General features: G+C 37.7%; 4 protein-coding genes across 5 annotated transcripts; 2 read left to right on the forward strand and 2 right to left on the reverse strand.

Annotated features, from left to right (window-relative positions):
* Positions 1 to 4,795: 4,795 nt before the first annotated feature.
* On the reverse strand, positions 4,796 to 7,433 carry LOC123864981 (plasmolipin). The gene is made up of 4 exons (XM_045905811.1): positions 7,187 to 7,433; positions 6,302 to 6,459; positions 5,600 to 5,860; positions 4,796 to 5,117 (listed from the first exon to the last, which is right to left on the reverse strand). The coding sequence occupies exons 2-4, from the start codon at positions 6,422 to 6,424 to the stop codon at positions 5,031 to 5,033; spliced, it is 471 nt and encodes a 156-aa protein (XP_045761767.1). The 5' UTR covers positions 6,425 to 6,459; positions 7,187 to 7,433; the 3' UTR covers positions 4,796 to 5,030.
* A 182-nt stretch (positions 7,434 to 7,615) lies between these two features.
* LOC123864825 (mitochondrial uncoupling protein Bmcp) lies at positions 7,616 to 13,427 on the forward strand. The gene is made up of 7 exons (XM_045905533.1): positions 7,616 to 7,946; positions 8,246 to 8,393; positions 8,822 to 9,026; positions 9,536 to 9,793; positions 10,187 to 10,276; positions 10,695 to 10,900; positions 11,268 to 13,427. The coding sequence occupies exons 1-6, from the start codon at positions 7,883 to 7,885 to the stop codon at positions 10,812 to 10,814; spliced, it is 885 nt and encodes a 294-aa protein (XP_045761489.1). The 5' UTR covers positions 7,616 to 7,882; the 3' UTR covers positions 10,815 to 10,900; positions 11,268 to 13,427.
* Positions 13,428 to 13,829: 402 nt separating this feature from the next.
* Positions 13,830 to 36,920, forward strand: LOC123864565 (nucleoprotein TPR-like). The gene is made up of 25 exons (XM_045905119.1): positions 13,830 to 13,986; positions 14,763 to 14,971; positions 15,734 to 15,865; positions 17,764 to 17,852; positions 18,703 to 18,795; positions 19,226 to 19,286; positions 22,472 to 22,552; positions 22,678 to 23,195; positions 23,333 to 23,393; positions 26,737 to 26,832; positions 28,384 to 28,497; positions 28,947 to 29,021; positions 29,714 to 29,794; positions 30,237 to 30,377; positions 30,795 to 30,869; positions 31,517 to 31,609; positions 32,313 to 32,378; positions 32,696 to 32,806; positions 33,194 to 33,284; positions 33,583 to 33,701; positions 33,949 to 34,100; positions 34,895 to 35,032; positions 35,409 to 35,712; positions 35,970 to 36,086; positions 36,650 to 36,920. Exons 2-25 carry the CDS (start codon positions 14,822 to 14,824, stop codon positions 36,764 to 36,766), a joined length of 3,075 nt encoding a protein of 1,024 aa, XP_045761075.1. The 5' UTR covers positions 13,830 to 13,986; positions 14,763 to 14,821; the 3' UTR covers positions 36,767 to 36,920.
* A 1,198-nt stretch (positions 36,921 to 38,118) lies between these two features.
* On the reverse strand, positions 38,119 to 45,292 carry LOC123864725 (beclin 1-associated autophagy-related key regulator). 2 transcript variants are annotated; one of them, XM_045905359.1, is made up of 7 exons: positions 45,003 to 45,292; positions 44,004 to 44,426; positions 42,676 to 42,803; positions 42,016 to 42,163; positions 41,510 to 41,685; positions 41,131 to 41,248; positions 38,119 to 40,283 (listed from the first exon to the last, which is right to left on the reverse strand). In XM_045905359.1, the coding sequence occupies exons 1-7, from the start codon at positions 45,179 to 45,181 to the stop codon at positions 40,271 to 40,273; spliced, it is 1,185 nt and encodes a 394-aa protein (XP_045761315.1). In that variant the 5' UTR covers positions 45,182 to 45,292; the 3' UTR covers positions 38,119 to 40,270. The 2 variants fall into 2 exon arrangements, with proteins under 2 accessions (XP_045761315.1, XP_045761307.1); XM_045905351.1 differs by having other exon boundaries at positions 41,506 to 41,685.
* Positions 45,293 to 72,089: the final 26,797 nt, after the last annotated feature.

A 72,089-nucleotide genomic window follows, 5' to 3' on the forward strand; every position in this document is an offset into this window, starting at 1 on the left:
TTGCACTTACCTCACTGTGTACTTATTATTTAAATGATATATTATTATTACTTGTATGTATTTTATTAATAATGGTATTTTATATATAAATATTTGATTGATAGGATTGAGGACCACAGTAATATTATTATTGAGACTTATAAAGTTTATGATAATAAATAAAAAGTAAGTATATGTTGTTATTTATACTGTCCCTGTAATTTCTGATATTTTTTTATTATTAATAAATAATAATAATAATTATTCTCCTCATTCCTAGAGAAATTCCAAGCATAGCTCTCTCCATCGCTCAATGAGTGGCTGAGCTTTCTTAGGAGCAGAAACTATATCTTAATGATGAAGTAAGCAGGTGTAATGCAAGTGTGACTAACTCATATCCAAGATATTTACTTTATGTGTTTTATTGACTTAGCCATAAGTTTTTATATATATAAAAATATTCATCCCACATGTAAGTTAAGTGTAAGTAATATCCGTCCGAGACTTAGCTCAGGCTCGTGTCAAATTGTTGTAAGTACCTAACTTGTAAGTAAATAAATCTTGTGATATGTACATCACAAAATATAAGTTATTAGCTACTCATACGAGTACCTAATAAATTATATTTATAATGCATACATTTTGAGAACATACTTGCCTTATTGTTGTGTCACTTGTCATCTCAAAAGTACGGTTTACCCTAAGGCTGAGATCAAAGTGCGCTCTATAGATTTCTCAGTACTTTTGACATGACACTTCACACGTAGGTAGAGCAAATGTGGCAAGTGCGTTCTCAAAATGTATGCACATTTTGTACAGTTGGCGTTAGGAATAAAGAACTCTTGACCTTGGGATATAGGTCATTTATCTATCTATTTGGCGAACATTTAGGCCCGGTCTCCGCCTAAGCGGAGCGGAGAGATGTGAACAGCCAACCAATCAGATTTCTAAAAGATGACGGGATAATTTTTTTGCGTTATCTATTATGAATCTGATTGGTCGACTGAACACATCTCATCTCCTCTCCGCTTCGGTGGAGACCGGCCCTAAGTTAGATGCTACGGCAGAGGAATTAGTGCAGCCGCGCAATTGGTTCGTCAGTCAACCTTTCGCTTCCCGCACACAAGCTACTCATGTGGTACAGGTTTCGAGTAGATACATCCAGTCTTTTTGCCTGACGGCAACTGTACAAAACTAACAGTCGATAGGAAATATTGTACATCGAACATTAGAAAAGAGATAATCGACATCTTCGGTTTTGTCAAGCGTTGTCTCTGTCGTTGAAAGAGAAAAATCAGCGATAAAATGTCACAGATATGAGTGACAGAGAGAAACTGCCGATTATCTCTTTCTTCAATGCGTAGTCTTTCCTGCCAGGAACTGCACATTATGTTATAACTCGTACCTAATATTCTGAAACCAATGGCTTTTTATTCAATGTCTGTAATCACGCCAAATTGTTAAGCAGGTATTTATTGTTATATTATTGCGAAATAAAACATTTTATGTAATGTATTTGTGTTTTATTAAGAGGTAATATAAACGGTTCAACAATGTTAAAAGTTAGTGACTTATAAAAATACAATTTACATTATCAATCACCAAAACCATGAACGTTTTAAGTCATACTTGGGTCTAGTCATGCTAAAGAGAACCAACCAAAATTATTTCTAGAAGAAATGACTAACTTTGCCTTGGGTCCCTGCCCACTGTTTTGTTAGTATCTCGCTATTGCATAACTATATCCAACTATTAAGGTCACTTCACACTCACAATAGTAACAATTTAAATATTTACATAAAAATATAAAAATTCACTTATTTTACAAAATAAAACATGTCGGCCAGTTAAATGGCATACTTTTAAATACATTCAGTCTAGTTAAAATATTATGAGGTTAGTCTTTTACATTTTGATAGGCACATTATATTTAACGAGCTGGCGAACAAAACGATGTAATTGCACGAGAAAAAAACCGGTAAAGTACAAGTCAGACTTGTACATGAAGGGTTCCGTACCATCATACATGACATAACTTTTTAATCTCACACCTATGCACTCGTAATCTCGTGCAAGTAAGGAGAGCACCGTCTATGATGTGATTTAGTACTTAATTTTTTTTTTGTGAACAATTTTAATTTTTTTTTATGATGCAAATTTCACGATTTTCAGATTTTTTTTCTTGCGTAGTAAAAGTAGTCAAAGTATTTTGATCACAAGTGTAATTACATCTTTTTGTTCACCAGATTCTCATTATTAATTACTAGCCGATGCCCGCGACTTCGCCCGCGTGGATTTAGGTTTTTCGAAATCCTGTGGGAACTCTTTGATTTTCCGGGATAAAAAGTAGCCTATGTGCTAATCCAGGATATTATCTATCTCCATTCCTTTCAGCCAAATCCGTCTAGTAGTTTTTGCGTGAAGGAGTAACAAACATACACACAAACTTTCGCCTTTATAATATTAGTGTGAAGTGTGATTGATTTCAACAGCTTGTGGCCATATTAACTTATTTTTAAGGTTATTAAAGTGCAAAATATAATAGTCCCATACAAAATGTGTGTTATCTCAGTCCACGTTCAAACGTCAATATGCATAAATTCTCTTATTATTACAATATTCTAATGATTATTACAAAATTCGTCAAAAATATTTAAACATTTTAACACTTATTGTATCAATCAGCCCGTTGGCGTCCATAGGTCGTCTTTGTATATTTATCCAAAATTAATAAGTTATCTTTATAAAATAGTAAATATTTACTTAGATAGGCATTTTTCAAATATTGTGATATTTTGTAATAATAATAATAAAGTAAACCCTCTTCCTCTTAAGTTGCCTTCAAACTACGGAAATATAATATAATATTATATAAATATCGCTCACCCTACTTTGAAATGTGTCACTGTTCACATGTCACTGATGTAATATAATATTACATCTAAGTGTGAACAGTGATATTTTAAAGTAGGGTGAGCGATATTTATATATTATATTATATTTCCGTAGATTGAAGGCAACTTTATACTAAAAGTAACAAGTCATGAAGCTATTTGGTTCAACAATGGTGATAATTATAATTAATTAACTGGTAAGTATAGCACTTTTACGGCACCTACTTCCTAACAAAATTAAAATAATGTGTGAACCACAGGCGCAAGCGCACGTCACACACTGTTTTAATTTTGTAAGGAATTAGCGAGGCGAGGCTGCGGTGAGTTCCCAACGAGTCACACTGTTTGCATGTGACTCGCTGGAAACTCATCGAAATTTTTCCCATCGAGTCACACTATTACTAGTTATTATTAGTTGCAACGTTCTTATCCATTAGAATTCCGAACGAGTCACACTGCAACTCTGGTTATCATAAATTGAAGACCACGCGGAAAACAAGGAATGTCAGTTAAAACATAAATTGAGTTAACAACGCCATCTAATAGCTATTGAGAATACTTTTCATGTCGTCGTCGCTTTTTTCAACAACCGTCGCTGTCAGTGGCTATGACGCTTTTATCTATCTATTTCTGATTTTATTTGAAGAAAATTAAATTTTACTGACATAGATTTTTTTTTAAAGAATATTAGCCATGCTTATCATGACTAATACCCCCTTTCCCCTCCAATTAAGCGTAAAGCTTGTGCCAGGATTGAGTACAACAATAGTGCAACGGATGGGGTTTGAACCGCTGACCTTTCGGAATTCAGTCCGCTTCTCAAACGTTGAGCTATCGAGACTAGCTCTAGGCTGCAATCAGACCTGCTGGCAAGCGATGATGCAGCCTATGGACTACAAAATACAAGGTTAAAAGTGGGGAAGACTGATACCGGGAGTTCCATATCCTAGTGGTTCGAATTAGTGACGAGAATTAAGACATTTTTTTTGAATTTTCATGTTAGTGATGACTCACTGGGATCGACTGCTTAAAGTTCTCCACGAGGCACGGTGGGACCGAAAAAGCGTCGTCACCCGTCCAGAGTGACCTTAGTTTTACTATTTACAAAATTCATATCAAATCAACACAACTAAATCAATATTAAAGTTAAAATTAATATTAAAAAAATACTTAGATACATTGTGCATTGAATGTACAACCATATTGTAATACTTATAAATTATAATCATAATCGGAAAACACTTAAATCTAAAAAGGTACAGTTGCCTTCTTAAAATCAACTTAAAATTATAAAATGCTTAGTTAATAAATTATTAGTTCCCATCTCAGAATGTTAGAAATCAAGAGAATAATTCACTGTAGACTCCTTGAAAACCGCGACTTATCCTGCAAACCTATTTAATATTGTTGTATGTAATTTAGTTGCAGGTACTGTATGCCATCTCTATTGCCATCAAGAACTTATATTATTACTTATATTCAGTATAATATATTGGGAACCGAAGTCATCATACTGAAAAAGTTGTTTGACTGTCATTTATTTCTGTAGTGTAAAATGATTGAGGAGCTGGCGGACAAAACGGTATAATTACACTTCTGATGAAAATACTTTTTTTTTTTCTTTAATCTGGATGTTTTTGGCCCACTGAATAGACCCCTGAAATACATCTCCAAACAAAACTGCCTAAAACTGTACCTAAATTGACTTCAAAGTTCATGATTTTGATCACTGAATACTATCTAGAACTCATTTTCAAGCAAAATGGTTCAACTGCAGTAAAGTATCCACAGCTTTCATTCTGTTTTTGCTCTTTGTGTAAAAAATATTTCATGCAAGTAATCAGAAGTGTAATTACACCATTTTGTTCGCCAGCTCCTCAATTAATTACACAGCTCAATAGCTGTGTAATTGAGGAGCACCAATTCTATTGAAAACAATCTCTTGATTAAATTGACAGGTCTAAAAAAGCTATCCCTTTCAGCAAAAGACATAAGTAAGAAGGGGAGCACTATAATTTACACTTGTCAATTTAGTTTAGAAATTGTGTACAAAAGAATGGGTACCACTGTCTTATTACTGCGGTACAAGAAGCCTGCTGTAATAATATGACTGTTGGCAACCCTAATGTATACAAGTCTGTATATAAAAAGTAAATGTCACTGTGGAGGCAACCCTCGCTTCCACGCCTTGTACTTGAGGAAGCAGTCGACTCCGTATGCGATGATCGCGCACAAACCGAAAAACTGAAACAGATATTACAATATTAAAAAATCGCATCTTTATTTAAAGAGCTAATATTTTTTTAAAGATTCAAAATTAACTACTGGCCTAAGCGAAGTGAGCGCGAGTTTTGTTTTAAAGGATTTTAAAACAACACCGTATGAAGTTGGCTTGCCAGTGCTCGGATTTTTAGGGTTCTGTGCCTCAAAAGGAAACCTAAAAGGATCACTTTGTTGCCTATCTGGCGTGTCTGTCAAGAAATCTGTAGGGCATTAGAATCATTTTGTCAGGTAGGTAGGTTTTATAGTACAAGGAAAAAAACGTAAAACCGTGAATTTGTGGTTACATCACATTAGATTGGACTACTAGTTTACTACTTTGTATGAAGGAAATTAGGATGATGATCGCCAAACTTCGTTCCGAAGAAGGCACGTGATGATGATGATGATGAAGGAAATTCGCACTTAGCCGTGGCAGACGATGTGACAATGTAGCGAGTGCTTACCCCAACAGCATAGCCCGTGCTCTCGCCCAGCGTGGTCGCGAATATAGACGTGCCGATGTACGCCAGGCACATCACCCCGCAGTACGCGAACTCGCACTTAAGCCACGGCAGACGGTCATACTTCTCCACAAAGTGGAACGTGTACATCAGCAGAAGGAAGCCTGTGATGATGTTGCCGCACCAGTACAGGATGTTGTAGAAGATGGCGGATAGCCACGCCCATGATATCTTTATGCAAATGAAACCCACTACATTACAGACCTGAAACAGAAGAACAATTTTTTGAAGTAAAACTACTGTCCGTGATAAGTTAACATGGCAATCTGATTTACAGGTGAGGTGGGGAAGTGCGTGCGCATCAATATACGACCAGACACAACGACATGATGCAGTGTAAACTGCAGTGTAAAATGCAGTGTAAACTGCAGTGTAAAATGCAGTGTAAACTGCATCATGTTTCCGAAAGATATTTTTGCTATTCTATCAAGCGAGATATCAAATGAAAGAGAAAATTCTGAGTTCATAAATATGTATATAGTACAATGTTAAAATACAATCAAGCTGCAGAAAAACTATTTTACCATACAGTGCTACCTATCAGCAGTTCTTATCACTCCACTCGTTTCATGTTTTTAAGAATAGTAGTTGGGTTTTAATGCTGTTTAATTTTTTAAACACTTTTTTCATGAATATTTTCCTTACCAATGCAACAATCTTCAGTATTCCAGGCAGGGACTTCAGGTAGCCCTTGTCAAATCTCAGCACCTTCTGTGGCGGGGGCGGCTGCGCCGGTGCCGCTGTGCCGCGAGACATGTGGTCAAACATAGTGACCTATATTGTGACGCTGGTTGGCTGTCCACCTGAAATTATTGCTAGATAATGCTATTTGTTATTTAAATCAACTTATAGATATTAAGCTATCAGTATAATGCCTAGTGATAGTCATCTTTCACATGGAAATTGAAATGCAAAGGCATCCAAGAGATAGAGCGAAGGTTGGGAGCAGGTTTTTAGTCTGTAAGCCATTGGGCAACATCCCCAACGGAGTTAGGCATGCCAAAACACTGAGGTGAGGTATCTATGAAAATTTTTTTCTTCCCACAACAAAAAAAAAGCTATAAGCTCAGAGACCTAATGTCACGGTAATGGTGGTAATGGTATTACCGTGCAAATGTGTACCTAGAGCATAATGTAAATACTAGATAAGATAAAGTTACCTTATTATTATTTATTAAGCTTCAGAACTGATAGTACAAAATGCTTTAGATATAAGAAAATGAATGAATCAAATTGTCTATCTTAATCTTCCTTGATTACAAGGGTGCAACTTACATGTGATATAATATCAAAATTTAATTTTCAATTTCATTGTTAGTTGCAAATTCCATACACACATTTCTTAGATAACATTTAAAGTAAACACTATACAATGTGGAATGTGGGTGTAAAAACTTGATCTGGAGGATTCTCTACTAAGGATTACACATCAGACTTTAGTTAGACAGTGCTAACCACAGTGCCAGAGTGTGAACTAGGTTTATCAGATTATTGGGAAGTTGTAACATTAACATACAAGTAGAATCTTACCTGATATTTTATTACAGAAAATAGTCTTGTACTAGTAAGTACCTATTTGCATTTTTGGATGTCTTCATTCGTCACTGACAATCAGCAATTTACCCTTTTGAACTTTTAAAGAAATTAGGTACCTAATTATTCTTAAAATTAATTTATAGATAAAAGCAAAGGATATAAACAGTTTGATAAGATTCTCTGATTTTGTAACAAAACCTTAAACCACCAAAACCAACTATAAACAAAAAAAACTACACGTAGTGATTACATACTCTTTGACTACATAAAATAAACCTTCCCACAAAACAATTTTTTTTAATTTATTTTACGGCCCTGGCTGGCCCTGGCAAAACAAAATTGAAAATTGAAAACGTGTTGAAAACCGAAGAGTATTTTGAAAACCACAGATTGGAAACCAATTACATGTCAGTATCCTGTCAGATGTTATTGGTCTGTGATGTGATTAGATTAGAATTTTTTTACCTAGGGCTAGTAGAATTTTCTATTTGTTTTATTTAATTCATAGTTAATTTAAACGAGATCTAATTGTAAGAAATAATTATTATAGAGAAATTTTTTACGTGAATTCATCGATGACCGGGGTAAATGTGTCTCATAAATGTTAAAATAAAAATAGTCGGCAGTCCGGTGTACAGAGCAAGTTATCATATTTTTACTTAGATTCTGATTTAAATATTTCTGCATGTGATGGGAGATAGGGACTGGAGACCGTTTATTTACGGCGGCCTCGCGTCGATCGTCGCCGAATTCGGTAAGCCTAAACATTTTCTAAAAACCTAACCTAATAAATATGAATTCACACAAAAATCACTTTAATGTTAGTCATAATGCTCTACTGCCTTGACATCATTTCATTTCCAATTTTAGTCTGTCTGTGTTATATAGTGCTGTTCCATTTTCTCGTCTACTAAGTCTAGAAAAATAAATTTAACCAGCTAAGTAGTTATAATTTGCGGGGTTGGAACTAATGGAATAATGTTGTATTCTTGTTGAGAGTATTATTTTGATAATGTGGTTAGGATTCACTGGAATAATTTTTCTTTTTCCTAGGAACATTCCCAATAGACACCACAAAGACCCGTCTCCAGATCCAGGGTCAGAAGATAGACCCTCGTCATGTGCAGCTGCGGTACACTGGCATGGTGGACTGCTTTGTGAAGACTTCTCAACAGGAGGGCATCAAAGCGCTGTATTGTGGGTAAGACACTGAGCTTCGTAACACAGCCTGAGAAAGCTATTCAGAAAAGTGCCGCTGTATATGTATAGCAACAAGTATTGACCAGGAACTATAAAAGTGGTGGCGATCACATTGGATCAGATACGGTTGAAGTGCAGGGTATCCAAGAACCTGCACAGCCCTAAAGAATAAGAAGATACTTTGCTACTTCAAATAATTTCAATGGTGTACAGTACTCTTATTGCACAAAGCGACGCATGCTTTATTTGTGGTAACCAAGAGTACAAATAAACTATATACATGTGCGTGAAGATGAGTATCATCAGAATATAAATACAATATCACTTAACAAGTGGAAATATATATTTTTGAATGTGAATGTAAATCTGTGTAACTAATTTTTCTTTATTTTCATCTTTTTCTCAGTTCTTTGTTTTCTATGTCATCAGCATTTGGCCAGCAGTGCTCCGCCAAGCCACATATGGCACAATCAAGTTTGGTACTTACTACTCATTAAAGAAGGCACTTGCTGCGAGACGCGCCGATGGAGGGTCCAAGGAGCACTTGCCTACTAACACGTTCTGTGCGGCGTTCGCTGGAGGCCTGTCCAGTGCCATCGCTAACCCTACTGACGTGCTCAAAGTGCGGATGCAGGTGGGCAGCATCTACTAATTATATTACAAACTAGCTTATGCCCGCGACTTTGTCCACGTGGACTACATTTTCAAACTCCTGTTTTACTCCCTTAGGTGTTGAAGTTGCAAAAATCACCTAAAACGCAATGAGTATAATTTAACTAATTTCACTTACTTTAAGACACTTGAGGTAGAGTTTTGCATACTTTTGATATGAATTATTTAAATATAAACAGTTTAATCTAATCCATCAGCCTAAATGCATCTACTGAGCTACCTATTCTTGGTATCAAATACGGCCCTCTGCCTTCCTCATCCACCACATTCTTGTGGCGGAAAACGAATTATTCAAGATTATTTATTATTAGAGGTTTCCACTCCAAAACACTACACCTTTGCCACATCATCCATCGGGTTTGCAGTAGACTTGCCCTGCCCATTATCGCTGTTTCAACTTGCTAATCTTTTGAGCTCTATCGATCTGTAACTGATACAAATTTAACCATAGTTTTTGTATATTTATGGTAGGTGGGTGACGAAAAGCGCAACCTAGTACGATGCTTCATCGACATGTACCGCCTTGAAGGTGTCCGCGGGCTGTGGCGCGGAGTAGGGCCCACGTCGCAACGCGCCGCGCTCATAGCCGCTGTGGAGCTGCCCGTGTATGACGCGTGTAAACGGCGCCTGATGGGACCCTTGGGGGATGCTCCTCTGAACCACCTGCTGTCAAGTCTGCTGGCGAGTTTGGGCAGTGCAGTCGCTAGCACGCCTCTGGATGTTGTACGGGTGAGTGTACATGTAATACTTCTGGTACTGCCCATCACCCTTACAGATTTTTCTCTTTTTCCAGGGAGGCATTCTATTTACTCTTATACATGATCTGAATGCGTCAGCGTTTGAAGTCATCAAATCATAGCCTGACATCACAAATTTTGTGGAGTTCCGGTACATTTGGTTAGGTTGTACACTTCTTTCAGATTGATTTTATTCCTCAGCATGCCTTGGGCCTTGAAGATTTGCCAAATATTTTGGGTTACTCAACCTTTGTAAAATCATCTAAGCACATTGAATTCTACAATGAGACACACATTTCATGTATTTTTGGTGGATGTAATTCATGTAATTACTTGTTATTGTGCAAGTTATTCATGTACTTAAATGATTTGTTGATTGTTTCAGACGCGACTTATGAACCAAAGAAAAATGAAAGATCACATAGCGAAAACAAGTGAAAAGGTGTACAAGGGTACTATCGACTGTTTTGTGCAGGTTAGAAAACTGTTCACTGTCAGTACTGTACTGTCTCGTTGCTTTAGTGACTAGCTTATTAAATAGGTTATTATTATTAAATTAAAAAAAAAAGGTGGCAGTATTATACTGCTATGCCTCATAAAGCATAAAGCTGTTGGTCCTGCATATGAACTCTCATCATCGTGTTGTGTCGGTCGGAAGAACAATATTATCTAAATGTATAAAAGGAAAAGGTGACTTATTGACTGACACAGCTCAAGTGACTGCATGGATCAGTTTGAAATTTTGCATTCAGGTAGTAGGCATCCGCTAAGAAGGAATTTCTGAAAATTCACCCCTAAGGGGTTAAAATAGGGATTTGAAATTAGTGTAGTCCACAAGGATGAAGTTGCAGACATGAGGTAATGGAAAATAAATCTGCCTTTTTAATATCTAGACGGTTCGGAACGAGGGTTTCCTCGCCCTATACAAGGGTTTCATCCCCACGTGGCTGCGCATGGGCCCTTGGAACGTCATCTTCTTCATCTCGTATGAGCAGCTCAAGCGCGTGTACTAGAGACTAGACTAGACTAGTCCGCGCCGTAGGGCTCACTTTGCGACGCGCCCTGTCCACCGCTGCTTGCAATGGGAACTGTAAATAAGGTAAGAAATTCTCTTTTAAGAATACTGGACTCTTCAAAGTCAAAGTCAAAATCATTTATTCAAAGTAGGTACAAAGTATCTTCTCAGTAGAGTATGCATTTCGAATCAGTGATAGTCTTGCCGAATTCCAGGCTAACTTAGTCAATTATCACGTCACTAGTCACGACCACATGAAGCAATTTACGGAAATACTCAGCAATACCTAAAATTTTCAGCAATGCAATGTTATGCAAAACAATTGCTCCACTAATTGCTCCAGATTGATCCATACGTAAATTGCCTGGAATTGCGTAATTTGGCGTAATTTCAATTGCCCGTGTAAGCACACCTTAAGACAGTTGGCAATTTGATAAATACCTTGTTTCAGATATAATTGGAGTGTAGCTGAATTTTGTGATAAGTGTTTAATTAGTTTGTTGCTATATTTGTATTTTGTATACTGGACTTAGTTTTAAGTAGAGCTTTTTAAAGTCAGAGCCAGATCTGAGATACGACTTTGTTTTAAAATGGATGTGCTTTTTCGTCATTCTTTTTCTGTGCTGTTAAGTGACGAAATACGTGCTAACTTTTGTGTTGTGCATATTTATAATATTATAGCTAGGTAGCTGGAGGGAAATGTTGGAGACGTGCTTGAGTAAATTATTATTAGTCCTTCTACGTTGTTATCTGATTATGAACAGTTAGACCTGTTGGCTTATTTTGTATCTTTGTAGGGTTTGTAATTTAATAATTCTAGTAATACTAGTAATAATTTCAAGTAAATAATTCTATGTCTAGTATGTTTTTATGTCTGGTATGCAAACTTTACTAGATAAAGTTGCCATACAAGACAAAACATACTAGACACTAATTCCATTAAATTGAACTTTATCAGTTTGTGTTAAAGAACAAAATATCTAAGTTTTTCGTAATTATTTCTTAACTCATCACTATCTACTAGCGTCAACACAAAAGATCATTATATACGTATTTTTTTACATTATTAAAGAAAAACTGTGTGTGTAATGTAAAAATAGTGTGAGTGGGAAAAGTGTTTGTAGCTGCTAAAAAACAATCGAATCTGTATGGATATTATTTTTCAGTCAGTAAAAAACTTATTAATTTAATTATTACACTTCCATCATTAATTTCAACCTTATCAGTGAATGGAATGGATACTGTAACAGTTATTTGTGCAACTTAATTAGTGTATAACTAAACAGCATGACACTGGAATACAAATTGAGTAGAGTTGAGAGCTATGAGATTTTTATAAATTCATTTTACTTAAGCACCTCGTTATCTTTTCCCGCCAGCTCTCGCACTAGTTTGTAAGAGTAACTGTAGCTGTGACATATCATGCTTACGAGATTAGGGCACCAAGTGCATTTACACTGCGTTTCCTATTTATATGCTATTTTTATTATATTTTACTCTCAGTTAAATTATTGTGAGATCCTAGTGAGGAAACTGTTTTGGTTCAAATTTTGAAATAGTGTAGTGTTTTTCTATTGATAATTAAGTATTTTTATATCATTTGAAATGATATTACGGTGAAAACGATTTTTTTTCTTATTGTATAAAATGATTTTTAAAATCTGAAAGTAGTAAAAGTAAGGATCTAACTATAATGTTGTTGTTACTGAGATGAAGAAGCTATGAATAATTCCTATAAACTTTTTACACACTACTATATTCGATCACTAGAGGATGCCCGCGATTTCGTCCGCGTGGATTTAGGTTTTCAAAGATCCCGTGGGAACTCTTTGATTTTCCGGGATAAAAAATAGCCTATGTCCGTCCTCGGGATATAAGGCTAACCCTGTACCAAATTTCGTCAGAATCGGTTAGGCTGTTGGGCCGTGAAAAGGTAGCAGACAGACAGACATAATATACACACTTTCGCATTTATGATATTAGTATGAATAGATAACTGTAAACTACATTTTATCAGCATTTATTTTTCAACTTTGCAAAATATTTTTAAAGAAATATTTTGGAGAATAGTTTTAAAAGAATGGCTTCCAAAGTCTAAACATAGACAACTGCCACATTTTTTTTGTAATATTTTTTAAGATCCTATAAACGGTTGGGTTGATACTTAATTTTAGGAATATGTAAGTTGGTATATTGTTTCCAAAAAACACATTTTTATTCTAAACTCGGTGGTAATATGCTCATTTTCTACCTAACTTTTGTGAAATAAAAGATGATTTCTCATGGTTGTTAGTCCGTGCCAGCATTTCTGCCAAACTAGTTGTTTATTAATAGATCCACTGTTTAAATAGATTAAGGCTTGAAATTAAAATTAAAGCACAGTTCCGTAATGTCACAAATTCTAGTATGTAGTTTTTTAAATGCTTTTTATAAACTCAAAAATCGTTTGTATCTTTGAAAATCAAAATATTAATTAATAAAACCATGATTTGGTTTAAAATATTTTTATTGTTTAAGCTCGTGTGAAACACATCTGTAATTATGTATTATCATGTAAGTAGGTACAAAGAATTAGCCAAATTTATTATCGAATAAATATTTTTTTTGTGTACACTTCGTTTCATTCATTCAACGTATTTAAGCTATAAAAAAAATATTAAGCTATAAGTACATAATATTATGAAAAGACAATTGTGACAGATTGATATTTTGACCGTAGGTTCATTTTATTATGACGTAAGGGTCCGCTAATAAAGGATTTTTGGAAATTTCAATCCTAACAGGGATAAATGAGGCATGAAATTTGTATGAAAATCCTTTATGTTTCAAGTTTATTCATGAGATCGTGGAAATTTTTTAAGGGCGCCACATATTGTTCGACCACTTCGACTTGCCTTATTCAGAAAAGGTAGAGAATTTTACAATTTTGGTCAAGCACCTCTTTAAAAATTGCCACGATCTCTTGGACCATAATATGGATTACGATGCTTTGGAACTTTTTAACGTTAAAAACTTCTTTATTCATTACTATTAAAGCAAAATCTGAAATTGTCTGATTTAACTGACAAAATCAGTCAATTGCAAAACAATGGTATTGTAACATAGTGTAAGGTATTTTGGCGGATATTTTGCAGAAAATTAGTGAAACCTAATCTAGATAACCCAGAATTGTATTGCGCACGATCGTCTAATACTATAAAGGCGAAAGTTTATGTGTGTATGTATGTGTGTATGTTTGTTAGTCTTTCACGCAGAAACTACTAAACTGAAGTTTGTGCGTAAAATGGATAGTTGCAAGTTTCTGGTATATCGACTCGCTTGTCATCATCAAGCCATGCTGGCCCACTACTAAGCGCGGTCTCTTCTCAGAATAAGATGGATTCGGCCCTAGTCTACCACGCTGGCCAAATGCGGATTGCTAAACTACATTGACACGCTTCGGGAACCCTAAAAAGCTATGATGAGGTCTAAGTTGAGGCGCGCCCAGAATGTGGCTATTCACTCTTGTAGAAGGTATTTAGGTTATACCTACGTGACAGGAAACAGACGTCAGAAGGCCATTCCCGTTTCCACACCTTAGCGGTTCATATCAGAAATCTTGAGCAAAAATTCAATTGGTTCTCCCTCAATTTCAACTCAACTCAATGCAAGTTTCGTGATGGCATATGTTGATCAGATAAGGATGCCAACGTTCACTGTTTCTAGCTGTTCTGTGGTAGAATGGTGAAGGATGACAAGGTGAAGTTCTGGTTCTGGGTGGAAGGTAAAAGGATTAGTACTGTGATAATTGCAATGTAGCTTTCACGTTTAGGCTGAGATAGAGCGCATTTTGACTTTGCTCAGACTTAAGTTTAAGTTAAAAAGAGACAGATTTATATCAGCGATATAACGCTGTCTCGTTTTAACAGTGTCTTAAGTCAGACCTAAGTAAAAGTATACTCTATAGATCTCAGAATTAGTGTTAGAGGTGCAAATAGTCATTATACAGACTTATAAGTGGAAACAATGGAGAATAGCCATAATGTGGTGGACCCCGAGGCGGAGCGCTGCGTATGCGAGGGCGGGCCCACGCTCGCCGTGCTGAAGGACGTGCAGAGGGCCTACGAGGAAAAGATGGAGCTTATCAACAGGACTGGAGGCAGTCAAAAGTTGCAGGTATCCTCAATGATATAATATTTATTATTGAAGTGAAGCTTCGTACGTCTGGGATGGAAACCTATTTTTTAAAAATTTATTGACTAGCACTTGGCTGCAATCAGACTTGCTTGAAAGTGATGATGCAGCCTAAGGCGCCATCTCCACGGGCGAGAGTATCGCGGCGATAGTCTCGCCGTGCCGCCAAATCCGATATTAACTGTACGGGGTCTGTCTCTACAGGGCGATACAAGTGACTCTGGATGGATATAACGTCGCGGATTCGTCGCGTTTCGCGGCGATACTTTCACGTTACGCCACAGTTGAGAGTTCCAACAAAGCGTTGCGGTCACGTCACGCGGCGATCCGTTGCGGTCTCGTGGCGTATCGTTGCGAGTCGCGACGACACGCTGGCTGAATTATCGTTGTACCGTGGAGATTATCCGACGATAGTAGGACGACCTAGTCGCGATACTCTCGCCCGTGGAGATGGCGCCTTAGAGCTCGCTTGCCTAGAAGATGCCTATATTCATTGTTAACTTGAACATACCCATATTATTGGAAGGGAAAACTGATGCCGGGGGCGTTCCACATCCTAGCGGTTCGAATTAGAAACGAGGAGGCAAATCGCTTCGTGTCCGTGGAATTTATGGTGGCTCATATTGCCACAAGCTGTTGAATATGGTACAATTATGAGCAGTATAATAATATTGTCAATAGGAAACTCTTACAAAGGTTATGTCAAAGAGGTTACAATAGTAACCAGCCTCATTTCTGTCGCAGAAGCAGGTGGAACTGCTTCAGTCATGGGTCAGCGACCTGGTGAGCCAGAACACGCTGCTCACACGCACCGTCGAGGAGTTAGAGACAGAAGTCACATCTCGTCTATTACTTGAGCGACGCAGACACTCTGAGGTAAGTACCTGTAGTTTATGAACTCTTTGTTCAGTTATCTCTAATCTAGTTTGGACCTTTTTGGAAATCATAGGTACACCCACCATCCTGGCCTGATCCTGAATAAAAAGTAGCCTATGTCACTCTGCAGGTCTTTAACTATACCCATGCCAAAATAACATCGATTCGTTGTTCCGTTATGACGTGATTGAAGGACAAACCAACAACTTGCATAGTGAGACCACACCATTGAGATTGGTTGCCGCCGTGGCTAAAGTTCGGTTGGGAGGACATTATTATTATCCTGGAGATCCTTTGGCAATATCTACGCTTTACTATCAACCTAAAACATTTTATTTTATGTTCAAAAGGCGTTAAGTTTAACTTTGCAAACGTATAATCCATAAAAAAATATTAAAGAAATAGTGCACAATGGCAAATCAAGTCAAATTATCCTCAAAGTGAGCTATTTTAATTCCGAGTTATGCCAAGGTAAAAGTTTGCTCAAATCCAGTGATGTGTTTTTAACTACAACATAAGCGAAGTAAGGCGAATACCTAGTATGTTTGAAGTTTGAAGAAGAACAACCCTTCATCGTGCCTGAAGTATTTTTAAGAGATCTGGAAAACTTTAAAACAAAACAGACCCCTCGAGAAACATGCTAAGACCTTGAAAGTTGACCTAAGCCTTGTTGCATGAACAGATCGAGTGTGAACTTCGCGCAGAAGCGGCGGTCCTGCGCAAACGATTGTCTCGGAAGGACTCTGATCTTCGCGGACTTCTGGAGGTTTTGCGACGACTACGAGAGTTCGACTACTGCACCATTGACGGCATTCATTTCAACGAGATTACGGAGTCAGATATATTTGGTTCTGTATTATGGTGAGTTTACCAGTCACCTTTCTCTTTAATTTCCTTTATTATTATTGATAGGTACAATATAACATAGTAGGTACCTAACATTGTGTTTTTGAAAGTAGCTGCTAAGTTTCTTGCCAGCTTTGCTTATCTGCTTTTTGAACCGGTGATTTTGTTTGCGTAGCACAAGTGAAGTGCCACAAGTTGGCTTACTGAACCTAATTATACATATAAGTATTTTAGATTTTGTCCACATATAGATTTGCGAACGGACTGTGTTACCATTTTATTATGATGATCCAAAAATGACCATCAGAAATACATGATCTATATATTTATGACACTATAAATAGGTACAAGACAATTATTGGTTATTTTGACAGCATTGTTTTTATCTAGCGATGAATTATTGCCATTTTTGGTCGCTTATCCCTTCAACTTCTCTTTCAGGCTCTTATTGACCTATTTTTGTTGCTTCATGGTTAAAACTTGAATTACCTATATTATTATTTTCAATTAGAGAATTAAGCAATTTATTATGCCTTTGTTCCAGGTCTCACAGGGAGTTAGAGCAGGGCGACGTAAAACGAAACAGTTTGAAACCAGAGCGCGGCAAAAACAGTAAAAATTACAAATTCTTCTAGAGTATTTACCGATTTAATTTTTTGATATAATTTTTAACTTTTGGACGTGTTGCTTGTTATTGTATTAATATTTTATTGTTTTAGATCTATATTTTTGTAATAAATTGGAGAATTTTTGTAACATAACATTTTGTTTTAATTTTATGAATACCTTTCTAAGAATTTAGAAGTAAATCTTTTAGAAATAGAGTAGGTACTTATTACGAATGGAATCTGTGAAGAATGAATTTTCTCTTAAATAAGTAGGTATACCTATTTTAAAAGTTTTAAGATTTGTTTCACTTTTAAAACCATTTAAACAGTAGGGTAGGTATAGGAAGTCCAAAATCTGACGCTTAGGATACCTGAAATTATGAGAGATCTAATTTGATAATTTATATGATTCGTTCGCACGGCTTACAAGAGAATTTGTTGTAGAGGGATATGGACAAAAAGGCGTGTGGGAAAGTAAATGAGATGAAGGTGCTAAACGAGTCACTCAAAATGGAAAACGTTACTAAAGACAGGTAAATAATGCACCTTACTAAAAACTTAGTAGGTAGGTACAGCTTGCGCCATTTGAGTTGTAGTTGATTTCGAATTAGGTAAGGAATCTCCAATACACCTACGTCGTAAATGTTCAAAGAAGGGAGCAACAAACTAGCACGACAAGCTCTAGGCTGGAACGCCCAGGGAAGGGAGTCAGCCTAAATAAATCTTACTGTAAGGTTCCAGTGGATATTTCTTACTGTAAGGCCTGTGATAGCCTAGTGGTTAGAACGTCCGCCTCCTAATCGGAGGTCGGGGGTTCGATCCCGGGCACGCACCACTAACTTGCGTTTTAAGCAATTAAATATTACTTGCTTTAACGGCGAAGGAAAACATCGTGAGGAAACCTGCATGCCTGAGAGTTCTCCATGTTCTCAAAGGTGTGTGAAGTCTGCGAATCCGCATTGGGCTAGCGTGGCAGATTATAATATGGCCTAAGCCCTTCTCATTCTGAGAGGAGACCCGTACTCAGTAGTGGGGCGGAAATGGGTTGATCATGAAGGTTCCAGTGGAGGTCGTGAGGAATGAGGATAGAGATCAAATCATCCCTATCCTTACGAGCTCCGCCAAAATCGTCAAGGATGTAGCTCAAAGTCAAAACCACTACATGTAAACGATGTCTATCCCACCTACATATAAGGGACATAGGATCCATCCATAGGATCATGGACATCCCAATACTTATTTGATCAATGAAATAAGCACGCACTCAGCGTCGCCAGTAGTTAATTCATAATTGCCTTTTGAGATGCGTTTGAATAGCCACCTTGATTATATAAGGCGATACAGCTACTTTTGGGACTGCTTAAATTTTTTTGGTTGTTTCAGAGAGATAAAAAGATTGAATAAGGACATGCAACAATATGAGCAGACCATTTTAACGCTGAGAAATGAATTATCCAATAGCATGTACCATTCGCCGTTCGTATCAATTTTTTTTACAACTCTATACTTGCCTTGATAGTAGTAAAATGACGTAGGTAGCTAGCTACTGCACTCGATAGAGGAAAAATAGTGTAGAGCATTTGCTGCATTATGATACATTATAATGCAAGAAAATTCTTGCATTATAATATTCAAAGTCAAGGTAGAATTATTATATTATACTACTGGCTGATGCCAGCGACTTCGTCCGCGTGGTTTTACGTTTTTTGAAATCGCGTGGGAACTTTTTGATTTTCCGGAATAAAAAATAGCCTATGTTAATCTGGGATATTATTTGGAATGATATATCCAAATCGATTATTAGTTTTTGCGTGAAAAAGTAACACACGCACAAACTTTCGCCTTTATAATATTAGCGTGATTTAAGAAAGTTTTTTATCTCTATGTAAAATCTATTTTATTGCAGGGATGTGTCAAAGAAAGATGCTGAAGTTATGGTTGATATTTGCTGCTCAGGGACTCGAGAGGTAGGTACCTACCCATTCATGGCATGAATCACTCATAGTTTAACGAGTAGAATAGGTATGCTTATTGGTCCACACACATATCAGCAACTAACAGTTCTTTAAATCTACCGCTGAGCATATGAACATATTTTTATAGGAGTACGATTAGCCTAAAAATCTTATCCCATATCACCATAGCTTTCAACTTCTAAGCTTTCTCCATTTGGAAAGATAAGCAAAAGTAACTTTTTCTTCACTTTTGAAACTAAAACGAAAAGTGATGTAGCATAGAAAAGTTGTCTTTTGGTGGCAGCGATGTCGCGACGCAGAGCCTGTGAAGGAATACGGCGCGTTAGTGCGCAAGGACTCCGAGCTTTACCAGGAGCCTCTGCATCAGATGGAGGTCAGCATCAAGGTAGCATTCTTATACTACACTAGCTGATGCCCGCAGCTTCGCCCGCGTGGATTGGTTAGATCCCCTGCAGCATCAGGATTGAGGAGTTGGAATCCAAATTTTGTATGAAACAATGTCGCAAAGTTCCTCTATCGATTAAAAAAGAAATAACGCAAATCGGTTCAGAAATTTCGGAGATGTCGGTGTACATAGGTAGAAAAACACAACTCTCTTCTTGAAAGTCAGTTAAAAAAGTAGCCTATGTTACACCCTGGTCAATCCTCTACTTGTATGTGAAAATCCCGTTAAAATCGATTCAGCCGTTCCAAAGATTAGCCTTTTCAAACAGACAGACAGACAGACAAAATTTTTAAAAACGTGTGATTCAGTTATGGTATCGTTCAAATAACCATATGACCTTAATATGTGGTACTTATTTCGAAATTACAGACAGACACTCCAATTTTATTTATTAGTATATTAGTATAAGAAGATTAATCTTTACACATGGTGGGCGGTCTTCCAACTCTGCGCTTTCCGGTACGAGGTCATTCCAACCTTTACGTTTTTTTAACCCCCGACCCAAAAAGGGGGGTGTTATAAGTTTGACGTGTGTATCTGTGTACCTATCTGTCTGTGGCATCGTAGCTCCTAAACTAGTGAACCGATTTTAATTTAGTTTTTATTGTTTGAAAGATAGTTTATAGCTATAATCCAAGAAAATCGGTCCATTCTTTAGAAAGTTATCAGCCCTTTTCTAGTTACTGTAACCTTCACTTGTCGGGGGTGTTATAAATTTTTAATTTACACTTGTTGAACTATGTGTTCCCTGCCCATTGCCACTTCAGCTTTGGAACCCGTTGAACTATGTTGGTTACTCTTGTTGTTCTACGGATTTCCTCATTTCTGATTTGAATATGTAGAGAAATTCCAAGCATAGTAAACCACCCCCAAGGTGGACAAACAACATTAAGCGGAATCGTAGGGAACCGATGGATGGCGACAGCGCAAGACCGTGGCGTGTGGAAGCTCCTACAAAAGACCTATGCGAGTTGTGGATGTATATCGATTGATAATAATGATCCCGTTAGAAAACCAGTCTAAGCTGAATGGAAAGCCATTGACAATATTGAAAAGATAAATTATTGGATCAAATTCGGTACAAAGGTTTAGTGATTCTGTTGGCTTCTTCTTAATAGGATCCCTATGTAACTTTAGTATTAGTGCGGAATTTGCAAGCAGTGTTTACTTTTAAATTATTTAACATACTTACATCGTTATGCATGATAGAAAATTCTAGGTTGAATTCGCTGTGCACGTTTTTCACAGCCAATCAAGGGTCAGACTTTGCTTCCGATTACGATGAATACGTTTTTCTTACAGAATTGCGTGTCTGTTATGCTACGTTAGCCATACCTGTCGACTTGCTAATGTTCGACACAACGTGCGAAATAACCCAAAACAAATAAAGGAATACAGATTCTCCTGTTCAGCCGAGCAATGAAAACGTCCGCTCGCTTCGGCAAGTGAACGTGGCGCTGAGGGAGGAAATCCACGCGATGCAGCGCGTGTGCGCAGCGCTGGACGAGCAGTGCCACGTGGCCGCGTTGCGCGCGCAGTTCAAGGACGAGATCATACGGGAGATGAGGCAGCAGCTACGCAAGGCTAAGGCCAAGGTGATAAGAGCCGTGATAGCCTAGTGGTTAACATGTCCGCCTCATAATCGGAAGCTCGGTAGTTCGACCCCAAGCACGCACCTGTAACTTTTCGGAAGAAAATTTCCATGCCCGAAAGTTCTCCATAATGTTCCCAAATGTTGTGTACCTACTTACGTGAAGTCTACTCATCTGGACATGGCTTGCGTTGTTGTCATTCTGTTGTCGTTCTTCCCATTCTGAGAGGAGACTCTCAAAGTATGAAACAGTTAGGTATTACCTACATATAGACAAATGATTTTTTTACAAATCCAGCACATTAGTGCTGCTGTTTCCTCGTGGTTCATAATTTTGACTTAAGTTTCAGTGTATTATGTGTTTTCCAACAGCTCAAAGAAGTAACAGAATCAAACAGTCAGAAACTCCAGAAGGAAAGGGACAACGAGAACGAACGCAAAGCATGTGGATCTTTCGACTCCCTCACCATATCCTGTGTGCAGCAACAGCCGAGGAGGAAGCGTAGAGTTCGCCCCGAAATGGACACCAGTGCCAACTGGGACCGACGCTCCTACAATGCTTCAGGAGATGATATGTCCTTTAAAGATGAGTGATTTAGTTTGTTTACATTAAAATATATTCTATGTTAGCGCTTATTCCGTATTATTTGATGCTCTAGGATTTTATTACTAAGGTATACCTACGACAATCATTCATTGAACATTGTTCTAATATTTTCTACTTCTTTAGGAATTTCTGAAAATTGTTAAATTTAAATGATTTTAGTATAATCTAATGCGTCTTGACTTAGGTTGAAACTTGAAATCGATAGATCGCACTTTGAGTTTGCTTAGACTTAAGTCTCAGTTGAAACAAGACAGATTTATACCAGTCGTATAACGCTGGAGACAGTGTTATACGGCTGGCTGTTAAAACGAGAGTTTTAACAGTGTCTGAACAAAGTCAAATCAAAATCGAAGTCGCTCTATAGATCTAACCCTCAGAATTTAACGAGTATGAAGGTAAGCATCTAACCATTTTATTCCAATATGTGTTTGGACCAATATGCAACCTTTCATTCAGATTTCAATGATAATTATTATGCTTTTAAACTCTTCCTTAATATTGGATTCTATAATATTATGGTGTGTTTGGTTTAGCTTGAGATGGTAACTTCTACGCCTAATTTGAGTCACGAAAAGATGACCTTGGATGAAAGTAGGGAATCCGTCGTGGAACATGTGAGTTTTTCATTTAAACTTATTATTGTTATAAAGATGACTGTTTTTTCGCGTAGTTTACCGACGCTTTGAGCTCTCAGGTATATGGCAACTTGGCAAGTCAAACAATTTGTTTTCTCTTGCAGCCACCTTCGCCACCTCTTCTATTAACGGATAGCTCTTTAAATGAAAGTCACCATGAATTGTCACCTCGCTCTATATTACAACATCAACCTAAAAGCGAACCATCGGTCGTTGATAGAGGAGTGAAAAAGAAACCACAAGCAGATAAGAAAAGAAAAGATATCGGTAAAGAAGCAGAAAGTAATGACAATGGTCATTCAACTCTGATATTAATCGAAGCAATGGAATGTGATTGTGAAGATGAAAATCTAGTTGACAAAGAATCCCAAAATGAAAGAAAAGAAGCTTCAAAAGAAAATATAGATGGGAAAGAAAAGAGATTTGCAAAAGCCGCATCAAAAGCTAACATAGAAGCATCGACAGCTAATGAAAGAGCTGAAAATGGTGGTGCTCAGAATGATGGAATAGAATCCAAAAATCGTCACGTCTCTCTTGCGCAGATAACGGCTAAGCGGAGTGGAGATAACACTGGCAATTCATTCAGGAAAAAAGGGATAAGAAGAGATACTACTGCTGATAAGTGAGTAAAATTGTATTTTAAGTTGTAGATTAGCAAAACAATACTCTTTACCAACGATCTCATACCGTCTACTTATGTACCATTCCCACGTATCAATACCCATATTTATAAAAATGCAAAAGTGTGTATTTTCACAGGAAAACAAAGAAAACGAAGCATTCAAATGAAAGTGAAAGCTGTGATACTATGAAACTTAATGTAAGTATTCCGATTCGAACAAAAGAATTGATCAATTATTACCAACCAGTAACATAACCAATTTCTTGATTCCTGGCTGCTACTAAGAATTTATTGATAAAGACCCTTTAAATTTTTTGGCCCAGTCCGCCGGGTTTTGTACCCAAAACCTTAAGGTGATTTATGTAAGAAATATAATAGTATTGACGTAGATAAATGACATGAATCTAAAAACAAAATCTTTATACGTTCCGGAAAGGAGTGTGACATCGATGTTAGTAATGTTGATTTATTGGGCGTCTTTCCGACTTGGCACGCGGACAAATAATAAAGTTGATAGTCAAAGTTATGGGCCATGATATGACCTGTTTCCACTGTAGCAGCATGTTAGATAACCCGATTTTGGGTACACGTGAAGAGAAAAGCTGAGTTTCGTGAAATTTGGAAAGTTTTTCGAACAGTTACCAATTTCGAATTTAGCTAAAATCTTTTTCATTTATATTTTAGCTTAATACGGCATGGACCAACTAAGTATTTTTCATTGCTTCATGATAATTAGCCTTCCTTATTTCTGCATTTTTTTGTGATGCTAGTATTTATTTAGCAGAAAATTATCATCCGTTTTAATTGCGTAACAGCTTGTAAGTTAACCCAGCTCGTTCGATGACGAGTCTTGACAGCTTTTTTAATGAAAAACCGCTCTTTGTAATTGACAAATATCAGTATGTAAAATCTACTAAAATTCAGCAAGATATGATAACATTACATTGCACCGTCGATCAATAAATAATAATTTCTATCGCCCTAGTCCCGTCGTTGGTTGCAGTTGTTTGTTGATTTAGTAAAAAATATACCTACGCGATGAAAGTTGGCATCTAACTTACTCGTAAGTTTGTTACCAGTTTTCCATATTGTGCTGAATTTTAATGAGTCGTTCCTCTTCAGAGTATCTACCTATTCCTCGAATTTTCATCATGAGCGTACGTCTTCTTTAATGAGCGGGTGTGACGAAACATCCGTGTCATCGGAAGCCGTGATCACTTTGTAGTTGTGGCTAACGAACCGCATTCCGCGACGCTTTCCGCCAGACATACCTATTTCTTTCAGCCAAGACTGTTTTGTTTTGTAAAAAGTTTCGAATTCGTGGAATTATACTAATGAAAGTTGATGGCGCAAGACAAGATTAGAGATATAGGAACACTAGTTTCTTTAAATCCAAAAGACTCATTGATTATTTTTTATTGTCTCACCATCACCACTGTTTTGGACAATCAACGTTCTTATTAATTCTTATCGTCGGCCTTTCGCATCTAATCGATCCTTACCACCACTATCCGGATATCTTCGCTCCACTATTATTATCTGATGTTAATGATAAATCCATAAATCAGTGAATCTGTATGCCAAACACCGAATCATAATAGGTAGCTAAATCTCAATGAATACAACCGTCAAGGGCCTTGCCGCGAATGTTTCCAGACCATCCATCATTTGACATGACTTGACAATACAGCATTTGACATGACTTGACAATACAGCATTGTAAAGTCGAAATCTCCTGAGGATGTTCCGGTGTCGGGGCGAAACGTGCGTCGAGAGTAGTGGAAAAGTCTTGTGTGGTGTTGCATGTGAATGGTGGTGGCAGTGCTTGCTTGGGAACTTGGCTTTATTGCTTGGTTGGGGAGGTAAGCGGTGCTTAGCTTGTAACTGCATGTTTGACCATACAGATTTATCCTGTTGGCGGATTATAGCAAAATAATTTTTAACTGTTTCTTGCATCCATCATTTAGTTATAGATTGAATTTTTTGGCGAAATTAGGGCTTAGGTAGTAGGATTTAAGAGACCATCATCAGATACTAAAGGTAGAAGTGATATACTAAACTGAAAACATACCGTACACGCCGTATAGCAGGTCAGAGATCCCCACACAAGTAGGACAGAGCCCTTCCGTCACTCCAAATCAAAACGTCTATTTACAAAATAAGAATTGCTAAAAATAAGCGTCCAACCCCAGTGCATCTCTGAACGCAGACTCGATGCGTTGCGTTTACGTTCACGGATCATTGAAGCTTACGATAAAGTGGACATTATAAGTTGATTGTTTTGATTCAGAAGAGTTTTTTGCGTTTAAATTGGAATTGCTGAAGTAACACCAGTTTCTTAAATGTCAAAAATTCATTTAGTTGCTCTGGATGATTGATTGGTTTCCAATAAGTTTGAAAACTTTCTGGATTTAGGTGAAAAATTCATGAGAGAGTGGTAGAGATCGCGTATCTAATGTTTTTTTTTGGTTTTGGGACTAATTCTCTTTGAAGGTCTTCCTTCAGTCTACTACCACTAAATATAAAAGGCAATAAGCGTCTAGGGGCCTATTAATTAGGTTCCTACTATAGTTTATGACAAATTAAGTAGGCCTAAATACATTTAAATAGTAACTGTAAATCTTGTAACTGAAGTGGCGTAGTGCATTTACTGGCGAGTGTTAGGCGTTTGTTTACAAATATTGAGAACGGCTGATGTTTATTTACACGTTGCCGGCAAAATGATGTTCAACGGACTCTTGGTGTGTGGGGACTCTGACACAAGTGATTTTACCAAAGTGAGTTTTCCTGAGCATTTCGCATTTTGTTTGGAGAAAAATTGAATCATATTTTTAAGCAAATTGTGAAGACATTTAGTCACATCTAATTTTAATTTCTCTAAGACGTTTTTCTGTAGAGTACCCATTGACTGGTTTTGACTAAAGGATGTCCATCAAATCAGTGTAATTTAAAAGACATTCATATTATATCTTGTAACGTTGTTGTAAAGCCGTTGAACCCAACTTCTGTCCCGAGCTTGATCTCTCTCCGATCGTGGTCTCCGGTTCCATCCGAAGTTCCATCCCACCGCTGACGACGGAGCACAGGGGACCGTCAACACCTCGTTACTCCGCCAGTGGATGTCCGCTGCAGCAGACCCACCATTGGGACACTACGCGCCCCCAAACAACGTTAGAGGCATGCCGGAACCACAGCATGCCAACCAACCCGAGGACCACACTGTGAACCACGGATCTCCCCGTCTGCATCTTCCACTGGTCCCTCTCCACGTTCCCCATACTCAACATCTCCCTCGCCCGTCACCAAACTGGAAGGCGATAAACCGGTGGGGTAGCGAGTCATTGGATGGGTGATGAAACCACCCAATCACCCAACCACCCAACACAGCCACACCCTCCACCCCTGAGCGGAACTTATAATTATTTGTTAAGTTAGTGAGCATAGTTTCGGAGGAAAAGTAGATGCATTAGGTATAAGTAGGTAGTTATATCATTAAAACGGTTTGTCCAATACAATCATCAAAGATTTTTTTTTGTTTTAGGAGAGTTTAGGAGCCCACAGCGTGGCCGACAGTAGTGCAAGCGAGGCTGCGCGGGCGCACTCTCTCGAGACCAAACTCCTAGCCACTATGCAGATAGTAAGTGTAACTTTAGGTATTAAGTATTAGATGATTGCGCTCAATGGGTGGCCGATATTTATAGCTTTCGAACTGTCTGTAGTAGAAGTTATCTGTTGCATTGATTAAAGATGAAATTATTGAAGATACTTTACTAGAAGCTTTCTTTTAAAAAATCCTCTGGCCTAAGGTTGCCTGAAAAAGATCGCTATTTTAGCGATAAGGCAACAGGCAGCCTGATCGCTAAAATAGCGATCTTCATTGTTCATATCTATTACCTACATTTTTTGTATAACATAGTATATTTTTATGGTGAACAATAATGTAAGCAAGGTTTATACTCTGTCCAAAGAGTTTACGTTGTCTACATAGTACATACTCTTACAAGTAGGTACCGCCTACTTTTCAAGTAGAAGTTCAGTGCATCCCTTCATATACCCCCAGCCCCAAGTAGCTACCTGATGGTGATTTTCAAAATCTTGGAGAACGCTTACGAACCTATCTGAAAAGCCACCAAGACATTTGTTTAATTTTTCTGGTTTCTATCTCTTGGTTTTTCGACTATTTACTGACTGTTCCTTAAAAAGCTAAAACCACGCATGAAGTCGAGATCACTGGCCATCAGATGTATCAATTTTATTAATTAAGTAGTTGTGAGCACAACAGCCAAATAATATCTGAAATCTGAACCCTTTTAATACGGGCTTTATTTAGAGGTTGCTTAATTATAACTGCTCCAAACTAATCTCCACTAAGCCCATTAAATATCCATAGCTAATGATTGTGTTCTTATAATACCGAGGGGGGATTGGCCGCTTAAGTGTTGGGCAACATCCGCTGGTGTATCCCTTGCTGCATCGAAATAAATATCAGATACTCCTCCAAACTCTACCGGATACAAGCGTGGACAGGTGCTGAGTTCGGTGACTTTTTTTTTGTTGTGTTTTTTGGTTTGTACGATGTAGTGTAGAAACCAAAGGAGTATGGGCTTAACGAAGACTGCCATACCCCTTCCAGGTTAGCCCGCTTCCATTTTAGACTGTATCATCACTTGCCTACCATTGATGAGATTGCAGCCAAGGGCTAACTTGTATCTGAATTAACCCGCTCACTTGCCAACCTGTCGCGAACTTATTTTAACATTCTTTTATATTTACTTATTAAGTTATGAGAATGACAATTTTTACGAATATTCTCTACATCTGACGCACTAGGTAGTATCTTCGTTGTAGATTCTTTAGTAATGCGTGACAAGCTTCAGCAAGGATACTACGATAACTTAGGTACTTTCATGGCTTAATAATATCGTAATTTGGTTTTGAAAAGAACAGCCGCCGAGTTTCTTGCTGGTTCTTCTCCATAGGAAAGGCGCATGGATACGAGTGAGCGGGACGAGAGATAATGTGAGAACGTTGATTCGTGACGCGTGACGATTTACGGTTCAGTAATCAGTTTTTTCCATTTACCTAGGTGTCTAATCCAAATGTCCGTTATTTTAAACTGATTAGGCATGCCTTGAAAGAAAAAAAAATCGCGTCTATTTTTTTCTATTGTATTGTATTATTTTGTCAGCTGAAGAACAAAGAGGAAACGGTGCGGGTCCAGGCCGAGAGTCTGGCGCTGGCCGAGGCGCGCATCGCCGCCCTCACCGCCAAAGCACACAAACACCAGGCGCAGCAAACCGCCGTAAGTTATGTCAACTAGAACATTGCCATACCTCTTTACAACCTTTTATTTAACTTGCAATGTTTGTATGCTAGTTTTCTTGCTTAGGTCAAATCTTGCAAGCTGGTTTAGAATCACTTCCTAATGTTAGTAGAACTTATAAAATACTTGAAGAAGCTTGTCGAAGGAAAATCACGAAGTAATAGCAATAAAGTTTGAATTTTTTTATTCTTCTCGGTATCGGCTAGTTATTCCGAACCAGCGGTTGCATTTGACGATTCAAAAGTACCTACTTGTAAAAGTTTGATTGAATATTTTTTTTTAATTAAGTACGTTTAATAGTTTATTGTCTTCGATCACAGAGGTATGATATACTTTCGATAGTCGAAATATATTTCATAACTCGAAGTCGTCGGCGTGTACTAAGGCTGGTAAGGTGTACTGTTTTTAACTGTAGTGGTTTGTTTCAGTTGTTTACTACTCGGAGTTCGTCGGCCGGGTGTCATATCGAGATGACTGATGTGTCGTCCGCGGCCGACCTGCAGGTAGGTAGGGCGTAGGGTGCTATTTCAGTGAGACTATTTTAAACGCGTTGTTTTGACACGTGCATGTCACGTGCAACAGTTTTTGATGTATGAGACATGTTAGTTGAAGTTTACTTAAAAGGTTTAAAGAAAATGACTCATAAGGCACAAATCTCGAAGTGACCATACTTTATCCTAAGCGGTAATGGTCTCTTCTAGAACCACCGCTGCTTCGAAAATAAGAATTCATAAAACAGAAAAGGAGATAAAAAGACAAAACTAAAATCATGACTTGTTTTAGGAATTAAAAATAGCCGCTATAATTTTTTTTTAAAGTTAAATAAAAAGTATTTTACTACCAGAAATATTTTTTTTGGCTTTTATTTTATTTGGAAAACCGACAGCTTAATAAAACGAAATAGGTAGTCTTAAAATTAACTGACTTAAAGCTAATAACAGGTTTTCACAGGTAGAATACATTCTATTGTCACCGCAAAGTCAAAGATGTCTTGACTCTTAGTCTTGACGAATTCCAATTTAATATTGTCGAATGAAATTAAAAAAAAAAGCTTTTATGTCGCGAGTTGTGAGACTACGATCGGAGAAATTTTCAAAGGACATAATATTGTGTTAAGTCGTTAATATTTTATTTGAATATGACCACTTTTAAGTTTTAAGACTAATAATAATAAAGATGGCGGGGTGAATTTTAGGTCATGGACCACAAAATCGTGAACACCCTGCGAGACAACCTGTCTGTGATCGAAGAGCTGTATCGGGAGTGTTTTTATGAAGTGAGTATAAACTGCAGAAGCTATTTATTGAGTTGAGCGATTATAAATATGAGTAAGTAAAAATGAGACGTGATAACCCAGCGGTTAAAAAGTTCGCCTCCTATTAGAGAGGTCGAGGGTTCAACCCGCACTTGTAGATTTAATATAACGGGGAAGGAAGACATTGTGAGGAAACCTTCATACCTCTCGTTCTCCATAATGTTCTCAATGGTGTGCGAAGTCTGCCAATCCGTACTTTAACAGCTTGGTGGAATATGATCAAACGCTTATCAATTATTATCACTCTGAAAGTAGACCCGTGCGATGCGTGCGTGCGATTTAGCGGGCGATGAGTTACGATGAAGTAAATGTCAAATTTTCTCTAAAATACCAACTCAAAATCGAAAATTACATCATGTACCTAGCGAACCTAGAATGATATTAAAAAAATCCGTTTCCACAGTCAGCAAAACAAGAGGAGCTCATAACAATGCTACGAAGGTCGTATCTGGACATGCGTCTGATGGAGCGACAGAAATCCGAGCAGATTGGTCGCTTACAGAACACTGTTCATTCTCAGAGATGTTCATTGGAACGATGTCAGGTGAGGAGAGTACAGTATGTTATTGAAGTCTATTCTTTAGGCGTGACTTAGAGTAACTTAGGCCTTTTTTTCGGACGAAGTAATAATATTCAAACATCACTTCTGCCGAAAATTTCGACTTTAAAGCAAATACTTCAAAGCAAGAGTGAATAGGTATGTATCTTCTAGGCAAGCGCGTTCCAACCTAAGCCTCATCATTGCTTTTATAAGCACGAATGCCGTCAAACGCAAGCCTAACACGCATTAAAAAAATGTCCGCCAAACAGAATAGCTGTTTTGAGGTCGCCATCTTTTATCGTAGTGGTACCAAGTACAGTCAGTATCCATAGAAATAAAAACTGCGCACATTCAATAATAATAAGTATAATAATGCGCCCATGGAATAATAATATAATGGCTTTCTTTGCTTTGTTTCAGGATATTGCAATGGAAGTAGAGAATTTAAAATCGGAGATAACTAACTTCTTGAACAGTTCGCAGAACAATGACTCGGTACAAACTTGAAACAATCTAACGACACTAACGTTTGGTGTGATCTTCTAGTACTTACTAATGATTTCCATAGAACTGGTGTGTTAATTTTAAAAAGAACAGAGTTCAAACCATTGGTATTTCTAAAAAAAATTAAGTCTCAAAGTTGCATATCGATAACTTTAAGTAAATTCGGTTAGAAATAAGTTATTTAATCTTAAAAAAGAATAATCGATGCACGAAACTCCATTATTGAAATTTTATTCAAATTGAAACGTTATTCGAATTGAAACGTTTTTTATTGAAATAAACTTTTAAAAAGTGCTTTCAAATCTTCAAGAGGTTCTATCATTGGGTCGGAACACACGCATTACCGAGAAGAAACGGCTAGAAACTCGGCGGTTGCTCTTTTCATTTTAAAAAATTCAAATTAGGTACTAAGTTTATAAGCCATGTGTAAATAAGTAGGGAGTCAAATCCATGGGGATTCGTATAATGTTTGATTGTTTATTATGCTTTTTGTAAGAGGTACTTTTAAATACAATTTTGTATTAGACATAGCGTATTAATTTTGAGGTCAGGTATCCTACCTCATTTTCTTGCTTTGTGTGTTTTAATAAATAAAAACCTTTTGAACAAGTTTATATTGTTGTTTTGATTGGGCTTAGGGTGTGTGGGAGCGCGAGGACTGTGTGGGGGACGTGGCGGAGGATTTGCGCGTCATCGCCCACCAGCTGCTGCGGTTACGAGACATGCTCAATGTATGTTATTCGCATGCATAGCATGCTGCATGTTGGAGCTTTAACTCTCCTTTTGCATGCCGTTGTTTGGTTTTTCTTTGTATTGTAATTCTACCTTGTGTGGCGTGTTATAAAAATTTTCAGCTGGGCTCAAATTCCCAAGGTTTTATTTTAATTTTTGACGTGACAACGTCTTATAATTCGATAGAGCCGGCTGCACGCACGAAAAAACATGACTCATGCGGCGTTACCTCGCTCTGAGGTAACGCCGCATGAGTCGTTCCATGTAAGGCTTGAAGTGCAAGTGAGAGCGCGGAACGAGCGACAAAGAAGCACAATCGGCCTTTGTTGTCACGTTCAACTATCGTCAGTAAACCGACTTTACAGACAACCAATTTTTTATTTATTTTATGGACATACACAGTACAATTTATTAAATAACTGGCAATACAACACCCAAACCATAACTGTCCCCAATCAAACATGTGTAAATGTTAAACAACTTAATATGTTCAGAACTAAATAATCGGGTATACCACGCGTGGATATAAAAACTGGCCAAGTGCGAGTCAGACTCGCGCACCGAGGGTTCCGGGTACTCGTACAAAAAAAAATGTTCGTTAAACCAAGTTGTGTGTGTGGACTGATTTGCCACATGTAAAATAGTTTTTAGTTCTGACTTCGTAATTAATTATTTGCTAATTAAATAAAAAATTACTTACAGACTGACTGCACGTGTGGATTGGAAGAAGAAAATATGAAGCTCAAGAAAATTAACGAAACGATGGAGGTACAAAACGTCCCTACCCTATCTATCTACCTTATTCATACAATGGACAGTTAATTTTGTTTCCTCGAGTAAATGACCCGAAGTGGGCATCTAACGTTCTGTATCTAAGGTATTCTAATAGAATTCCTTGAAGCCTTTTGATGATTTCAAAATCATTAATTATACATAATAAGTTATCACTTATCATGTACCTATACAGGTACCTAATGTATATCTCTAACAGCTGTTGGGTCTAAAATTTGAGATTTTGCCTGTACATTGGTTCTGTACAATTTAAAACCTCACCATGATTTTCAGATAGGTTTTAACGATTACAGATACAAATAGGTGAGCTGCGTCAACGGATCAATGACCTAGAAGAATCCTTGGACACTAAAAATAATATGAATCAACAGTACCAAGCAAGAATTCATGAGAAGGAACAAGAGGTATCACCTTTTGAGAAAATTTGTTCTTCTTCTATAAGTTGTAGTTTTTAACGAATCGGCTTAATTCAATTAAATCCAATTCAAAATATTTTTATTCAATTAGACTTTTGAATCGTCAAAAACATCTACCACTGGTTCATAATGCCTTTCCTACCGAGAAGAAGAAAGAAATTCGGCGGTTGCTCTTTTATCATTCACATAATATCATATCATAGAGGTATGGATTCCACCTTACTTAGATTGAATTTACACTTACCATTAGGTGAGATCACATCTAATGGCCAGCTTGCCATCGAATAAAAAAATTATGGAAATGTTATTTTTATGCCGTGTGGCACATATTTTGATGAATGTTGGTTCTAATTCCTATTTTTCGTAATATGCAAGCTGCAACACGTGCGAGCTGAGCTGGAAGCCAATTCGCGAGAGCAGGACAACACGTGTGATGCCCTCAACTGCAAATTGAAACAAATGGAAGGTAAGACCAGACACATTCATTCAGCTTTAAGGTAGGTACTTTGTATCAATGTATAATTTAATTCAGATTTGCATTCAGTGACCCAAAATTAAGTCGGCGGTTCAAACCCCACCCGTTGCACTATTGTCGTACCTACTCCTAACACAGCTTTGCGCTTAGTTGGAGGGGAAAGGGGAATATTAGTCATTATTGCATGTTAGCATGGCTAATATACTTAATCTTTATTAAAAAAAATAGGCACCTACTTTTTTTGTTTGCCAGCTCCTCATTTATTTGTTCTGTTACTTAATGAATGCAGCGGCCCTGAAGGACAAGTCATCGGAGTTGCTGAGCGTGAAGCAGCAGTGCGCGGCGCAGGAGGCGGCCGTGAAGGCGCTGCGCGAGGAACTCAATAGAGCTGATGTGATGGCGCAGGAGGTAAGTGAGGGAGGAGTATTTTTATATAAATAAGAGCATGTTCGCCTGTGGTCTTTTTCGGATCAATATTTTGATATGGTAAATTTTAGGGTGGAGCCATACTTGCGCACGCGCACGAACCACGCATCGAACGCCTGTCATGAACGCGTACATAATTTTTGTACTACCCACTTTCAAAAACTCACGAACAGATGCACGCCGTGACCCATGACTCTACGTTTTCTAACATGAGGTGTTATATCCACAGAGCGGGCAAGTGCGTGAGGAAGTGTCGTGCCTGTCCTCACAGGTGGCGCAGTGGCGCGAGCAGCTGTCGACCACGAGGCGTCGGCTGCGGGCCTTGGAGGCCGAACTGCAACGCGCCAGGGAACATTGTCGACATCTGGCCACACATTACAGGTAATATTAAGGCTGATCTTGCACGCAACGCGCATCATTAGAACAATGTGCCGACGAATCTAATCGCGAAAATAGATGAATGCCCTTGCTCTCGTTTGATTGAAGCCAATCAGGCTGATTTATCGAAAAGTAAGCAACAAAAAATGCGACCATCCTCATCGGATTCCAAAGTACCGTGTACTGGGAGCGAAGAGAACCAAAAGATGCTGCATTCAACCATTCAGAGCTTATTGCAACACTGTTAGTAATCTCTCCAAACAGTTAAGAGATCTTATGTGCAAGTTAGAAAAATTTAATAAATAGAACATCACAAATAAATGTGGACGTGTGGGTTCACGAGTTGTTTGCGTGCACATGTTCGTGAGTTTTTGGGAGTGATGATTAGCGTTCCGACATACAGTATGTACAGAGACAATGATGCGTCCGTAGATGTTCGATGCGCGTTGTGTGCACAGTTCGTGTGCGTGCGCCAATGTGGATTTACATTTAACAGTGAGAATCCGTGAATGTTGGCATCCATGTGTGGTCGACAACCAATCTACTCGCACTAAAAGTGCGAATTAACTGCGAAAGTGCGAAGTGTTGAGTTTCAACGTTTCTGCTTGTTTCGAAGAATTTTGTAAATTCGCTAGCGTTTGCGTAAAATGTGGTTCAGCTCCAATAGTCACTTGAAAAATTGGAATTTCTTAGCTTATCGCCACCCCTCCTTTACTTTACATTACTTATGGGTTAAATTTTATTCTTGCTTGCAAGTTTAAATTAAAAGTTACTTAAAGTAGTTGTTTGTTCAACAGGGAAAAAGCTCAGTTAGCTGAGGAGCTTCAGAGTCAGCTGGAAGAGGCACAGAGTCGAGGCACGGAACTGTGCGGGGAGGCGAGGCGCGCGGTCTGCGGTGTGAGGCACTGGCTGCACAAGCAGAGGCAGAAAAACAGGTCATACATTTAAACTTGGTAACGATATTAAAATAAATATGCGGTGTGATGCCGTGTAGAAACCAAAGGGGTATGGGTTTAATAAAAACTGCCACACCCCTTCCAGGTTAGCCCGCTTCCATCTTAGACTGCATCATCACTTACCATCAGGTGAGATCGCAGTCAAGGGTAAACTTGTATAAGAATAAAAAAAATTGGCCTACACCCGATACTCGTTTCATTCTCTGGAAGTTTAGTTTTCTAAAGGTTTCACTTATACCACCTTGAACTGCACACGCGTTCTTTTTGGCATCTTTGCATTTACACATCAAACTTACTAGTGCTGAAGCGTAGATAAGTTCATTCTAAATTCATATCATGATCCTCCATTTTACAGGGAACTAGAGGAAAAGATAAAACAGCAAGAAATATTGATACAAACATTACAACGAGGCGCGAGCAATCCCTCAGAACATACCGACATCAATGAGAACGAACCGTGTTGTTCCAAACATCTAACACGCGTTGAAGCGAGACGCAGCGATCACAGTTTTGTGAGTGCGAGCGAGACGGGCTGCTCTAAATGTGCGTCGAGAAAAACAATTATTCTAAGGACGAGTGAGAGCGAGATAGCCAGCAGTCCCGCCCCTCCCACTCCACCGAGACGGTTGTTGAGAAAGAAACCTTTCTGTGGAGATATCGTAAGTGTTGAAAAGCTATTATTAGCTTATTGGCCATTTTAGGGTTCCGTAGCCGAAGGACGCTAACGGCATCCTTTACTAAGCCCCTGGTGTGAGCTGTCCGTCCGTCTATCTGTCTGTCAGCGCGTCTCTCATGATTTGTGATAGGTAGAGAGTTGAAATGTTCAGAGAATGTATTTCTAGACCTGTAGTTTGGGTCGAATTAGCTGAAGGAATTGATCTGTTGAAACACAAACATATGTGAAGTATTTGTACAGCGTTGCCAGTGGCCGAGCACGCGCGAATCGTCTGCGCAGCGTCCCGCACGCAGCGACGCGAGCGTCAGCGTGCGACTCTCCAGCGACCGCCTGTCTTCCTACACGGCTACGCCTACCGTACGTATTCTAGTAGGTAATATTTTCTGTAGGCTCAGGATACCCCGCTAATGTTGATAGAATTCGTGCATCAAAAGATTTCAGAGGTAATGTAAAAAGTTCAAGGGGCGGACACACAAATTTCTGAAAGGCCGGTTAACGCGTTGGCGGTTCCTCTGGTACTGCAAATATTCATAGGCGGCGGTAATCACACATCAGGTGACCCACCTGCTCGTTTGCTAGCTATTCGCCGAGTTTCTTGATGGTCCTTCTCGGTAGAAACGGCATTGCGAACCAGTGGTAAATTATTTTGACGATTCAAAAACACTTGTAAAAGTCTACTTGAATAAAAATATATGTTCTATTCTATTCTACTTTTATGCGATAGAAATAGAGGCGTTTGTAAAACTTTGGACCACTGAATTGCGAGCTGAATTGCACTTTATTGCGTCGTAACAAGTACCTATTTGTTTTAATTTAACCTAATGAGCCTTCTATATCTGTAAAGTACTGTTTTGTTATGTTTTCTTTGGTAATACATATTTCATATTTTAATAAAGATGTGTGTAAAATGTTTGTTTCAGGGAGAAATGTCACAAACGGACGAGCTTCTGGAACGAGTGGAGAGAGCACACGAAGCTCTCGCGGAAGCGCACCAACGATGGTCGCGAGGCGCGGCCGGCAGGGACGTCGATAGATAGACAAGACACAGTAGCCATAGATATAGTCAATACCTGTCTTATTGCTTCCACAACAGCTGCTTTAAATAGAACATTCAAAAGTGGTGTGACTCATCGGGAAAATAAAATTCCTCTTGTGTCATATTGTGACTCAAGAGGATTTTTTCTTGAGTCACATTGTGATTTAAGAGGATTTTTCTTGTGTCACATTGTGACTCGAGAAGAATTTTCCCCCGTTGTGTCAGTGTTACTCACGGGAGTGTGACTCAACGGGATCAACCCAACAAACAGCTAGGCTCACAACCCGTCCTCGAAAATCCCATAACCATTAGATATCGTAGGATACGCCATGGAAACGAAGCTTCTTGCTTACTCATAAGGTGCAATGCGCTTTGTGCGTGAGATGGGATTATTCACCGCGTTCGTTTATTCATCTCATTTTTACGAACTAGATAATGCGATTTCATCCACGTGGATTAAAATATTTAAATTTCCGTGGAAACTTTGATTTTGCGGTATAAAAAGTATCCTATGTCTTTCCTGGGATGCAAGCTACCTCTGTACCAAACGGCAAAATCAGTTCAATGGATGGACGGACTATGGAAACTGCCTCAACTAAAGAATATAATGTAAGAATTTTGGAAAAGTTGTATTTTAATTTACTACAACTAATTTAGTTTTTGAGTCTGATGTGCATTTACATTTTTATTAACAGTATTTATTGTGTTTACTAGTCTTATTTTTATAATTTTATTAATAAAAGTTGTTATGATACTTAGTTATTTGTTTTATTTTACGTTTTTACCCACACATACCCATTACGTTTTCAAGAGGTTTTACTATGTTGTTGTTATGGACATAAATCCATCAGCCGAATTGATACTCAGTAGTGACTGAGCACTACAGAGCATGGGTCTCCTCTCAGAATCAGAAAGGTTTCCCATAGTCCGCCGCGCTGGCCAAGTGTGGATCGGCAGACTTAACACACCTTTGAGAACACTATGGAGAACTCTCAGGCATGCAGGTTTCCGCACAGTTTTCCTGCCATCTTGTTCCTTCCCTTCTCGTCTGTGAACACGAGGTTTGATTACTAACCCCCAACCCAAAAGAGGGGTGTTATAAGTTTGACGTGTGTTCGTAGCTCCTAAACTAATGGACCGATTTTAATTTAGTTTTTTTTGTTTGAAAGGTGGCTTGATCGAGAGTTCTTAGTTATACCTAATCCAAGAAAATCGGTTCAGCCGTTTGAAAGTTACTCTTGAAGTTTGAAAGCTCTTTTCTAGTTACTGTAACCTTCACTTGTCTGGGGTGTTATAAATTTTTAATTTACACTTGTTTTAGTAGTTTAGTAGGTGGCAAAATAAAATACAATCTTATATAAAATACTATTTTATTACCCAGATAGGTACATATTTACATAAAATTTTATAACAGCACAAGATCAATTCATCTCTCAACAAACAACTGTACTTTTCATTACTGGGAATGATTTGAAACTATATTACGAGTTATATATTGTGGGAAGGAATAAAATTACTTGAAAACGATAGAATTTAACAACTCAAAAAAATGTTAAGCACCTTACATTGAAATTCAAATAAAAGTAAATTAGGTACCATTTTGAAAGGACTTTGAAGATTTTGGCTTGCCTTGTAGTCCGCCATTTTTCTTTTTTTAATTTTTTTTTTTTTAATTTTTCTTTTTTTCCAAAATAGCGGTCACACATAAAACCTATATGAAACAATAGCTGACATCAATACAAATAAGTAACATGAATCTTTCAAAGTGTTGCCAGGTTTTTCAAGATATAAGCTATCAAAGTTGTACTGCATCATCAGTACAACAGACTAGCCACCAGTAGGTACAACTTTGATAATTTATAATATCTAGGAGAGGTGACACTTTTTGTCTCATACAATACTTATTAGTGTTGATACCAGTTATTAAATTAATATTGATTTTATATGTAGCCGCCATTCTGAAAAAAAAAAAAATGGCGGACATGTAGACACTAGACAGGTAGACATACTAAAACATTCAACACCCTTTAACGGAAGTTTTTGTTCACAAGTAATTTTATTTTACAAGTGTCATGGATTTACATAGTACGTTTTATTTTTCAGTGTTAGTTAATGAATTTTTGGTCCTTCGAACCGGACATGAGTTACTATTATCGGCCAGTAGAATGGCACACATTTCGGCTGTAAGGCCCTACGATTTATTGAAATTTTAACTATGAAGAGGTTTGTGACGTCACATTTGACACCTCTTCGTCTTCACACGAGGACTGTCAAATTGTGCGTCATTCAGTTAGAGCTGCCTAGAAGATGCCTATTCACTCTTGTCTTGAAAGTATTTAGGTTGTACTTGGCAACAGACACAGACGCCACAAGGCCTTTCCTCACTGTTGCAGTGCAGTAAAAATGCACTTAAATTTTTTATTTCAAATTTTCCCGCAAAAACGCTTGCCGCCATTTTGACTAGGTTCATTAGCTGTCATGACGTCATTTTCTTAGTGAAATACATTACAACTACAATCTATGTGACGTCACACTCGGATTTCTTCATGGCGGCTACAGTTTCGTGCGTTTCGAATATTTGTAGAACAGATAAAAAAAGTAAATCGTTAAAATATAATTTTAAAATTGGAAATTAGACTATTTTCAAAAAAATCTTTAAAAGTAACATTTACAAATTTTTTGATTTTCCAATTTGTGTAAAATACAACTCAACTGACCAGTTTAGAAATGATTGCAATCGTCACACTTTAGCTAGAGTGAACTAGAGTGAGGAAACTCTCGGTTTGATCCTGAATCGACATCCGTCAAATACTACTTGAGCGCTAGGGGTGACGTGAAATCAAAGATTAAAAAATATTATGGCCCATTTCAGATACCTGGCCATTTCATGGCCTATATTTGACGCCTGCCAGTGTAAGTGAAGCTTCGAGGTTTTGTTACAAGTTTCCAGGCGCGGATCCAGACCTCAAAAAAGGTTGTAGGAACAGTCACCCAAAAATCAACCAAGTGCGATTATTGACATAGGACATTCCTACAAAGATGTTTACAATATATATGACGCCCTGACCAAGATTTTGTACGGTGTATAGTTCCACGTGGGCAAAGCCATGGAACGAACACTTATAGTAAATTAATTAACTTGTAAAATGTTAATTGTTTCACTCACAAAAATTACATAAGTACCTAAATGTGTCTTTGCTTGCACATCGCATAAGGACTCCCTACCACTAAACCGATTTCGACGAACTTTTTACAAATTTAAAGCCGACCGTGAAAGTATGAGGTCACAAGTCTATTAGGGTTGTGGGCGCCCATCGTACCCACAATGATTGATCCGCGCTTGCAAGTTTCATAACTATCGTGAACTGTGCTGTAGCTGCCTCGAAGGCTTTCAATGTTGGCGCCGGGGAAGTAGGTATTGGTTACTTGGTCCACACGCGCCACATGGAGGCGATGGAGGCGGCCGCTGACGTCACGAGAGACGGCGCGGGGGGCGGCGTGCTGCTCAGCTCCTCCATCTGAATCATTGAACAGGATAAGAGATGAGGTAACTACTCTACAAAATTAGCAGACACTTCTACTGCAGTTATTGTTAAATCATCAGCAATAAAACCAATTTACAGACACAGGTTATAAATAAATAAATAATTAAATCTTTTTATTGTTTCACCATAAAATTACAACCAAGAATTAGGTTAAACCACTGATGCCTAAAATAAGTTGTACACTCGTGTTATAGGCATCAGGGCTCTCCCCTTACAGACTTGAAAATTGAAAACAATAAAAAATAAGAAAATATTATTCATAACAAAAACATTTTAATTTCTTTAAATCTATAGTGCGCACTTTGACTTTGATTAGAGTTAAGTTTCAGTTAAAACGAGATAGATTTATGCCAGCGGTATAACGCTGTCTCGTTTTAAGTGTCTTAAGCCTGAGCAAAGTCAAAGTGCGCTCTATAGATCTCAGCGTCATGGTACGGCTTCACTATCGGGTTTTAGTAAATGATTTGAGTTCGGGCAAATTTTACGATAGTTCGGCATTCAGCAAATCTTCAGCAAATTCGGCCAAACTATTAGGGATACGGCGAATGTTTTGTTTGGCGAATTTTTATATAAGTTTGGAAAATCAGCCGCCCAGCCGACGCGACACAACATTCTGTGACATCGAATAGTCCTCCCTGTGGTGTAATAGATACATCCCGGAAAACTTAAGAGTGACCGCCGATTTTCAAAAAACCTATATTCACGCCAACCATCATTAATGCCACCCCCCCAAACTTAAGAGCCCTAGGCGCATTTATGGACGGGCTGGCCCTGATTTAGGAGTAGGAAACATGTTGAAGGAAAGGAAACTAGTACAGACCTGTGCAGTATCGGGCCAGTGCAAATGTTCTGGTGGTTCCGGTTCGTCCAACTCCTCCACACCGCACGCCTCCTGCCAAGCTTCATACGTGGCCCAGCGATTCGACCACGCCTCCACTCTAAACAAAAAACAACATGTTTAGTCATTTCTACAGTGGATGAAGAAGTTTTATTTTCTTTGATTTCAAAATGGATATCATTCAAATAATAATCAATCCTTTGGTTTTGGACCTAGGGTAAAAGTGTTCTGCTACTTTGCAGTTCGCACAGTCCTCTTCGCGTGGCCCGGCCCGTTACCCCGGATGACGGCTCTGTCTGGTCGTCTTTGACTTGGACTGCATCAAATATATCTTTCCGCGGGAGGAGTAGTGTATACCTGCCTAGCTCCGGGTCGTCGGCTCGAGCGGCGAGCGCTAGCGCGTGCAGGCCGGCGAGGGGCGCGAGAGGGGCGGCGGGCGCGGGCGCGGGGGGCACGCCGGCGCGCGCGCACAGCGCCGCGGCACCCGCGCGCAGGCGTCCCACGCAGCCGCGCCAGCTGCGGGGGTCGCTGTACTCGCTGCCAAACACACGCATAATGATAATATCAGGCTTTTCTACGTGACATTGGCAAAGTCATTGTGCTGGTGTAGCACTACTAAAAACCATTAAACAAAATAAGAAGAAGATATCAGGCTTATTTCGTGACATTATAACGACATAATATACTGTAAATAACGGGGAAAAGAACAAGAAAACCGGTAGATCAATACTGTATATGACAGCTCGAACTTCAACCCTCGTGGCCGCGACTTGTGGGTCTGTCTTGAAATATCTTACAAATTCCACAATTGTATAGATAAATATACACGGTCGAAAACTTCCTCGAAAAAAAGGAACGGTCACTTACCTCAACGTAATAGCATGCGGGAGGCGCACGTCGAGCGTCCAAGCGAGCAGTGCGACGAGCTGCGCGGCGAGCCCCAAAGCCGCGCTGGTTCTGTGCGCAGGGTTTGACGTGGGCACTGCACTCACTGGCGTTTCCTTGTTTTGCGTCTCTGAAAAGTTATTATCAAAATTGTACCTATTTTCCGTTTAAAGATGTTGGATTGATTAAACACATCTTCATCATCATTATCGACTCAACCCAGCGTCTTTACTTACTTTAACAATGAGAGAAAACATCGGGAGGAAATCTGTCTGCCTGAGGGGTTCTCAAAGGTGAGTGAAGTTTGTCAATCCGCACTTAGTGGCTTATGCCCTAAACTGTGCTCATACAGAACGGGACCTGCTCCCAGCAGTGCTAGCAGTGCTAGGTAATTCAGTATGCTAGTAACTCAGTATCTAAAACTGAATGATAGTCTCCAAGATTGGTTGTTTTTACATTGCTGCTTCACTGGGTGATATTAAAATATTGTTTCACAGAAAATCTTCAATGGATTAAAAAATTAGCTTGTGGCTATCATTCATTGTTAGACACTGAGTTAGCGAACCACCCCGCTGTTCTCAGTACGAAGTTGGGAAGGGGATGATGATGAAGGGGATGTGACAGCAAGATATAGAATCTCACCCCAGGCCTGTATGTGCGAATAGTCCGCGTCGATGTCGATCCATGGCGACACGATGTGCAGCTGCGGGCGCTGCGGCGGCTCCTCGTCCGCGCCGTCGCCCACGAACTCCATGTCCTCTATACTGTCACTGCAACAACCCATATTTACGCTAATGCTACTGTTGAAGTGATACAGGGTATGCAAGAACCTACATAGCCCCAAAGCAGAAGAAGAAGATAGATTGATGCAAGGTGACATGCAATGAAACAATTTTAATGAAATAAATTTAATAACATTTTAGAGAGAGACCAGAACTTCCCTCGTTTGGGCTGGAACAGAATAAGAGTGTTGTGGATACATTGTATATCCACAACATTTAGCTGAGTTGAGGCTTTTCTAACTAAATCCACATGGTTTGCAATTTTCTTTCTGGGCTTTCAATCTGTATGAGAAAGGTTGGTGAAGGTTTATAATAGCAGTACTGATTTGACACGACTACAAAGTAGATACTAGGACAATAGACTTTCATTTTAAAACAGCATTATGAACTCAAGCTTACAAGATAAGCAGATATAGCTAATATGGTACACACAAAGTAAAAATACCTGATAACATCGATTACTCAACATAAATGTTACAAACTACTCAGTATAAGAAGTAGATAGTTATCATGTTATATAATTATATGTAATCACTAACTTCTTACTTAAAAATGAGTTAGTGATCTATTTTCTCTAATTTAGGACAGGTATAGTACGACAGGTTGAGATAGCGATGGGGATGGGGACATCCTGCACACTGACACACCCCCCGTGCTAGCCGGGTGCAGCATAGCACAGTTGACGTGCGGTTCTGATTACCCTGATTGCTATCTCGACCTGTCACGTACTATACATATCGAGAGAAAATTCGTGAACGAAATCCTACTTTAATATGACATAAACTCGATTATAAGATTCAAAAATAAAACATGAAACTCACTTATGCATAAACAGCCAGTTCCTATTTTGGCAAAATAAAGTTAAAAGTATTTAGTGATAGTTCTAAGGCAAACAGAATTAGACTAAATACAATTAATAATAAAACATGTATTCAAAAAAAAAAACATTCAAAATTCAATTCAAACCCAATTAAACAAGAAAATCAAAGTTTCATTTGAATTTCTTTGAAGTGATTGGGTTGTGACTCAAAGTGGTTGGCATATACTGACATTTTTGCCTCTCTCATTTGTATGGGATTATGTAACAGAGAGAGAGAGCTATACTGACTTCATTCCACAGATAGGGTATAGTAAAAATAGACCCTGTTTTAGTAATAAAATAATCTAGATTATAGAAAGAACTCTCACCTAGAATCATAGCTCATATAAATAGGAAAGATATATCTATCAAGCTGTCGTATCCTAGATCTTCTCAGTGCTGCTAGTGACTGTGTTTGATCATTGTACAGTGTTATTCTATTCTGAAGCTCTATTCTCTGCACTTGAGCATGTTTCCCCAAGCTTGACACTCTTTTCTGATACCTCGGCAGTTTTATACGCAATTCATTATTATATGCTACTAAATCTGCAAGTTCCAACTTCCTTGCAGTAACTATACTTCTTCTCTGCTCTATGGCCAGTCGTAGCAAGTCTAGCTTGTCTCTGGACTGTTTGGTTTCTGTTAGAAGAATGTCCTTCTTTAGTTTTGGAGCTAATAGCTTTTCACATCTTTCCAAAACATGCTGCCGATTCAGTTTAATTCTCATTAGTTTCATTTGTTTCTCTGCAAATCTGAAACACAATGATTTTGCACTTAAAACATAGTAAGCTACTAGAATAACCTTCCTGTTTCCCTGTCTTAAAATATTTTCAGTCTAAATAAAGGCCACTGCAGATAGATAGAACTGCAAATTTGACATATTTTTTGATAAACAGGCTAGAAAGTTATTACCAATAAACAGGAATTATCGAAAATTAATGTTTGTTTTGTTCTCAAGCAACTGCCAGGAGTTATTACCACTATTATGTCTTACTGAACCTTTACATACTTAGATATTTATTAAAATTCGATTTGTAGTAAACAATTAACTTACCTAATTAATGGTCAACTATTATATAAATTAAGTTTACTTATATAACCATTTAGAAAGTATGCATATTTATGTATGTATGTTCTTAGATTGTTAGAATGAACCAGTAATAACCACTTTGCCATAATCCTATCATATGTCCGTTTTTGCAGATCTATGTGAATGTATGCCGTATCAACATTCAGGAAGTATTTTTTAATAGTTATTTGTTCTAACTTTAGCCTATAAAACGGTACAATGAGTCATAAAGATACCGTAATTGCGCAAAATCACTCACCTATCCGAGTAAGGCAACGAGGAATGGACGAAGTTACCATTTTTGACGCACTCAGCACAATAGAAGTTTTTCTTGACCGTGTAACACAAAACACACTTTGTATAGTGGCCGTCACTCTCCGTGGAAGACACTCTGAAGTCCCGTGGGGCTTCATTCTCATTTAGATAGCTCATTGCCATGGTTTTTGCTAAATTGTTATTGAATGTTTAGTTACATCGCAATTCGAAATTGGTAGATGAACACAAAAACTTGTCCACTCAGCTGTGAGCAGTGGTGAAAGTTGTGCTAATCTGACGTTGACATCTGTCATACTGTCACTCTTTTTTTTTTTTTTCTTTAAATCTGGCTTTACTCTGATTAGCCAATGTCAAGTTTGTGATAATTTCAAGTTATTGAATTTATACAAGTAAGTAGGTATGGACTCCGTCTGCACCGGCGCCCGCCGACACACGCGCGGCGCCTTCAGAGCGCTTCCCAGTCAGTTCCACCACCAAAAAATACCAACTAACACAAAAGCCACTCTTTTAAACAAAAAAACACTCCAAACAAGCATAGCACGCGCGCCAGCAAACGCCATCACAGACGAAGTCAACTGTCACTCTTGACATTGACAATGACAGATATTAAAGCTTTTTTACACGACACGACTGTTTCCATTTAGCTTGTACTCTACTCACGACACGACTCACGATTCTGAAATACGGAAATCGCACTGAATCTATGTAGAAGTTTGTCTTCAATATTCTACGCTCCGTGAAATCTATTTAGTTAAACTGTAATTGGACAATTTCTATGCGTTAAATTTTCAAATAATTTTTATCGTAACAAGGAAACATTATTTTATTCCATTATATTATATCTCTGTACATATATTTAAATCACCAAAATATAAAGTCCAGCAAACAGTAGAACTTTTTAATTTTGTCTATCTGTATAACTAAGCAGTCCCATCACGCTGAAATTACCTACAGTTACGGATTTGAATGCAACTTAGCAGTTAAACAATAGCGAGTGATTATATTATCTTTGGGTAGGTAAAACGTGGGTTTAACATTTTTGAATAGTTTAATACCGAAAAATAATAGGGTTCTTTTGGGGCATATTGTGATATTATGTCACAAAGTAATATTATCAAGCTCGGGAAGAAATGCCCCGTTCTTTACTTCGTTATTTTTAATTCGACGCTGTTTTTTTTACGTTACGCACATTAATCATCATGGATAGTCTTGCAGACAAAATTGGGTTAATAATGCAAACCTTGTCTATCAAGGGAATTTTATTACATCAATCATTCAATCAAAACATTATTATAATATCGTGTAACGAGGTCACGTCAACCTTAAAAAATGAACCTTAATAAAAACGGTCAAGTGCGAGTCGGACTCACACACGAAGCGTTCCGTACCATCGTACAAGATAATATATCTAACAGTAACACCTTGACATAGAACTCCGCAAGTTAATATAGGTGTGCGCCATCTATGGGTAATTTAGTGATTTTTTTTCCTTTACTTGCGCTATAAGACCTACCTACCTTCCTGCTTCCTTAACGGGAAGTACTTACTCTATAGGACAGACAGACAACAAGTGATCCTTTGTGGGTTCCGTTTTTCATTTTAAGGTATGGAACCCTAAATAACACCCTTTTCACAAGTAGCTTTTTTATTAGGGGAGTGAAATGAAAGGGATTTCTCTCCCTTGCCTCCACCTAGTTACACCTAGAACGAACGGCATTAATGAAAAATAAATATAAATACCGCAACGGGCGACAGGTTCACGTGAATCAGCTAGATTGAATTACGTGCGCGCCTAACGAGCCAGCTCATTTCGCTTTTTATTTCTTTTTTAACAATAATTTTAGGGTTGAAGGTATGTACTTCATGGTTGAAGGCTATTATAAACTGTTGGCTTAAGAATTTGATACTTTTTTGTATCCGAAGGGTGCCAACAGGACGCTGTTACTAAACCTCCGCTATCCGTTCGTCCGTCTGTCAGCTGGAGATATCTCATGACCCGTTAAGGGCGTTTTTGGTGAGTTGACGGTTCCGTCAAAAAAATACGAAATACGAATCGTATTTGTATGACGGCCCATGAAGGCCACTTCAAACTTGATTAGTTATGGGAAAATTATTTTCACTAAAAATACCTAAGGGTTCCGAAGACAGCATCTCTGTATCTCCTATGGCTTGGATTTCCCCATACTGTCCCAATTAAAAAAACCTACAAGGTAGGTATAATAAACGTAGTCAGTTTTTATTTTTAAAAATCCTTTTATATCTCTCGGTACCGTCAATCGTGTAGCGAATGAAGTAATTGCGTATGTCCCATTGTTTGATACGGTTTTCTAATTAAAAGGGAACAATATGAGCGCGGCAGGGCTGCCGGCGTCCGCCCGTTCGTTAGCCACGATCGCCAATTGCGGCCGGATAATGGAATTAAAAATTTGTTTTTTCATACGGAAAGATTCATTCGTTCAATTTGATCACGGGTTTTTTGGGGAATAATAACATTTTCAAATTATATCGTTTGGAACGTACCTACCTACACATTTTAAAACCCTTTTCAATTTTTCTAGTAACGGGTCGCCATTTTTAACCGACTTGAAAAAGGAGGAGGTTCTCTATTCGACCGTGTGTTTTTTTTTGTATGTTTGTTACGCAATTACTTCGCCAAATATAAACCGATTTTGATCATTTTTAATTTTTTTAGTAGGTGATACTTCCAAAGTGGTTCCATTTTAGTTTGGTGAAGATCTGATGAATATCTTCGGAGATAGAGAACAGAACTCCTCAATGAATAAGAGTAAATTGCTCGCGATCAGTGTAAAAGATTAGAAAACATTATGATTTTAACTAAGTAGGTATAGGATATTTTAATACAGTGGGCCATTAAAATTGTGAAATAAAAAGTCAAAAAATAAAATAAAAACTGACTTCAATAACCACAAATACTATTATTTCCTTTTCAGTGTTTGTGGTTATTGAAGTCGGTTTTATATTGTAAAACTTAACTTTATCTTCTATTTTCTTTGAATCATTTACAAGTCCTCAACCGTGTCAGGGTTGAAGGACTACCCAAAAACTTATTATTCGATCGCGTCTCATGCGTAGGTCTCATATCACTTCTTTAGTATTATGTAAAAATTAAGTGACGTAAACTAGCGCGATGCTAGCTAGATCTTTCAGCGCCATCTGTTGTCAACTTTATAAGTTACTAGCTGATGCCCGCGACTTTGTCCCGTAGATATAGATTTTTAAAAATCCCGTGGGAACTCATTGGGATAAAAAGTAGCAATGTGCAAATTCAAGGTATAATCTATCTCCATTCCCAGCCAAATCCGTCCAGTAGTTGTTGCGTGAAAGAGTAACAATTAACAAACATCCATACATCTTCATCAACATCATACTTACAAACTTTCAACAAATTAATAGGATATGGAACAGAATAAGATTTATGATTGGATATTATATCAGTTCACGACAGGGATCTTGTAACAAAAGGTCGCCTATATTTTGTTACAAGAACTACCTCATATTAAGCTTATAATACTTATGGTTATTTGAACGTTACCATAACTGAATCATTTTTAAAATTTTTGTCTGTCTGTCTGTCCGTCTGTCTGTTTGAACATTGGTCTAGGCTTGACGTCACCGGCGGGTGTCGAAATGTTCCTACATTTGAGCTAGGTAGTCTATGAATCGCCTATTTTTAAGTGTGTTATTTCTTGTGCGATGTTACCGAACCCATTTTTGGTCAATCGTGTAATAACTCGCTTGAGGTAAAACTGTCCGTTGTATAAACCATAGACTTACGAATTTTTCGCTAAACCTATGGTATAAACGCCATGTTTGAGCATTCTGGCTATGAATGAAGAGGCTTTAATTCGCACCTGGCTGGCGATTTACGGCCCGTTCACACTGGACACACCCGATTATTGCGGGAACTGTTTTTTGTAGCATCCGATTTAGTGGCAACAGTGTTTCAATGCATGCATTCACACAAGCATACAGGATGCGGCAAATAACGGATCTTGATAAAGTTAGGTAGTTATTCGATTTTACAACAACTAGTCAATTCGGTTGTACTAAAAATGCCGAATCCTATCAGTATTTCAATAGGTAAGTACGATGTTCACACAAGCTCGGGTCGAGATTCTTGCAAAAAAACCGAAACTGGTGAGTCGGAAGCACGGACGGTGAGGTAATATCACCGGCGTCCACCCACGATGCCAGACAGCCGTGTAGACATCCTATCCGGTTTTGCAGGATCTAAAAAGAAAGACTTTCAAAACCACTACAAAGTAAAATAAGTAATAATTTTTGTTTCTAGTGTAACTACCTATGTATAAGTCGAGTGAGCTTTACACTTTGATTTCTAGTTTCTTTTATTATGCTCGCCCGACTTTGTAACATAAAAATTATTATTTTTACTTAGTAGTGGTTTTGGAAGTCGGGTTTTTTAAATATTTAATTTAAAACTTTTTAGTGTAAGTGGTCATTGCGTGGTACCTTTAATATTAATTCATTATAAACACTCCCTGAATCTTGATAACTTAGCCGGGCAGTAACCCTGCAGCATTAGCGGCATTAGGGTTAAATAGTTGGATCCAGAAATATTTATGGGACTACCACGGAAACTCCAAAAAAAAAATTACAAAGTAGATCCGACAAATTTGACGCCGTGTGAACGAGGGCTAACAGGGATTAATGCCGACCTCCCTCACGAGCCAAGAGCCTTCTATACAAGCGAAATTATGATTTTACAACCTTGCGGATTTTTGATGGGGTTGTAAAAAGCTTGGGAAATAATACAAAGCTTTTGCCGGGACGATATTATGATTACCGAAAAAAGGTAAACATTTTGATATGCTCGTATTAAGTAAAAAAATATAATATTATGTTCTCAAAGGTCTGTGAAGTCTGCCAGTTAAGTACTTAACTAAGTACTACTACTAAGTAAGTAGTCTTACTAAGTAGTCTGTTTGGCCCGGAACAGAGTGCAGACTATGGCAAAAACCTCTTCAATCTGAGAGGTGCTCAGTAATTAACCGGCGACCTTTCCTTGTCTGAGCAATGTCAAAATTCGCTCTATAGATCTCAGCCTGGATAAGTTCAAATTCGGTGTTGTCATTTGCTCCCGGCTTTCGAGAGCATCTATATTATATTTATCATCTATAATACAATCTAAAAAATTATCTCCAGTGTCACTTTGGATGATGTAAGGATTCTAACGATTTCCCAAACATCTGAATCTGTTCTGGCATTTAATTAGAAGTTAGTACAGGTAAAAATAAGACCGTTAATAAATAAATATAGCTCAGCAGATCCTCATTTCTAGTGCCAAGATAAAGTAAGAAGGCTCTCTCCGTCACTCGCTTCATACAATCGTAGTTCCAATTTCATTTGAATATTAAGCAACCAAAGTCCATGAAATTTTGCAGACATATTCTAGAAACTAATATATTTTATGTCTGTGGTTTTCCAGATTTCTGTTAAAATATTCGGGTTCAAAGTTACGCGGTCTTAAAAATTTTCATACAAAATATCTTTGAGCCCCTGTAATTTTAAAACTACATATTTTTAGAAAAATCTAAAACACCACAGACACAGATATTAGTTTCTAGAATATGTCTGCAAAATTTCATGGACTTTGGTTGCTTAGTATTCAAATGAAATTGGAACTACGATTGTATGAAACGACTGACGGATAGAGCCCTGTTAATGTACTTACATATTTTGCCTCCAAAATATGCTATTTTACCTGTACTAAGTGGTAAATTATTTTGACCATTTACAAGCACGTACTTGCTTAAAAATATATTCTATTCTATTCTATGGTAAAATGAAGAAAACTCGCATAGGTATTAGGTAACTATATGAACCCTGAAAACTTTATACTCCTTTATTTGGGCAGTCGTGTAAAAAATTAAAAATGCAAAGCTGTATTAAAATTAATTTGCAATTAGTATGTAGATCGGTTTAGTAGTAAGTTGAACGAAGCAAGCTCTATTATAAGTTGGCTGGAGTCTGGAGCTAATATCGTGGCAAGTACCTACGAGTATATGTATAGTACACACGCTAAGATATTCATCTGAACAGTAGGTACAGTAGATTTCCCCCGGCGCAGTTCCGAATCCACCCGGTATAACAATATGCTCTTCTAGGACAACTAGTAATTTAAAAAGTTTTTATAAACCGGACTGCGGTGCACTGCTGTTTCATGTCCTTTGATAATATCCATACTTAATCCATACTTAATATTATAAATGCGAAAGTGTGTCTGTCTGTCTGTCTGCTACGTTTTCAAGGCTTAACCACTGAACCGATTTTAATGAAATATGGCACGGAGTTAGCTTACATCCCGGGGACTGACATAGGCTACTTTTTATCCCGGAAAATCAAAGAGTTCCAACGGGATTCTTAGAGGATCCATTACACCGATTTATATAAAACTAGAGGATGCCCGCGGCTACGCCCGCGTGGATTTTGGTTTTTATAAAATCCCATTGGAACTCTTTGATTTTCCGGGATAAAAAGTAACTTATGTCCTTCCCCGGGATGTAACCCATGTCTGTACCAAATTTCATTAAAATCGGTTCAGCGGTTGGGCCGTGAAAACGTAGCAGACAGACAGACAGATACGTACATTCGCATTTATAATATTATATAGTATGGATTTAGTACAGAGGTAGCTTACGCCCCGGAAATTGAATTCGGCTACGGCTACTTTTTATCCCGGAAAAGCAAGGAGTTCCCACGGGATTTTAAAAAACCTAAATCCACGCGGACGGAGTCGCGGGCATCATCTAGTAATATTATAAATGCGAAGGTGTGTCTATGTGTCCTGATGGCTTTTCAAGGCTCATACCAAAAGTATTGAAATACATACATAGGCTACTTACTTTTTTTATCCTACAAAATCAAAGAGTTTCCAAAGGATTTTTAAAAACCTGAATCAATAATATAATTAATAAAAAAATTGGGCTTATTATATGTAATGGCCGCCAGGACAGTATGCAAATTCCAGACAGTTCCCGAACAGTAACGTTTTATTTCAATCTTGATTTCCATCCGTCATCAGCGCGCAGCGGAAATGTGATTGAACTATAAAAAAATCGATGAATCATAAAAAAAACCTGCTGAATTTTACTGCGCAAATAAAAACGGACTTTTAGCGTCCCTGAGTTCCTCCTTCATTAAACTCCTAATTTACGAAAAAGTCGCAGGATAATGAGGATAGGTATCCTTCAGTTCTCTTGATGAAATCTACATCTAAGTTCAATTCAATTGTACTTAAGTAGGTACCTACCTATTGATGAAGCTATATGTATCCGGTACATCCAAAGGTAGGCACTTGTGCAGAATAGATTGTAAAAATACTTCGTGGAGTTGAACAAGTACTTTTATTTCAGGAAGTTACATGATTTCTACAGAACTAAAAAACTCCAGGGAAAGTTGCTGACAAAAGGAAATGGGTAGAGTACGAGTACTTGATTAGGAATTTTGTATTCAAGAGAAAATAATGAGCTCTACCTAGGTAATAGGTATACAAAAACAAGTAATATTTTCAGTAGTGTTCTGATTGCAGAGAAATAACAGAAGAGCCCATCGAATAGAAATTGCTCGTGATGACAATCTGCAGAGCGGATGCTGCGCTCAAGACGATTTAATCAACTCTTACCGAGAAATCAGGAACAACTACCACTGGAGGCGGCATTCATTTATATTATTCTTAGTTGCACGACTTCGTCCGCGTGGATTCAAGTTTTTTTTTTAAATCCCGTAGGAACTTTTTCATTTTCCAATATAAAAAGTACCTAGCTTATGCCATTTTCCAGACTTTGACTCTACCCATGCAAAAGATCACGTCAATCCGTTGCTTCATTGCGACGTGATTGAATGACAAACTAACAAACCAATAAACTAAGAAATCAACGAACAAACACAATTTCGCGTTTATAATATGGGTAGGGATAAGGTAGTGGAGTAGTGAGGTACACTGATAACTTTCTGAGAGTTCTATGGCTCGTCCAGTCGATTCCCACTGTCTTCAATCCGTCTTTTTCCTATTTCCTGTACACTGCCAAGCGCTGGTTGTTATGATTGATCGTAGGAGCCTATTTTCGCCAAAGCCGAGCCCCTAGCTAGAAGATGCATTAGGCTTCACGTGTCACTAGATTGTCTCTAATATCTTGCACCGTTTTCAATAATGACCTCTCAGGTGGTCTTATAAGTGGAAGGTCACAGGTTCAGTTTCCGGCAGGGCTTTCTGAATTTATTGTTTCTCAAATTATTATCTCTTGTTTGGTCTGGTGTAAGGATATCGCAAAGCGTCCGCCAAGCAATATAGCGCTTGTACGTTGCCATGTAAAAACCGAAGGTGTAGGTAGCTATAATTGGCATACCCTTTCCGAGTTAGTCCGTTACTATCGCAGACTGCATCATCACTTACCACCAGGTGAGACCGCAGTCAAGGGCTAAATGTGTAATGGAATTTAAAAACAAACCTGCCCGTCAAAAATCGAAAAGTGTGTTGCAATGCAATTAGGAATGTAAACGAAACCGGACTTATGCAACCCTACAAAGTTTTTATTGTAATCGAAAACGATAACCTCACTTTATCAGCCTAATTTGAAAACTAATGTTACAGTTACGTAGGAACGTAAAAGAACGATGCTTGGTAGGTACTAGGTAGTAACCGATTAGGGGTAGGAAGGGATAATAAAACTAGAGTTTGGAAGGTAAAGGGAAGGAAAGCAATATCTCTTCCAGTTTAGCGCGTTTCCATGTGACTGCATAACGAGTATTTATTAGGTCTATAAATAAGACACTGTAAAAAATTATAGTTTGAATCATTGGTTTGAATAAACACTAACCGAACATCAACATATCATCAGGTACACGAAGGGTGCCAACGGGGCCCTATTAAAGTTGTAATATTATGATATAATTAACGGGCAGGTGCCACGACCTTCAGAAATGAGATTACGACGTAAAGAGTCCTTACAGTTTCAGCGAAATATAATCAACTGGACATCTAAGCAATAAAGTTTAAAATAAGCCGCTTCCTTCGGGACTCTCCGAGTTCGTAATTCCATCTGAGGCGGTGGAAATATGCAGATTACCATAAAACCGGCGCTTTTATTGCTTGCTCATTTTGTCGTGTCATCGCGGTATTATAAACTTGGAACTTGATTACTTTGCATCATAAAAAAATCATCAAAACCTTGAAAAGTGAATAAACCAACCAAGGTACTGTATAGTGTCTTCAGGTAAAAAAAAAAAAACTGACTTCAAAAACCACAAACACTAAAAAGTAAAAAAAAACTTTTATATGAAGTCGAGCGAGCATAATAAAAGAAACTAGAAATCTAAGTGTGAAGCTCGCCCGACTTCATACATACATTACACGTGTAGAAACAAAAATTATTTTTACTTTTTAGTGTTTGTAGTTTTTGAACACAGTTTTAATTTTTTAGAATTTTTTATTTAACAATTTTTAATGGCCCCACTGTAGGTACTAAAATATGCTATGGCTAGGTAAAAATTTACTGTTTACTAAGCTATTACACTGATCGCGAGCAATTTACTCTTGTCCATTGAAGAGTTAGCTGTTCTCCATCTCCGAAGATATTCATCAGATCTTCACCAAATTATATGGGACTACCTGCAAAGTAACTAGGTATACCCTTTCAAACAAAAAAATATTTCCAAATCGGTCCCTGGCATCTTTGAGTAATCGGGGAACATACATGAAAAATAATAAAAAAAGGATTCCGATGAATTAAGAACCTCCTCCTTTTTTTTGAAGTCGGTTAAAAAATAGGCACCTATCTACTATTAAAAAGATATTTCATTTATATAGTTAATTTTATAAAGTAGACACATAATTGCGAAAGATCGGTAAAATAACTCTACCATTTTATCATTTGAATTTCTACAACGTTTATCTATGTAAGTAGTTGTTATTTATAAAAGAGTACTAATTAACGAGTGTAATTAAGGAACGCAACGCTTAACCGTTTAATGAGTGAACTTATTATAAAGCAAGTTTAGTGTCTAATCAGTAGCGCCGGAGTGGAGAGGAGCTAGGGTTACCAGGTGTTACATTGGAAAAGAAAGCCCTGAGTCCTGACATCTCCAACTTTGTCATTGCCCTCTTGACAATAGTCTCCATTCCTCTCTGATGGCTGCCTGCCCTCACTTTGACAGCCCCCCTAGCGCAGTACTTTTATCAGTGGGAGGTCCCGGGTTCGATTCCCGGCAGGGTTTTGGAATTTCTAAATTTCTGGTCTGGTCTGATGGGAGACTTCGTTCTATAGTCTATAATATGTTCGCGGGTTGTAACTTGTAAGGTATAGGTAAGTAGGGACATCCTTTGGCAATTTGTTTGAATTTACAACTCAGTTGGTTAATAAGTGCTCCATGACCTTCAGAGATCCTGAATCAGGACAACTCCTGGCGGCTGGTAGCCCTGAGCGAAGCTGTTTAATTGCCTTTCTGCGCAGACCACTCCAAGCACTTGGCCACTAGCACTGCGCTAGATAATTACAATTACTACGCTCCTCGGTACTTGGAACAAGTTTTCTTGTACAGATATATTTTATAACTGCATTTTCAAGCTTTTCTCTTTTATTACAATTTGAAGTTTTCTCCACAAAGCACAAACGTCTATTTTAAGAAAAATATTTAGCTACAAGTTAGCGCTTGACTGCAATCTTACCTGGTGATACCTAAGTGATGATGCAGTTTTATATCGAAGCGGGCTAACCTGGAAAGGGTGTGGCAGTTTTCATTAAACCCATACTCCTTTGGTTTCTACATGGCACCGTACCAGAACGGCTTTGCCAGTAACTAGCCACGGCCGAGACCTCCTACCAGACCAGACCAGAAATTGAGAAATTATAAAATTCCAATCCCGGGAATCGAACCCGGGACCTCCTACTAATAAGACCACAGCGCTTACCACTGCGCCAGGAAGGCCAGCTATTTAATTTGTTATTTGATCGTTATTTTAGACCAGTTATAGAATAGGTACATTTCCTAGGAATGGTATAATACAATGACGGATTGCATGTACCTACATACATGAACCCTGAAAACATTACGCTTTTTCTTTTGGACAGCCCTGTAAAAATATGGTGCTACGAGTATGTAAGTACTATGTAGGTGTCCTCACTTTCCTGCTTCCAGTAAAAAGACGCATGTTAGCATATTCCTTGTCATATTTTAATAGCCATTCCACAACAGCATGGTGCACGGTGGGTAGATAAAACATAAAAATGATTTACAAAATGGCTGCTGTCTTCAGCCACCCGCACTGCCAAGATTTATGGCGTTGACGAAAATATAAGCACTGTGAAACGAGATATTCAATAAAGATTTTTGACAACCTCCCAGACGCAGTGGTAATCACTTAGTCTAAGAGGGAAATCCCGGGTTCAATTCCTAACAGGGAAATTTGGTAATTCGGTTATAGCCTATCGTGGCCTAAAGCCTAGCCTTTAATTAGCCTAAAATTATAGCCTAAAGTACGGCCCGGTTTCGTCATTATGTAATGTCGAAAAAATATAGCGTCAGTTTTATAGTTGTTTTATTAGTTATTGTACTGCATGTCATAGAGAGAGAGCTATCGCGTGCTAGACCTGCGTTATTTTATAAAACTGAAAGTTTCTCTGCGTATTGTCCCCAACACAGGGAGGAACGATCAGCGACTATGATGGATCTACGTTTGGATCATGGTGGCTTTGGACTTTAAACTTTTGAACTTTAAGGGCCTCTGCAGGGGGTTGCTATTGCTACGACACTAGTGTCTGGCAATGCATGACGTGATTTCTAACACTATTCCCGAGAAAATATTATAAAATAACGAAGGTATGGCACGCGCTGGCTCTTAGTCCACAATTAATTATTACGAACAGCACATGAACATCGCACAAAATACAACAATCCCCGAGCCCATTTATAAATGCTCCGTGCGTGACACGTAGGCAATTTCTCCTCAAATCAAATTCATTTTTACAATTTCAAAAATGTCCATGACGATTCTAAAACTGTGTTTCGTTTTAAAATATTAAATCGAGTTGTCCGCCATTCGGCCGTGTTCGTCTAAACCGATTACGCTGCCAATTTATCTTGTTATTTTATTCAAAAAAACGACATTAGGTTGACCTCACGACTCAAATTGGTTGGTTTTTGTCGGTTTTTTTTCATTAAGTACTGCGGACAATAATATTTTTTTTTTACTTATTTTGAAAATTGCAATGTAAATAAAATAGAAATCCTATCTCATTTTTCAAGGTTCAGCACCAAAATGGTAAAGAAAGATAAGTCCTACCAGAACTTATCAGCACCTCTACAAACAATCAAAGTTTTGAAGTCCCAAATAAATCGATTTCTGCGACTGTACATCAATTATTTAACCTAATAAATAGATAAGTGCTTAATATATTAAATTTCTTAAAACTAAGAAATAAATCTGCGGGACAGGGTCTCCTTGTACCTACCTACTGGCTACTTGTATAGGTACCTGCGGTAAAGGGAAATATACTTGCAGTTGCCTAAATAAGTGTAGACATTCATCGTTGCTGGATGTAATTATAGGTAGGTACACAAACTTCTATTCCCGATGTAGATAAAGCTAGCTATAATTTTATTATATACTTAATAATATGTTTTTTTCCAAGCTAAAGAACCCTCGATTTTAATTCTGACTCGCATTTGGTCGGTTCTTACTTTTTAGCCCATTTCCTCGTAAAAAGCCTGGACGTTAGTCGGACTTTAAGTACATAATTTAAAATGCTTTTAGTTCGAAGTTAGAAAAACATGTGCTTGAGCTTAGGAACGAAAATAAATAGAAAAGTAACAAACGGAGAGGGTAATAAATTGTAGGATGCTCAGTCGCGGGAGTACAATTTACGACTATTCTAGATTTCTAGCGCAATCCTAGTAGTCTAGATAAAGGAAGGGGTTTAGCTTAGAAGTCAAGTGTCAGAGATTTGCTTTAATTATGCAGAACATTGGTACTTAAGTAGTACTTACCAGGAACTAAAGTACGGACATTGGTATGGATTGGATGCTAGACCAGATTAATTTGTTTTACAAAGTTAACTACATACCTATCGACTAAGTAGTAGGTACGTTTCAACGTACGAGTTGATCGCTATTTAAGCAACGTTAATCCGAGTCAGTAACTGGATGGGTCTTACTTTGGAGGTCTTTTAGTCTTTATCTTTTTCTATTTCTCGGAGATTACAAAGAGCTCCCACGACATTTTAAAAACCTAAATTCATGTGGCGCGGCCATCAGCTAACAACTTATACAAAACATGCCTAATGCATACTTATCTACACAAAAACAAATATAGAAACCGGAAAATTTAAGCCGTTGAGGTTGTAGGTGAAACTAACAACAGCTGCGTATTAGTTTAGCAGCTATGTGTAAATACACCGACAAACATGTACCTACACGCCGAGTGTGTATCAAAAGCCATTATTGCACAAAAGTTTAGTTTTGTTAGTTGTATGGACTATGTAGGACTCCTACTTACCTAAATGAAAGCTGTTTAACGTTAGTCTGTGTCGGAATACTCTCGTAATACACGCGGAAGTTTGTGCCGAACTCATAATGGCTATGAACAATGCTGTGCCACTTAACGATTTAGCGTTTCGGTACAATGAAATGCAATGTTGCAATAAGTATGAGGATGGTTCTGACTCTACCCTCTACCTAGGTATGAATTTACAGAGAGGAGGACAACGCTCATTCCCAAGATTAGTATTGAAGGGGGAGAATTGCAGCCAAAAAAGCTCAATGTCGCAAATGGTTGGACGATATAAGGGGGTGGACAGGGCTTATTACCCGAAGTTAAAAGAGGCGGCTTTAAATAGAGAATTTTCGGATGATGATCGCCAAACTTCGTTTCGAAGAAGGCACGCGATGATGAGGTAAAGACTAATTTCACGTCGGTACTTAGTTTATCGGTATCAGGTAATCGGTGCAACTGGTTGTATTAAAAATCGTCCACACCTGCGCGACAAAGCGCCGCTAATATTCGCACTTGTAAAAATTACTTTCCGTGGAAACCAGGCCGCCAAATATTATCACCGCTATCGATCTTGATCATAATTCCCATTAAAATTAATTTATAGTGTGTGCGTGCGATAATTAATAAATCGCTTTCCCTGAAAAATCGGTTGTGAAATCACTGTTATAAAAAAAAGTAGCTTTAGTTTTTTTAATTTTTTAATTTAGATGTTTATGTAATTAATTATCACGATCGAATTCTAAATCATTATCTTACAAATCCAACAATTGACAATCAAAAAGTGTACAATGATACCTATAGTCTGGGGGGTTTTATTTTGCTAATGCTGAGTTTTCCGGTATTTTTTGAGAGCTAAGAGGAGGTCGTTTTCCTCAAAGAAAAACTATATACTACTTATTGAGATGTAGCTACAATGGCACTAAAATTTGTTGTTGCGAATAAGAGGTTATCAAAACATGAGGCGCCATAAATACAGCCCGAGATTACAATCTCGGTCTACACACGAATCGAATAACCTTAGTGCGAGAATCCGAGATGTTTTGTGCGCGGATTGTATTGTGTGGCGGAGGAGTGAGGACACAATAACCCTCGCACTATCGCCTTAACGCCGCAATAAACTCTTATTACCTCTCTACGATATATATACCTACCTAGCTATATCACTTTGTGGTTAGAGTTCGTAGAGTATCGCTAGGAACAGATAGGAAAACATAATAAATCTCTATTGGCCTATATCTCAATCATCATCATCATTATCTCGAATCTCTTTTCAGAATAAGAAAGGATTAGGCCATTGCTGTTCACAATGATAAAAACGCATAAGAGTAGAAGAGATAGCGCTCTACAAATTGAACAAAGCGTCCTACAACTTTTAAAATTTTCAAATTCAAAATTCAGAAACGTGTGTTACATACGTTGATTTATAGCTAGGTAAGTTTCTCCTTTTACATAAATAGGTAGCTATATATTTACATTATGTCTCAGTATGCTTACGAAGTAAAGCAGCAGTAAAAACTGAAGTGCTGTTGATCTAATTTTTTATCTAAAAACGCCAAACCGGAAGTCACAGAAACATTTATAAAAACTCAATATGACCCACCATTTTCTCAGATTGCATGAAAAGACTTTCAGCTTTGCTTGATATTGAATTTAAATTTTGGTTTTGAATTAATAAAAGCAAAATAGCGGAAAGATATTGGAAAACTGTGAAAATTGAGCGCATTCAATTTAGTAATTTGGGCCAGTGGGAAGCGCAGCCGGCGCGGCGGCAGGCGCTTATGCATCGCCTAACGCTATCCCATCCCGCTAGTCGGGATAAAGCAATATCAACAAATACTATCCCATCCCGCTAAACGGGATAAAGTGAAACTGTTCTAGCCGGGTTAAGCGTGAAAACGCAATTTGCTAAAGATTCGCAATTTTAGAGGCCGATGAAAAGGTGGATGCCAAAAAATGAACTAAAAAGTCAAATTTTCATATTTCAAAATGGCCGCCATACTGATTTTTTTCAGCCAGTATCAATCGGGATGATGTGAGGATGCTAACGATACACCAAAGATCCAAATCTGTTCAGGCATTTGGAAGTTATAGTGGAATTAAGAAACTCACATACATAGCATACATGAATACTGAAAATATTACCTACTACAACCTTTTTTTCGCATTCGTCTAATAAATGCGAAAATGTGTCTAATTTTACCTTTTCACGGCCCATCGATTTATCGATTTTTACAGTTTGTGGTTCAAACTAAAGAAATAGCTTGCATCCCGTACACGGAAATTTACTTTTTATTTCGGAAAATCAAAGAGTACCCACGTTGTTTAAGACTCATAAAACATCATCCAAATCTGCGCGTTCAAAGCGTCTACAAAGCGGAAATGTCAGTCGTGCGGTTGCCTCCCAAGATATTTTAATGGGGCTTAGCACACCTAGTGTACCTATCAGTTACTTTTCTATCAGTAATTTTCTAGTGTGAAGTTTCGTATTATTTCACCACGACCTTGGTAGACTAATGAACACGGCACTATATTCATGGTAATAATTAGGAGACACCCCTAAACCTGGACTCGCTTATCCCCCAGAACTACTTACAAAAGCACTGCACGTCATATGGTGAGATCTATAGAGCGCACTTTGACTTTGCTTAGATTTAAAACAGAGTTAAAACGAGACTGATATATATCTCTCACATAAATCTGTCTCGTTTTAACTCAATCTTAAGTTTGAGCAAAGTCAAAGTGCGCTCTATAAATCTCATCCTTAGAGCCGCGTCGTGGACGCTCCAGCATCGCGTCCCGCATCCCGAATTCATAATGCGCAGGTGTGGCCGTAGCTTAGCATTTACCGAAAGGTTTGATGTTGACATACAAATAATATTTAATTACGCTATGCCGGGGTGTTTTGTAAAGGAATTAATTACGCCCAAGTCGAGGGGTTGAAGGGAGGGAAAGGCAACCATCAAAGAAACTTTCGCTTTTGTGCACCTTAATTGAGACCTACATTACTTTGTCACAAGTTTACCTTTACTGAAATAAGTTTGTGCGAATATAGCCCTTAGCTCTATTTTGAAATGTATCTTTTTGCTATGAATAAAAGTGTCTTTTTTTAGTGTTAAAGTTTGTGGGGTGTACCTATGCAAGAAGTTAAGGACTGGGAGTGTTTTCTTTATTCTACGTACCCACTTGTATGTATAATTACAAACCTGACATATAACTTCAACTCTAGTTTTTCTGCTACAATTATTTCTTTGTTAATTATGTTTTTCTTACAGTTCATAAAAAATATCATTGTACTTACACACTACTTAGGTACATGCTTTATCAAATCAAATAAAAATCGGCCAGGTGCGAGTCAAACGCGCGCACCGAGGGTTCTGTACTCGGTTATTTTTTTCAACATTTCGCTCGATAAATGAAAAATTACTATAAATTAAAAAATAAATAAAAATCTTTTTTAGAATGTGCAGCTTTCTACTCGTATGTCGATTACTCTGTTCCTCCTACGGATCTCCTTATTTCTGATTTGATCGCGTAGAGAAATTCCAGGCAAACAGCTCTTTCCATTAATCGACCGTCTATAGACATTAAAAAACCGTTTTAAATTTCAGTAAGCAATAAATATTAGGATTAATCGAATCCTATTACGATTCATCCGATTTTATTCCAGTGAAAGCAGGAAAAAATATCGTCCTGTTATTCTCATACAAAATTATCAATTTTCCAATGAAAAAATAAAATTGTAAGCTGGCACAAAAACAGCATACTCGTTATTTTGCTAACCGATACCCATTAGCGCGCCAAGCGGGTGCTCGCTACATGACAATGTGTTTGTCTTGCTTTTATGGACACACGGGCTTACAGATTTCATATTAGATAAAGATAAATAAGTGTTTATTGCTTTAGAAGTTGTATTTTTATAAAAATCCTTTTTTTTAGGTGAAAATTCATTATATTTACTTGTACGTCCGTCTCCAGAATAAAGCCACTTTTTTGCGGTAAGAATTTAAAATAGGCATAAAAATAGACACAGTTCTGAAGGACACAAAGTAAAACATCTTTAGGCGCAACATATAAGAGATTGCTTGAAAGTAGTACCATTATCTAACTCAGATCTTTTTCGGAGGAAAGTAAAGTTTATACGTTTGAGTGAATCTAGTTTTCCTTGTAACTTTGTTATATTATTCACCTACTGAGTACTAAGTATAACCAAAAACAACCATTCAATAGGTAGGTACTTGCTTTTCTGAGTTACGCTTATTTTACTAACTACTAATACTAAGCCGCGGACGGACGGACAGTCAAGTCCGCCTGTATAGGCGGACTTGACGAAACTATAAGGGTCTCTTGTTTACTACAGACCCCTAAAAATCGTTTTAAAAAGTCTAAAATGATATGTCATTTTAGACTTTTTAAACCAACCGACAGTTTACCGAACAGCTCTTAGCAAAACTCTATGAATTTGAAATATGCTTTGTACCTACATCATACAGTTACAGGTCCTGAAACCAAAAAGCAAATCAAAACTTAACAGCATTGTCACTACATGAAGCAAGATTTATGATATCGGGATGACGAAGCAGGGTGTACCATATAGGTGAATCTCCCTTTATTGTAAAATAGACTTTATTACAAGAAGTTAGGGTTGAGGATTGTGGTCAGTAGGTGTGCCAATTTATTGGGCTTGTATTGCAAGGTGATTGAGTGGCTTTGACTCGATGTCACCTTCGTCATACTAATGAGGTTTGAGGAACTCCTGGTGGTTCATATTCGCTCACTTTAAGCCGCTATAAAACTCAAAGTTTAAAGGTTTTTAGTAAGTATTTCTTTTCATCCACCCAAGGTATTTAATACAAAGGATAGCTAGGTACACGGCAGGTATTCCCTTTTGTTATAGGATTGGAATTTCAAGTGAGAGACAGCAAATATTTTTGCTATGTAAGGAGGGTCTAATGACAGCCTTAGAAGTTATATGAAACTCTGAAATCTTCTACAATAGCTTTGTTAGGTATTTAGTTGGATATGGTAGGTAATTCATCATCATCGCGTGCCTTCTTCGAAACGAAGTTTGGCGATCATCATCCGAAAAGCTTCTAAACTACCCGGAGGAGACGACATCGGCCTTGGGACTTAATAACTCCTAAAATGCATGGGGCAGAAGGCAACGGGAAACCACTGCTACTAATTTCCCTAGTAAATCATCATGAAGGTAGATAATTGGTTTCACAAAATAAAGTGCAACTGTCTTTTTCCAAATACCTCTATAATATAGTCTGCTTGCGCTGAATAGCTTGTACGGTTGGTAATAGATGGTACGGAACTCTTGAGTCTACGAGTGCGACTCGCACTTGCCGATTTTTTGAATAACGAAGGTATAATACTACGAATAGTTAGGTAAAATCTCTCGGTAGATTCGGTTTGAATCTCTGGGTACATTCCGCGAAAAAGTTTCCTTTTTTCGTTTTATTATCTGAAAAATGCAAACTTTCATCATTTTATCTGATGCTCAATCCGGCAACAGCAAAGACGGCACGTAAAATAATTTTTACGTTTATGGCGGACCGTTGAAGTAACCCCCAGGCGATTATAAAGAGCTGCGTACGCGGAATTTGAAACGTTGTTTAAAATTCCAAAAGCATGAAGCGGTAGTAAAGGCGCTGTTACTGGCTTACGGGCGTTGTGCTGCAAACATTTTAATTTATTTATTAGTATGGAGGCACGTTTATGATACTCTTGTATGGATGATTAAAAATAAAATGAAGATAGATAGAGTTAAGAGTTACCCAGAAACATGTACATTGTACAAGCTACCTAAAAAAAAAGTGTAACATTTTCAAGATGCATGTACCTATATAAAATGGCAGCATACAGCTGCCATATTGATTTTTTCAAAAAAAAAAAATATAGGCAGTATCACTCTGGATCATGTAGGATTTCAACAATTCTCCATATACACACAAAAGTAAAACATTACACATCAAAAATAGTTGTACAATTTGATAGTGCAATGAATAGAATTTAATGAAAGGTGTTGAAGCCAGAACTTCTCGTGTAGTGATCGTTCTGAATGGAGCAATAGTGCGGAAATATCTGAGTTGCCAAAGCGAGCAATAGCTGCATCGTAGGGCAAAGCGGTGCGGTTTTTGTTCACAGCATGGGGTAGCTGTTACTACTTACGAGTAGGAGCACTGGCGAAATTACGAAATCGCGTTTATTGCTTTTGTTATTTTCACGACATTTACATAGACTACTAGTGTTGGTGTATTTTGGCCTCTTATTCAAAGGCTCCGTGGTTCGACTCCGGGCACACGTCTCTAATTTTCAGGGTTCCGTACCTCAAAAGGAAAACGGAACCTTTATAAGATCACTTTGTTGTCTGTCGGTCTGCCTGTCTGTCCGTCCGTCCGTCGTGTCTGTCAAGAAAACCTATAGGGTAAGTACTTCCCGTTGACCGAGAATCATGAAATTTGGCAGATAGGTAGGTCTTATAGCACAAGTAAAGGCTGGTTTTCAGAGTTACGTGCGTTTTAAGTAATTAAATATCACTTGTTTTAGCGATAAAGAATATTCAGTATCTTTAATTACAAAAAAAAATATTATGTAATTATAAACAATATCTATAGATTCATTATAGTTAGGATCAAAACGGTAGAATTTCCCAATTGAATTTTTGGGTAAATAATAAAATCATATTTTCAAATTAAGTATTTGTTTTATTACTACATATTTGTATTATTACAATTACATGTTTGTACTATTTACGTATTTTTACGTATTTGTTTCAAATTATGTATTTATTCGTAGTATGCGCGAATTTTATTTCGGGTTCACTTTTCTTTAATAAAAGTAATTTTTTGGTTTTAAGATTTTATTTTACCATTTTATCCGCGCAATTAATGTACAGTAGGTATACCCATGCCAAATTACAATTATTACAGGTCAGACGTACATGGCATAACTATAAGGGACTACTATCCTTGTTTACCACGGAGCCCTAAAAATCCGTTTTGCTTTAACTTTAGCTAAAAATCAAAATTTTAAAGCAAAAAGGATCAATCTTAAACGAGGAAACACATTAAGGCAATAAATTGCGCTGCAAAAATGAAAAGGATTTAAAGGAAATAGTTGCAACGTACCGTGCGGTGAGCTTGCAGCTTCTGAAAGGAGCAATTTAGGGGAAACGAAGGAGCAATGCTGGACCTAGCGCGTAATGGCCCATAAGATTTGTAAGCAGTTTTTTTTTTTGTAATTGATGTTTGTAAGTTGAAACCATAGGTTGAAACGTAGATTGCTGTCCCTAAGAAAAAAAAACTGTCAAAAGCATTCTTAGTTTAAAAAACCGGCCAAGTGCGAGTCGCACGATAAATCAAAAACTAAGCATAAAAATAAATAAAAATCTGTTTTAGAATGTACAGGTAAAGCCCTTTCATAATTTGTTTGTGAACACATTATAATAATTTTTTTGTGATGTAACCACAAACTCACGGTTATCGAATTTTTTTTCTTTACTTGTGCTATAAGACTTACCTACCTGCCTTATTTCATGATTCTAGGTCAACGGGAAGTACCCTATAGGTTTTTTGACAGACACGACAGACCGTCAGACGGACAGACACATAGACAACAAAGTGATCCTATAAGAAAGAGTTCCCATGGGATTTTCAAAAACTTAAATCTATGCCGTCGAAATTGCGGGAAGCTAGGTACCTACCTACTTTACTATCAGCTACTTAACTATAATTCGAAATCACTTAAGCATTCAATTACCCTAACACGCTCTGCTTCCCGTGTTTGCTCTCATTTGTTTGAGCGGCGTATTTGCCCAGCAGTTAGCCCGGATTGAACCTACGTACCTACTTATAATACCTATGTTATATTATCTGCCGGCGCTGTTTGATTTGATATCGAAGCCAGGACGCCAGTATGTTTCAACTCAAATACAATGTTCAATATAATGTTTCGAGTTATTGATTGAAATTGAAGCTCATATATCTGTTTAATTAGGTCTTAAGTTTGCTGGGTTAAATTTAAGGTAAGTAAATTATAAATAGTATGAAGAAATGTGTCATTCCAACACCGCGCTCCAGTGGAAGGACGCCATTCTAATACCTTGGGAGTTGGGACTCCAACGTCTATCGGTTTTTCGAACTATGTGTCCTGCCCATTGCCACTTCGCTACAGCTTCGCCACCCGCTAAGCTATTTCCGTTACTCGGTTCTCCTATGGATCTCATCATTACTGATTTGATCACGTAGAGTAACTCCAAGCATAGCAATCATACATACCCTGTACCGACTTAATTCACATTATTACAATTTTCGTAAGGATCTCTAATTTTTTTGAAAATAAAATATAGCTTACATTACTCGCTGATAATGTAGCTTTCGACAGGTGAAATAATTTTTTTAATCGGTTCAGTGATTTATGAGTTTACCCATTACATAAACAAACAAATCTGTTCTCTTTATAATACTAGTTTAGATAGGTAATAGGTATAGATAGGAGTATGTCAGCCACATATCACGGTTGAGGAATGATGCGTCGCCTCATTAGTAGGTGATCACGGTAATTAGTGTTTCACGGTAATGAGAGCTCAGTACGCACGTGATGGATGAGGATGCCCAATGTGTCTATAGGTATTACCTATAGACACATTGCTGCTGTGTGCGTTGCCGTTGGCGGTATGGGGCGCATGGACAAGTTACTCTGGTCATATCGGAAGTGGCCTTTTTTGTTCAATTAGACTTTTACAAGTACCTACTTTTGAATCTTCAAGAGCATCTACCATTCATTATATTCGATAACAAGTTAGCCCTCAACTGTTGGTAAGTAGGGTAGGTGGTAATAATAACCTACAGTTGAAGCTTCGCACGAGACCAGACCAGTGATAATTTAGAAATTATAGTAGGTAAATTCCGAAATTGCCTCTCCCGAGAATCGAATCCGGGTCTTCCCACTTGTAAGACAACAATGCTCATCAGTGCGCCAGGGAGATCGCCGTAAATACTTTCTGCCATTGTCGCTGGATAGTGATTAGTGGGAGACTAGTGACTTTCCAGTTACCACCCTTTCAGCAAAGACGCACCGCCAAGCGCTTAGTATAGGCAGTGCAGTATAGATAGTTCAGCTACGTTTTAGTCAAACGGGGTTGGGTTTAACAAAAATTGCCATACTCTATCCAGGTATCTCGTTACTAAGATTTCATCAAATAAGATCACAGTCAAGGATTAAAAAACATGTAAGTACCTACTGGGTACAATAGTTAAAAGATAAAAACTTGAAGTACCTATTTACTTCTTCAATAAGGGAACTTAAGGAAAAGTCCCAATAACAGTTTTGTAACGGGTAACAATTAGGACTAGTGTTCGCCATCCGAGCAGCACCCAGCAGCATGGAGGTCTTAACTTTTAACGATCGTTTAAGAGACCGTCTTGTTCCTTCTGTTGAATTTTGACCGACTTAAACAAAAAATAATAATGTTGTCTATTCAACAAGTGTAGTTCGAAATTAAAATAATTAATATAAAAGAGCGTGGATTTGACCTGCAGCTCGCTCCAGCAATGCGCGGGACTTCAATTAATCAGATGTTTGATAAGAGCAACCGCTGAGTTTCTTACTGGTTCTTCTCGGTAGGAACGGCATTCTGAACCAGTGGTACCATTGACGATTCAAAAGTACTTGTAAAAGATTTAACTGAATTAAAATATTTTGAATTTGAATCGAGTTTCAAACGCATCCGTCACTAGCTACCTACGTCATAATTATTATCATCCCCGTAGAGTTAAAAGTCACTAAGTCCAAAAATGGCGATTTTTTTACTAATACCATCAATTCCCCATGTAATGTTGTAAGTTTCTAACCACTTGATTACATGATTTCAATAAGTTGTTATAGCCTGATGCAAAGACAGGTTTATTTTACCTACCTACGAGTACTTACTCAAAATAATTTATCGCCGCAACAAAGGAAATCTAGTCGAAATAATAGAAACAAACACCAGATACATTTCTCGAGAGACCTGAAGTGCTCTTAAGTTCTCATTTGTGACGAGCCGCGACAAATGTGTTGTGACAAATATTTAGTCGTGTCCCATTTATATTTTCTTTTGTAAGTTATGTCTACTCGTAGGCTGTAGAGTTAGATAGATAATGAATTAAAAGAAAATGTAGTTTTTAAATGTCTTGGACATTATACATTAACATTAATGACCTACCTTGTGTGACTAAAAATGATTGCTATTTATTTGCGGATGACATATCTATAGTCGTGACAAGTAATAATAATGCTGAAATTAATAAATATGAAAAAGACATCAATGATGAAATAAATACTATCGTGAACTGGCTAAACGATAATAACCTACAAGTAAATATCAACAAGACTTCCTACATGCAATTCAGTATAAGTAACAGATCGAATAACTTCAGTCTTAATATAAAATATAATGATTATCAAATTGAAGAAGCACTGCATACTAAGTTCCTAGGATTACTATTAGATAAAAATCTTAAGTGGAAGGAACATGTTGACATGGTATGCAAAAAGATTAATCGATATGTTTACGTGCTTTATAGATTGCGTAAAACGGCCTTACCAAATACGGTTCTTGCAGCTTATCATGGATACGTTGCGTCCGTCCTCCGATACGGATTGATATTGTGGGGAAACTCTAGTGAAGCTAATAGGGCGTTTATAGCACAAAAGAGGTGTGTAAGGGCTATGACAGGAGCCTTCTACTTAGACTCCTGTCGACCATTATTTCAACAATTACACATTCTCCCACTCCCGTCTATGTATATATTTGATATTTGTGTATTTGTTAAACAACACGAATATTTGTTTAGCAAAGCACGTGATATTTATCCGAGGAACTCAAGAAATAGGGATCGACTAGTAACAACATATAGAGCCAATAATGCAGCATACCGAAAGTGTAGTCATGCCATGTGCATAAAAATATATAATAAACTACCCCCAGGCTTACGTCAGTTAACTTCTTTAGCACGTTTCAAAAAAGATCTTTTTTCGTGGTTGATAAATAAATGTTTTTATTCAATAAATGACATGTTGGCACTGTAAAATAATATAGGTATAATAATAATTTTATTGTGACATAATATTAATTTTTAACATATTTTAATTTTTGACATTGTACTATTTGACCAATTAATTATTATATTAATTACTATATTTGCATGCCAGAAATGGTGAATACATTGGACTCATTTTATGCTCTTTGTACAACTTTTTTTACCTGTATTCAGCAAATAAAGAATATGATTATTATGATTATGATTATGATTATGATTATATACTATTTTGAACAAATGCTCATCTATTGCCATTTCTAGCCATTCGGGCTTTTTTTCGTGGGAAAATCAGTCATGTATTGGGTCAAGTTAAGAGTCTCTATGCATAGTTAGTAATATGCTAGGCAAGACGGACAGACAACAAATTGATCCTACAAGAGTTCCGTTTTTCCTTTTGAGAAACGGAACCCTAAGGAAGACTGGCAAATCGTAGAGAATCAGAAAAACGCATAATAGACGCGATTTCCCGCTTGTAGACGTTCTCAAGTTTAGTTTTTCGCTCGTATCACGGTTTTACTGTAGGTTTAAACAATCTATTATTCGGATCCCACAACAAAAGATATTCAAAAATAAAAACCAAAAGTGTCACACAACAATAAATAGTGGGACTATGGACAGTTTTAATTATACAGAGTGATTTTGTGCGCGCCGCGGGTATTTCCATTTTGTGTTGAGCTTTGAGCCGTTTGATATCCGACTCGGTACATGTAGGAATGGTATAAATTAAATACCTATATTTTCATACAGAGGTTTTTATTTTTGGATTTTGGGTAGTCTTGCCGTTTGATATCCGTCCCGGTATATAAATGGTTAAAATATAACTAAATACCTATATTTTTCATTCAGAAGTACAGGTTTTTCATTTTTGGATTTTGAATAGGCTTAGGCCTACCTACACAAATTGTGATGACTTCTCTAGAGTACTGAACTAGTAGAGCAAGAGGTTTCGTCGTAAAAATAAAATACAGGAAGAAATTCGACTGCCCGCCAGGAAACGAATTAAAAAGTAAAAAATTTCACATATGAAAATGGCGCCATTCAGCCGCCATATTGAATTTATATAAAAACTAGCGCATGCCCGCGACTTCATCCGCGTATACTACATAATATGCAAACCCCTATTTTCCCCCTTGAGCTGAATTTCCAAAATCCTTTCTTAGCGAATGTCTACGTCATAATAACTATCCGCATGTCAAGTAGGATCTTATTCCTAGTTGAGTTTGTGCTTCATTTTTATTTCGGTTGGGGCCATAAAGATATGGAACTTGTTATCGGAAATATTATAATGAATAATAAAAATACGCAAGCCGGAAACCCCCAGGGTAATTTTAGATTCCATGTCAGCCCTGGGGTTTTTTCTTGCGCATAACTATTAATTTTTTTGCAGAAAGCCTTCGGCATTAAGATAGGCTATCCTCGCCGCTTCATTTGCATTACTTTTTAAACCCCGACCCAAAAAAAGGAGTGTTATAAGTTTGGCGTATTTATCTGTGTGGCTGTGTATCTGTGTATTTGTCTGCTGTGGTATCGTAGCACCTAAACGAACGATTTTGATGTGGTTTTTTGTTTTGTTTTCGTTTATCCAAGAAAATTTGTTCAGCGTTTGAAGATTATCAGCTCTTTTATAGTTTTCTTATTACACCGGCTATTACTATACGACCAATACATATTAGATTAGTATCCATATCCAGCCAAATTCTAATAAGGACAAATTCTATGGCATGGTAGTGCGTAATGTGTACATACCTGTCTTACACAAACCATTTCAAGATAGAAAGTTTAAAAAGCGTAAAATAAAAATTAATTTAATCCAATATGTTTTTGATGAGATATAATTTTAAAGGTTTTAAGTAACATTTTCGGGGGATATTAGAATACCGAGCGGAGGTCGTGTTTTCGGCGGAGCTGTCGAATGCATCGTTGCGTAAAATGGGCTGACCGCGAGATTCAAATAGGACGCATAATCTATGCACGACCGACAAGGGCTGGCACTTACATTCCAATTCCTAAAACAGGGAATAGTAATAATCTAAATCCATCCATACTTCCATATCCATCCATACTAATATTATAAATGTGAAAGTGTGTCTGTATGTCTGTCTGATAGCTTTTTACGGACCTACAGTTTAACTGATTTTGATGAAAAATTTGGTAATAGAGTTAGCTTACATATCGGGGACGGATATAGGCTACTTTTTATCCCGGAAAATTAAAGAGTTCCCACTGGATTCCACTTAGATAAGTGCGGATTGCCAGACTTCACACACCTTTGAGAATTATCATGGACTACTCTTAAGCATGCAGGTTTACCCACAATGTTTTCCTTCCCCGTTAAAGCTAATTTTCAGCCGAGTCAATTTTGGTGTGGTGTCAACCCTAAGGAACAGTGGTTAAATTATACAGAGCACTGGCTAGTTCCTGCGGTTTAACCAACTTGCTATACCTAAGTAATAAT

Source organism: Maniola jurtina, chromosome 1 (genome assembly GCF_905333055.1).
Source record: "Maniola jurtina chromosome 1, ilManJurt1.1, whole genome shotgun sequence".
Lineage (NCBI taxonomy): Eukaryota > Metazoa > Arthropoda > Insecta > Lepidoptera > Nymphalidae > Maniola > Maniola jurtina.

Excerpts from the sequence above, each read along its gene's own strand:
- LOC123864981 (XM_045905811.1), bottom strand. The coding sequence starts at position 6,424 with ATGTTTGACCACATGTCTCGCGGCACAGCGGCACCGGCGCAGCCGCCC. Across the intron at positions 5,861-6,301 it reads TACTGAAGATTGTTGCATTG|GTCTGTAATGTAGTGGGTTT; the intron begins GTAAGGAAAATA and ends CTTCTGTTTCAG. Across the intron at positions 5,118-5,599 it reads GCACGGGCTATGCTGTTGGG|TTTTTCGGTTTGTGCGCGAT; the intron begins GTAAGCACTCGC and ends TATCTGTTTCAG.
- LOC123864825 (XM_045905533.1), top strand. The coding sequence starts at position 7,883 with ATGGGAGATAGGGACTGGAGACCGTTTATTTACGGCGGCCTCGCGTCG. Across the intron at positions 8,394-8,821 it reads ATCAAAGCGCTGTATTGTGG|CATTTGGCCAGCAGTGCTCC; the intron begins GTAAGACACTGA and ends CTATGTCATCAG. Across the intron at positions 10,277-10,694 it reads CTATCGACTGTTTTGTGCAG|ACGGTTCGGAACGAGGGTTT; the intron begins GTTAGAAAACTG and ends TTTAATATCTAG.
- LOC123864565 (XM_045905119.1), top strand. The coding sequence starts at position 14,822 with ATGGAGAATAGCCATAATGTGGTGGACCCCGAGGCGGAGCGCTGCGTA. Across the intron at positions 31,610-32,312 it reads GGTTACGAGACATGCTCAAT|ACTGACTGCACGTGTGGATT; the intron begins GTATGTTATTCG and ends AATTACTTACAG. Across the intron at positions 35,033-35,408 it reads AAGCAGAGGCAGAAAAACAG|GGAACTAGAGGAAAAGATAA; the intron begins GTCATACATTTA and ends TCCATTTTACAG.
- LOC123864725 (XM_045905351.1), bottom strand. The coding sequence starts at position 45,181 with ATGGCAATGAGCTATCTAAATGAGAATGAAGCCCCACGGGACTTCAGA. Across the intron at positions 44,427-45,002 it reads TCGTTGCCTTACTCGGATAG|ATTTGCAGAGAAACAAATGA; the intron begins GTGAGTGATTTT and ends ATTGTGTTTCAG. Across the intron at positions 42,164-42,675 it reads TTCGCACATACAGGCCTGGG|AGACGCAAAACAAGGAAACG; the intron begins GTGAGATTCTAT and ends ATAACTTTTCAG.